This window comes from Rosa chinensis, chromosome 4, assembly GCF_002994745.2.
Source record: "Rosa chinensis cultivar Old Blush chromosome 4, RchiOBHm-V2, whole genome shotgun sequence".
NCBI lineage: Eukaryota > Viridiplantae > Streptophyta > Magnoliopsida > Rosales > Rosaceae > Rosa > Rosa chinensis.
In genome coordinates, this window is record NC_037091.1 from 39,275,000 (window position 1) to 39,339,072 (window position 64,073).

Sequence of the window (64,073 nt, forward strand, 5' to 3'; positions counted from 1 at the left end):
TGGCAGAGAGGGATTGGATTGCCTCCGCTTGGGGTAGAGAGAGAGAGAGAGAGAGAGAGAGAGAGAGAGAGAGAGAGTATAAAAAAGGGGAGAAAAATAAAAAAAATAGAGAAAAAAATAAAAATAATAATAAAAAGAGAAAATGAGGGGCATAATAGTCATTTTAGATCATTTTGGACATGTTATATGAGAATTAGAGAGAATAAAGACTATTCAGTTTAATTTAAAAGGTAAGGGACCAAACTGATATTCTCAAAAAAAAAAAAGGGACCAAACTGTTTTTCAGGGAAAAGTCAGAGGAGTAACGAGTATTTAATCTTTTTTTATTATTATTTTTTTAGAGGCCGTAGATGAGGGAGAGGAGGATGGCGGAGAGGGATTGGATTGCCTCCGCTGGGGGTAGAGAGAGGGGGGGGGGAGAGAGTATAAAAAAGGGGAGAAAAATTAAAAAAATAGAGAAAAAAATAAAAAATAATAATAAAAAGAGAAAATGAGGGGCATAATAGTCATTTCAGATCATTTTGGACCTGTTATATGAGAATTAGAGAGAATAAAGACTGTTCAGTTTAATTTAAAAAGCGAGGGACCAAACTGTTTTTCAGGGAAAAATATGAGGAGTAACGAATATTTAATTTTTTAGATAACAGATAACAATTTTTATTTTTTATTTTTTTAAGGGGAGAGATAACTATTATTAAAGCTGCTAGAAACGACGTATTACATCAACTCCACGGCTTGGATCATGTCTCTAGACGAAGTAAAACGAAAAACATAATCAACACCGCTCATTAATTTCACTAAAGTCGTTTATTCAAACAAGCCTACAAGTAAGAAAAACAACCTAATATCTAAAGTTGAAATTCAATCTTGTAAGCTACAAAAACCAAACCATAAGTTAGGCAAAGTCTCAGGGCCAAAAAGACCCAAACCCTAGCCCATTCCAATGCAGCGGCACCTACCCATCCCTTGTTGGCAACCACTGCCATAGTCACAATCTCCCAGGATTGGTCACTGAGCCAACCATCAACCAAGGAAGAAGTTGCAGGGAAAAATCCCTCCCTATTGATCATAACAATGACAGAGCCATCGTCAATAGCAAACCTAGTACAAGCAAATCAATACTTCAATGTGTATCCTAGAGTATTGCAACACCATTTGCCAATAATCTTTAAAACCCTGCTAAGATCCAACCGCAAATGGAATAGCAAGATTGTGGGAGTGAAATGGGAGGGTAGAGAAGATTGACGAGGTTGACCTGAGGATTGAGAATAGCTGAAAAAGCATCACTGGATTTGCCGATTTCAAGAGAAATAAAGCCTAACAATAGCACAAAAAATGGCACCACACTAGAGAGAGAGCAGCTATGCCTAGGGTTATTTCTTGGATAAATAAATGTTTGTAGAACAAAGTGTTCCCCTTTACATCACGTTTTTATCATCATTAGGTGGCTTAACCAAATAAATATAGATTTCCATATTTGAATTTATATTGCACTATACCAGGCAGAAGCTTCAATTCGTTCCAATTTCTTGCAAATAATGAATCAAATTAAAAAAATTATGTGATACTTGGCATCCATACCTGCAGCTACTATGGGCTAGTTTAGCATTGATGTGACTTAAAAAAAAAAAAACTCGATGTTGCTATGTTGTGAGAATAATCAGCTGTGAATTAAAACAGGTTCGTGTTTGGTAAATGATACTTCTGAAAGTGCTGTCAGTACATGAAACAACTTCAGAACGTGTTTTAATTAAAAATAGCTTCTAAAAGCAACCTTTGGGTTGCTTCCAAAATTTGCTGCCAATGACCTGTAATTTTTAATTAAAACGGTTTTATTTATTTATTTACCAAATACAATAAAATCTAAAATTTAAGACAAAACGTGATTTTTTTTAAAAGCAAAGCAATCCCCTACCGGGCCTATGTTGTTGATGTTTTAAAATACATCAAAGTTCTGAAAAGTTACGTAAGAATTACTTTTTAATATATGATGATCATAGTTGATAGATCCAATCACATACATGAAAATTTTAGTTTTATACAGTGTATATGTAATTGGTATGTTAAAAACAAATAATGATGATGATGATGATATGATTTTTTTTTATTTTTTGTTTTGGTTTGTAATGACGATAATGATAACGATGACGATGATGATGATGATAGACAAAATATTTATGTAAATAGAAGTAATGAAAATCTATGTTAATGAAAATAAGTAAGGATATTTTTAGTAGAAAAATTTCATTATGATGGATTCATTCATAATACTTACTAATTCCTTAGTTATCAAATTGTTGAATTTTAGGAATCGATTCTTGATATTAACGTTAGACCCACACTCATTTCCATACTAATATAGGTTAGTAAACCTAGAATAACTTAGTCATTGGAATCTATTCATCCATTCCCGGGAGAGAACCAAAACAATTCTGTCCAGCGAATAATATTATGCCACCTGTATTTTCACTGATAGAGACTTAACACCGTTAGCTTTCATTATTTTCAATCAAAAAAAAAAATCATAGAAATAGGTAAAGGCCTTGTCTCTCTCCTTCAATTCATTATGTTCTTTTTAGGATTAATTTCAGTTTATCCCCTGAGGTTTGAGAGTGTCATCATTTCACCTCCTCTAATTTCAATTTTGAATTTTTACCTTTCAAACTTTCCAATTTCAATCAGCCGTGTCCAATTTCTACTATTCCGTCCAAATTGGACGTTAAGTCTGACCTTTCAGAGCTAAAATGGTCATTTCAACATAAAAAATTTAAAAAAAAAATTCTTTTTTTGTTTTTTTTTTCTGTTACTTCGTTTATTATTATTATTATTATTTATTTTGTCTTCAACCTATACACCACAAGTTATAATAGGTTTATAAAAACAAAAAAATACTCTAGGTGGTTGAAAGCCGCTCGCTGGTCTACGATATTTGTGATACATCTCCGATAAAGTGAAGAAATATTTGAAAAAAATAATTTTACACTTTATCTGTAAATAAATATCTATATATCTCTAATAAAGTGAAAAAATATATGTGTAAATTCATTTTTGGTCTACGATATTTGTGATATATCTCTAGTAAAGTGAAGAATTTTAGGATATATCCCCAATAGAGTGAAGAAATATCTGTAAAAAAAGATTTTACACTTTATTTGTAAATATCTGTATATCCCAATAAAGTGAAGAAATATCTGTGTAAAATCATTTTTTACAGATATTTATTTACAGATAAAGTGTAAAATTATTTTTTACAGATATTTCTTCACTTTATTGGGGATATATCCTAAAATTCTTCACTTTATCGGAGATATATCACAAATATCGTAGACCAGCGAGCGGCTTTCAACTACCTAGAATTTTTTCTTGTTTTTATAAACCTATTATAACTTGTGGTGTATAGGTTGAAGACAAAATAAATAATAATAATAATAATAATAATAATAATAATAATAATAATAATAAACGAAGAAATAGAAAAAAAAAAACGAAAAAACAGAAAAATATTTAAATTTTTTTTTTTATGTTGAAATGACCATTTTAGCCCTCAAGGGTCAAACTTAACATCTAATTTGGATGGAATAGTAGAAATTGGACACGCCTGATTGAAATTGGAAAGTTTGGGGGGTAAAAGTTTAAAATTGAAAGTAGAGAGGGTGAAATGATGGCACCCCCAAACCTCAGGGGGGGTAAACTGAAATTAATCATTCTTTTTATCGATCAAAGAGGCTTCAGGCATGGAAATCCAAATAATCCAAACCAAATTTCATCGTCTACTCTCTCAAGATCAAATTTTCCAATATTTTCTGTCAAACCCTCGCTTCGCCTTACACCCCTCTTTCCAATCCCAAGCTTCTTTTTACTACACCATCCAAGTCATCCCCAGAGAGTTAAACGGAAACCGAATCTCAGGCAAAGACAGAGCCCAGGGTCGAATCGACGAAACCCCAAATCGCGGAACAGAAAAACATCCAGAAATCAAATCTAATTGCAACCCAATGAGGATAGAAACAAACAAAGATAATTGAATATTAAGAATCGGAGACACTAAAAGATGATAATTACGTTTTTGAATTGGAGGTTGCCGAGATAGGAGACGGTGAGGTGCGTGGACTCAATGGGGATGATAATCTAGACAATCTACATAAGGCTTCGACTTGAACATATCCATTGAGGGACAACATCTTCTCCCTCTCTCTCTCTCTCAATTTGGATTCTGAGTAGAACTACCTTCTTTGTTTTTTAGAGATAGATATAATAGATATATAGGAATAAATCTCACCATAAAAAAAAAATTTTTAAAAAAAAACATAGGAAGAGATGAGGTGGGGCATAGAAATCTGCTTTTCTATGTACTTCCCCCCAAGAGTACTTATTCGGCTCGCCATTTTTCTTCTCGGTCTGGTCCAGTCTACTCCAAGTCCCCTCAAGCCCCAACCGTGCATCTTCCCAAGAGAAAGTAGCAGAATTCCGATGCTCCAGTTGCGCGTTTTATTCCATTCCACGACCCATTTACTCCAGTTATCACCATTCATTACATGGTTTTTATTTTCTCGTGGGTAATATTATCGTATCAACCAACAGTAACCATTTCACGTGGGCTTCTCGTTCTTCGGGCCTTTAGAACCTAAACGTTGTTGTCCATTAACTGCTAGGCGATTGTAGGTCTCTGCGACTCTTTTTAAAGTTCTCGTGATTTTCGGTAAAGAGAGTCAGTCTGAATAATCTGATCGATAAACCCTAGAGAGAAGAAAACCCAAACCCTGAACTGAAAATGGCTGGAAATGCGCCTCAAGGAAGTTCTTCTGAACCAGAATCAGGGGTTACTTCTCAGGCAGGTCAAGAAAAGAAGCCCAACATTAATAATAATACTGAGTTTGTCAATCTCCAGATTTATTATGAGGTTGATTATCCATTTATCTTCACTCTAGCTCTCTCTCATCTCTGTATGCCTGTTCAGTGTTTATGGTGTTAAATATTGTTTCTCAAGTTATTGGTTTTGTATGTGATCAGGGAAATATCATACATCACTTGTACATGTGTCTTGTAGATATGTCCATATCTAAGTAGATTGGTTGTTGCAGGATTTGTAGTTCTAGCGGTTTATGGTTATATCTGAGTTCCAAGTTCAAATCCCTCTCCCATGAAACCTTTTTGATATAAAAAGGTAAAGGCAGAATTGATTGAGAATTTAGGGTATGATTTGGGGTACTTGGACTTTGGGGGAAATCATGTTTGAGTAAGGGTTGGCGTGGGTAAGTGGGTTGAACAAATTAAGGCCTTGCATTGCATTCCGGGGTTCAGTAAGCTTGGCAGTATCTTTTTTTGAAGGGTAGGTTTTGAAAATGATTGTAGTTCGATTACCACTGCCATTACAGAGAACACTGTCCACCTCCGGGTTAGTGCTGTTTGTGAGTCGGGAAGCCAGTGGTTTTGCACTCCTATTGGTCTCACATGCTCTCTCTTGTAAGATAGGCTTTGGCTAGATCAGCTCCTTGAAATCATCCAGTATGCTCTGTAGATGATGATTTTTGTTTTTATTCACGGGTTAAGGGTTTTATGTCCCCTGTTTTTATCTTTTTTGATTCTCATGATCAAAACCCCTTACACAGGAGGTTCCCTTAAAAACTATAAAAGGTAAATAGTATCCGCAGGGAGGAGTATGAAGATATATTATCATGCTGATCTGGTGGGAGAAAGGAGAGATGGGGATTCAAAAGAAGAGATGACAAAGGGAGATAGTGACCACCTAACTAAATTGACTGGTTCACTCTAACCAAATGTGAAAAATTGTGTGTTTTCTAAAACTACTTAAACCTGTCCCAATACATATAAAGTAGTCTTTCTCCCCCTCCTAAGAAGACTCTCCCAAAATTTTGACTGGACATAGACTGCATTGTAACTACCCTACTGAATTCAAAGCGCTCTTCGAGCCCTTATCTGGAGGGGATCTTGAATTTGGAGGGTGACTGCTATTTTATAGATAAGTGTGTTCTCAGAGTTTGCCTAAACATGTTCCTTAAGACCTAAATGCTATGTTTTACTAGATGGCCAAGTATTGACTACTGTTTTTTTTTGTCCCCATCATTGTATTGTTAGATTATGCATTCAGTCATTGTTATTATGTCAGATCCACTTGCAGTGATGATCCACAATACTGCATATTTTTCTCAGCGTATATAAAAAAAGTCAAATGCTACATTGTCTACCAACTTTTTTTCCAAACTCAGGTTGCAAACAAAATCCAGACTACATCATTGTTTCAAGATACAACATTGACCATTTAAGTTGGACAAAAAAAAAGAAAGTATTGTGTAACATTGCTGGTTTTTATCATTTCAAACAAAATGACTCAGTTGATTGGTTTGCTTAGTTAACTTGTCTTGCTTCAGGTTTATTATGTTATATATGCAATTATGTAGTGCTGATCATTGTTTTTCTTCTGCTGGTAATGTAGCAAGATGGAAGTGAAACCAAATTCAGGGTTAGAAGAAATACCAAGCTACAGAAACTTCTGGTTCAATTCTGTACACATCGTTCCCTGGATATGAAAGCCCTGGCATTCTTGTTTGAAGGAACAGAACTTAAACTGGAGCAAACTCCGCAGGAGGTAAAGGTTTATAAGTTAACTTTCCCCGAGTTTTAAGCTAAAAATCAATGAAAAGTAAATTTCTGTTTTTAAATGATCATTGTCTATGCTTAGTTGCTATATGATTGCTTGCAGCTTCAAATGGAAGATGGTGATGTGATTGATGTCATGATCCATGCCTCTGGGGGTTCAAGGATGGTGTAAACTCAAGTTCAAAGCCTTTGTACAAGTATAGAGTGGAAGGTTTTAGTTGAAGTATGGAAAACTTTAGGTGGATGTTGTGATATAGTTTATATTTGACATCTTCATTGAAAATCCCTTTGGGTTTTTGATGTGTATCAACTTATTCAGTTCTCATCTCCTGAATTTGTTTATGTAGTAATGTTGGTACATGGTGCTGATCGTCTCTCCCGGATTTGAGATCTAGGCCCGAGTATATGGCCATTAATTTAGAAATAGAACTGCTAATTTCCTTGTGTCTTAATAGTTAAGGCCTAGGTTTTATGAATTATGTATCAGGAATGGTTTCTTATTTTAGTTGGCTAAGGAGAGATCTAGATGGATCATATATGTTGGTGCTATCCGATTAATTCAAGCATGGTCATGAGCCTATTTAGTTTATCCAGCCTAATTAGTATACTTCTGCTGGTTAACTTTCATGTATATGTATTGTATAATTCCTGTTATGCTCTTCGCTCTTCACTCTTTATACGTTCCACGTAAAAGCTTATATTGGTCACAAACCATTCCTGGAAAAAGGAAAATAGTAGAGCAGAACAGAAAGCAAGACTTGGCATGTTATGCTTCATTTATGGCATACGTATGATTCATGCAAGTTTGTGTGGGGAACTCTTGGGAGGTGGTAAGGGCTGTATTTTGGTTAGCTTATTTCTTGAATCCGGTTGTTTGCTATTGTTAATCGCCAGGTTTGTGAGCTGCTGCTCCTCCGCTTATTGTCCTTTGGTGAGGCACTTCCTCAACCTCTGCTCGGTTGTAGTTGATCCTTTGGTAGCAGGGATTGGAATGCATGTTGGATAGTAGAAATTTGTAGTCCAGCTTTGTGGTTCAACCGTTCAAGAGCTTGGCCTTTGGACAGGACTTCATCGGGTTTTAGCCTGGAGGTTCCAATTTGTGCGTTTTGGTGAAGGATTGATCAAGCTAAGAACTTCTTTTTGTAGGCGCCGGGTCTGCGGAGTCTACTGTGACAAGGAATCCGTTGAAGACTAGACTTGCATATTGATTACCAAGCTGGATCGTGATTCCGTATTACAGCCAAGGCTTAGCCTGAAATTGTTAATTACCTCGGGCGTTTGTATAGATAAATGACAAAGGCTTGATCGAAGCTTTCAGTCAACCCAATGGAGAGCAAGGTAATCCATACAGTAGAGTTGTTACACTCAGCCCCAGTGAGTCAGATCACTGTCCTTTGCTAATTGAAGAACATGCAGACAAAATTGTACGAAGAAAAGGGCGACATAGGTTTCGTTTTGAGGAAGTTTGGCATGGAAACCAGGAATGCAATAACATTATTGAGTGGGCTACACCAACCACTGGTAACGCATTGCAGCAACCTGGGCAAAAAATCAAACATGCTGGTAAGAAATTGATGGCTTGGCATTCAACTGAATTCGACAAGCAGAAGGTCGAGTTAAGAGTAGTTCAAGAGAATATTGGAGTACTGATCCAATATTTATAAATTGGTTATTATTATCCTTTTGGAGGCCTTGTGATGTTAGGAATGAGCTGTCTAAAGTAGTGCTTGCTAGCTGTGGCTTTGGATACCTTATAGATAATGACTGAAGAATTGGACAGGTGTCCAATTCTTCCTCCTAGCCTGGTTTATTCACCTATATATGTACTAGTCGGTTACCATGTTAAATTATGATATATCACAGCTTTATCTTTCTTTTGCTATTTCCTCGCTCTCTTCTTGTATTTTTGGGTTTGGACCCTTATTAGAGAAACTCTATGACATTATGCGTCAACCTTATTCTCCAGAACAATATGAAGAGCAGAGACTTTTACATGTTCAACATAGCAAGTTGTTAGCCCAACAAGAACGTTATTGGAGACAAAGGTCAAGGGCAATATGGTTGAAGGATGGGGATCGTAACTCTGCGTTTTTCCATAGAAGAGCCAGCAACAGGAAGAGTAGAAACACAATTAAAGGCCTAACTAATGAGAATGGGGTGTGGCAAAGTGAACCCTATGAAATTCAGCATCTTCTTATGCAGTACTTCTCCAATGTGTTCTCCTCTGACCATACAGACTTTACTGCCCTAGAAGAGGTGATCAATGCAACTCCGGTGAAGGTTACGGACAGTATGAACTCGGATCTCACTAAACCATATATGGATGAGGAAATAAAGAGTGCTCTCTTCCATATGCATCCTTCCAAGAGCCTCGGCCCTGATGGTATGACTCCATTTTTTTTTATCAAAAGGATTGGCATATAGTGAGTTTTGATGTTTGCAATGCTGTTAGAAACTTACTTGCAAATGGAGAGATGTGGAATGAGTCAAGCTTGACACATTTATGCCTTATTCCAAAAATAAAAGACCCTCAAGAGGCAATGCATTTTCGGCCTATTGCTTTATGTAATGTAATTTGCAGAATTAACTCCAAGGTGGTGGCAAACAGGCTTAAGTTTTGCCTAGCTACTGGAAATTATCTCTCCACTGCAAAGTGCCTATGTCCCTGGCAGATTAATTTTAGACAACACCCTTGTAGCCACAAAGACTGCACATTTCACGCATCAGTTGAGAAATCAGGAAATTGGTTTTTTTTTTTTTTCTCTAAAGTTGGATATCAGCAAAGCATACGACAGACTTGAATGGAGCTTTCTGGAAGCATGTTAAGAGAGCTAGGCTTGTTGCCTCAATGGGTTCAAATGATAATGACATGTGTTACCTCAGTGAAGTATTCTCTTTTGATTCAGGGTGAGCCCTCACCATTGATTGCCCCCACCAGAGGCATTAGACAAGGTGACACATTATCTCCTTACTTGTTCATCCTATGTGCAGAAGGACTTTTTGCATTAATCACCAAGGTTGTGGTTGAGAATAGGATTGCTGGTCTCCAAATGCCCCCCTAAGCACCAAAGTTGCATCACTTGTTCTTTGCAGATGACAGCTTTTTGTTTGGTACTGCCAATGTGGAAGAGTGTACCCAATTTTGAAATCTCCTTGATATATATGAAAAGGCATCGGGGCAGAAAGTAAACTTCCAAAAGAGTAGTGTAGCATTCAGTAAAAGTGTTGACCAGTCCAAGCAGCATACTTTGGCCAGTATATTGGAAGTTAAATGTGTCAAGGAGCATGATAGATATCTGGGTCTCCCTCTCAGAGTAGGGAAATCCAAAACTGCTATTTTGCCTATATCAAAGAGAAACTCTCCAAGAAGTTAATCAACTAGAAGTCAAAGATTCTAAGCTCAGCTAGCAAAGAAATACTAATCAAAGCAGTGGCACAAACTATGCCACTATATGCAATGAATTGCTACTTATTGCCTAAGGGATTGTGTGATGATATACACCAATTATGTGCATCTTTCTTTTGGGGTGACACAGAGGAAAAGAAGAAGATCCATTGGAGAAGCTGTGAGAGGATGTGTCTCACCAAGAATGAAGGAGGTATGAGATTTAAAAATATTTATGCCTACAATTGAGCGATGCTTGCTAAACAGGGTTGGAGACTTGTCACCAATCCGGACTCTCTAATAGCAAAAATCTTTAAGGCTCGCTATCACCCTTATACTTCATTTTGGGAAGCATAATTAGGTGACAACCCATCTTTCTCGTGGAGGAGTTTATTGCAGGGTAGACCCATATTGCAAGCAAGAGTTGCTTGGCATGTAGGAGATGGTTGTAGTATCAATATGTGGAAAGACATATGGATTCCACATTGTCCACATTATCTCATCCACAAACCATCATATTGCACTTTGGATAGTGTCTCTGCCCTAATTGATGGTACTACTAGAAGATGGAAGGAAGCTATTGTTAGGAAACTCTTCCTTAATACGCTTGCCGAGAAGATTTTATGTATTCCCTTGGCTAGAAGATAGGTTAGTGATCGAATGTTTTGGAAGCCTGAAAAAAGAGGCTTCTATTCTGTCAAATCTGCGTATTCGATAGCAAGGGAAAAAGTACTTGGTTATGTACTCGCATCTACTTCTCAGGGAGACCCCTATAAACCACTTTGGAAACGTATTTGGCACACAAAGGTTCCAGGTAAAGTTTAAATATGCTTGTGGAGGGCGTGCAATGATCTCCTCCCTACTAAGGCAGCGTTGACTAGGAAAGGCTTTCAGGGTGAAACGAACTGCTTGTTATGCCCAACAGGATTTGAAGACAGTACTCATGTATTCTGCAAGTGTCCTCTGGCACAAGCTATCCTTTCAGCCTCCCCTTTTCATTTACAAAGTCCTCTCCTTCCTCACACAAATTTCAAAAAATGGTGCTTGGACCATGCCTTGAATATGCAGCAAGACACTTTTGAAAAGCTGCTGATGATTCTTTGGGCCATTTGGAAAAACAGAAACAACAAGTTGTGGAATGGAATATAACAATCACAAACGGACATTGTTTTTGGGGCTCTATCCTAGTTGGAAGAGTTTCGAACTGCTTGGCAGTCTACGTAGGAAACAACCAAAGCAAGGAAACGGTGGAAGCCGGCTGAGAATGGTAATTGGAAACTAAATGTAGATGAGAGTTTTCTTCCATATCAAACAAAGGGTGGAATTAGTGGTGTGTTACGTGATGCACAAGGAAATTTCAAAGCAGCTTTTGCTCTTCTAATTTGCAATGTAGCTGCAGCTAAGCAAGTGGAACTAATGGCAATAAATCATGGGATGCAGTTCTTGCAGTCCTTTCCAAACCAAGGCATTGTGATAGAAACTGACTGTCTTCAGGCCATCATGGACATTGCTAATTCAAGGTATGATTTACTCGGTTGTGCTTCTATAATGGATGACATATAGATGGCTTCAAGGGCTCGACCAGATGTGCAAATCATATTTGCACCACGAACATGCAATGCAGTGGCTCACAGGCTAGCCAATTTAGCTTTTGATGACAATTGTAGTGCTATTTGGTCTAATGTACCTCCAGATTTCATTTTGGACACCTTAAGCTTTGATTGTAATAAATAATGCTAACTGCCATCAATAAAGATATTTCTTCTATGCAAAAAAGATAAATGAGAAAAGAAATTGTAGGGTTGTCAATTCTGATATGATCCGATAACACGACTCGAAACCCACACGAAATAAAGCGGGTTGAACCCGCACGATTAAAAAGCGGGTCGATGGTGGGTCAACCCTCCATGACCCATTTAATAAATAGGTCAGCCACGGGTCAACCCGCCAACACAAAGTAAACCCGTATAACCTGATTGTGCTATGTTTCTTCTTGAAATTTTGGACGTTCGGAGTATTTTTTTTTTGGTTAAACCAAGGTATCCCCCACCCGTTGGTAAGGATTAATCCCTCTCGAGCCGGGTCGAACCCCATTTAGGGGGGAAGCTCTCCCAATACTGGCTACTCCATTCACAAGGCTCGAACTTGAGACCTTGCTTAAGGGGAACAAGCTCCTTACCACTTGAACCACCAAGCATTGGTGAAGTTCGGAGTATTTGATCATAGGATTAGACAATTTGAAATATTTTGCTTTTTAATTATTTATGAATTATATATAATTATTTATATTTTTTGTCTTGTGGAGTTTTTAGTAAATTTAATCAATTTATGTATTTTTTTAATTAAATGGGTCCCACTGTTAACGTTTAAATATGCCATTTTTTCTAACAAAACACGATCTATTTATTAAATGAGTTAAGCGGATTGGAAACGGGTAACCAATTTAATAAATAGGTTGGGTTTGAGTTTAAATTTTTGACACGATTATTAAATGGGTTGAGTTTAGGTTTATATATTGCGACACGATAAATACCTTGACCTGACACGAACCCAACCCGATACGTCCCATTGATAGCCCTAAGAATTTGAAAGCAATTGTAGAATTGCCTTTATATATATATATATATATTTTCAATTTATTCTAAATCATATAAACTATTATCAATAATTACCTAAAACATTTCTTAAATGTTAATAGTGCTCTTAAAAAAAAATGTTAATAATGCTTTTGAACAGTAATGTAAGTATCATATATTCGATTTGGAACAATTTTAAATATTGTAATATGCAATTAACGCAGTAAAATATTTTAGTTTTTTCTTTTTGAACCATAGGGGATCTAAAATATTGTAAAGAAGAATTATTTCAAACGGGTCAATGCATGTGGTAAGACTATGACTGATTGCCTTAAGGAGTTCTACAAGAAATATGGAACTCGTGTAGCAATGGCCAAGAATTGCAGTTGTATTCCAAACAGATTTCATGAGTGCGACAAAATTCGTGGACCTTTCAGATACATGTCGTTGTTTCTTGCCGTGCGAAGGACTTCCTCAAGCTCCATCTTTGATAACCTTTACAAATGTAGCTTTAAAAGATAATTAATTTTTAGTTTTTATATTTGGCCTACAAGCCTGTGGCTTGTTCAATGATGTTAGTATTTATTCGAATAAAATAATAATTAGAAATGATTAAATATATTATTACAATTTATGACTTGAATTGCGTGCTTATGCGAGTGGAATGTTGTAATATTATTTGTATGTATGTCTAAAAGTTAATTCATTTTATAATATGTTAAATCAAATTTTTGTAAATACACGATAATTATTGATGCATTTACCTTAAAAAGGTTCTATTAGAGACCAAAATCGATTGATGAGTCTAACTCCATGGAAATCTAAGTTGTTAGTGACGATTGTTGTTGACTAAAGGTGTTCCGGAGATTAAATACAGGTCATGTTACTGACCTATATTTATGGGAGGCTCCTGATTACTCACAGGATGTCCTCTATAAAGATTTCCGTAAAGTTTATATGAACACTCGGGGTACATGTATTACGTCCCCCCCCCCCCCCCCCCCCGATGCATCAATCTATAATAAATAATAACATAGGCGTGGGGATGAGCCTCCAAACTTGATTGGGTTCCCTTTTCAAAAAAAAAAAAAAAGTTCCGTGTTTAAGGATATCTCTATTTGTGTTTAGCCCAAACTCTAGGTTACTTGACCTAGTGGTAATAGGGTTCAATTAGAAGGATCTAGATTCCTAATCAATGTACGATTACTTTCCTTGTATAATTGAGATTCTATGCATTGTAATCCTCTATATAAAGAGGCCCCTATTATCAATGAGAATACACAGCAAATTCCTCTCAATTCTCGTTTCCCTAAAACACGTTATCAGCACAAAGCCCTAACCCTGAAACAAATAGCCAAACCCTGATTCAAGAAGCTAAAAACCTTGAATCCGAATACAAAACCTTGATCCCTTTTCTGCCTCCACCTCACACATTAAAGAACTCGATCCCAGGAGTCCAGAACCGGCGGCCCCACCCCAAGAACAGGCCGGAAACTTACCGAACCGGCCACCGGAAGCTCCATACAACTCGCAGCAAATATTTCACCAGTTCACCATCTTCCGGACCTCCAATTTCCACCAAATTTTGGTAGCAGAAGCCCATTGATCTGAAGTTTCAGGAACCGGAAGAAAAAGTACAAAAACCTGCCTAAAAAGGGGTGAACTGGCCACCTGAGCTGCTGCATTTTGAACCGGCAGAAAAGAAGAAGAGAGAAAAAAAAAGGTAGAGAGCAAAAGAAGCCCAGAAGCCCAAGCCCACTGACGCAGACCCCATCGCCACGTCAGCACCCTGACCCACTGCCACGTCAGCACCCTGACCCACTGCCACGTAAGCAAACAGGGACCCACTGCCACGTCAGCAAACAGGGACCCACTGCCACGTCAGTAGGTCAACGGTCAGCAGTCAACTCCGGTCAACAACTTTTCAGCGACTTTTCCTGCCGATTTCAGGCGACTTTTCCTGCCGATTTCCTGCCACTTTTCTGGCGATTTTTTTCCGACCAATTTTTCAGGTCAAATTTTCCGGCGACCTATTTCGAGGTATTTTTTATTAAACGTTCCCGTTTTTAGAGTTTTTAAATTCAATTTCTCTTCTTTTTCGGGGACTTGCAACCTCCTTTCTTTTATCCCCCTTTCTTCTTCATAGGGGAGACCAAAAGCCGAACTGTGGGGGTTCGTACTCACTCCAAGCTTGGAGCTTGTAGAGTCCTCCAAACTTAGAGTTTGTTGAGAAGAAAACGATTGACCACATACATCGTTGTTTCGATCTAATCCAAAACCCCTCTTGAAACCGGATTTTCTTGGAAGCGACTATGCTCAGAAAATTTCTAATTTCTTGGAAGCGAATACGCTCAGAAATTATTATTGTTTTCGTGGTAGTCTTTTATGCTCCGAAACTAACCCTAATCTTGTGTTGTTTTTCAGGTTGAGTTACCTGAACAAGTTGAACTTTGTTCCACTAGAGACAACTGGAGCAGGATACCATAGATGGGTCCGAGATGTGCGCCAACATCTTAAGGCTGATGGACTTCTGGAAACCATCCAAGAGCCTAGTCAGAACGTGCTTTCTATAGAGCAAGCTCGTGCTTTTGAAGAAAATAAAGCTAAGGCCATAATTCTCATGACAACGCATATGAATGACGTGCTCCAAAATGAATACCTCAATGAGGAAGAGCCAAGAAAGCTATGGGTAGAACTTGAGCAGCGATTTGGCAACGTTCGTGACTCCCTGCTTCCTGATTTAGAAGTGCGATGACGTCATAGCCTCCGCTTTTGTGATTTCAAGTCTGTGCTTGATTATAACTCGGAAGCTCTTCGTATCAAGTCTCTGATGGAGTTTTGTGGCCAAGCCATAACTGATACGATGTTGATCGAGAAGACTCTCTCTACCTTCCCCATCTCTGCACTGATGATTTCAAAGAATTATCAGATTGATGTTAATGTAAGACGTATCACAAGGTTTCATGAGCTCATTGGCCCCATGAACGTAGCTGAAAAGCACGACAATATTCTTGTGAAGAACTATAATGCTAGACCCGTGGGAACTAAGCCTATTCCCCAGTCTAACTATAGTCGCGCCCCCAATGGAGGACGCAAGGAGCGAAACCCTAAGAGTAGGGACAATTCTGGACATTCTGGTCCATATGTTCGCCCTAAAGAGGAAGGAAATCGCCAAGAGAGGCGTGCACGGAACCGTGGAGGTCAACGTGTGAAGAGAGAGAGAGGCGGAGCCTCCGACCATGGTGGTAACGCCACCAAGAGCATAGGTCGTCCAAATCGCGCCCCAATGGCCCCTCGATCAAGGGAGCCTGACCATAATGATGTTTGTTTTTGATGTGGATCAACTGAACATTGGGTCAAAGCATGTACAGCACCCCAGAATGTTGCAAACGCATACAAGACGTACCGTGAAGTAAGGGAAGCAAATTACATGGAACAAGAAGATCAAGATGGCGATCTTGATCTAAGGGTGGAAGACTACAAGGATCAAGAGCCAGAAACTGGCGATTTTGATTAAGTCTTTTTATTTTCCAAGAGATGTAGGCAATTGCCATATTACTTTTGTAGTAGATGCCAATGATGTTAGTCTTTCTTCAAAGTAGGCGTACTCAATGTAAGTGTGATGTCTAGGATGGTTTTGAGATAAGTGGTACTTAAGCGAGCTTTGCTTCACCGACATCTCTCTACTCACCTGGTCATATTTACACTAAAAATACCGAAAGGAGTTAGACGACTACCATTGTTTTGCATTAACTAGTTTATTGGATTAGATTTTCTTTGATCAAAGAAACAATGATGTATTCTGTTGGCTTATGAATAAAATTTCGAGTTCTTTTCATTTTGACTCCATTTTGATTCTGAGCATATGACTTTGTGACTACGATGGCTGGGCCATCAGTATTAATTCAAGGACATGGAATAGCCCAAGTTCCACTTGCCAAATGACACCTTGATTACAGCTGTCACAGAAACTCTCTACTCTCTTAGGGCAAATCGTACCCTATGAATAGCCAACGAATTCCATGCGAAAATGCATGTAGAGAACGGAAATGAGTTCCTTTGCAATACCTTTAATGATTGCGAACAAAGACGCTTCTTAGAGAAGTTTATGTGTCTTTCTAGTGGACTCTATGTCACTATTCGAGCTATTAATCCAATAAAAGTTATGAGAGAAGATCTCTTGGATTTAGACACATATTGGCTTTGTCACGACAGGATAGATCATCCTAGTCATGATATGATGATCCGTCTACCAAAGACTTCACATGGACATCTTTTCTCTCGAGCGAAATCAAGCATGAATCAAAAGTTGATTCCTGGACTAAGTGTGACCAACGTTGCTGCCTAGGGCACTGCCTCCGTCCACCACCAGCCTAGGGCTGGCACAGTCCCTATCCATGACGCCATGGATGACGTCCATCATTATGATGGCGCCCTAGGTGATGCTGTAATCACCAACTTGCTTCGAATAGCGTTGAAGACGCTCAGGCCCAACCAAAATTCCCATTGGTTGCTTCTAAAGCCTCTCGCTCGTTTCACAAAGCCCGTTCCTTAGGGAAATTAGGACTGAGACCGTCCTATGCAAAGGATATGACAATGCTCATTATGTTCTTACATAGAATCCATGGGGATTCTGTGGATTGATTCAACCAACTTGCGGACGCTTAAATATCTCCTGATGATGGTTGACACGCAAACACGCTGGTCACGTGTTGTGCCATTGTCCACTTGTAAATGCTGTTTATGCTACACTCCTAGCACATATCATATGACAATGAGCTCACTCTCCAGATCATCTTATTCAGTCAATTGGATTTGACTATGCTAGAGAATTTACATTAAAAGATTTTCGATGGATATTGCAATGGGACTGATGTTGGACATCACATTCCCATGTACACCCAAATGGTCTTGCGGAAATGACTACGATGGTAGTCCGAACATTGGTAATGCGCACCAATCTCCTTATATCCGCTTGGGGTGATGCAATATCGCATGTAGCTATGCTACTTCGTCTACGACCCACCGCCACTCAATGTACCTCTGCGTTATAGCTAGTGACTGGGTATAGGTATCGTACTTATGCATATTTGAGTGAGCAATTTATGTGCCCATTGCGCCGTCACAGCGCTCTATGATGGGTCCTTACAGACAAATGGGCAACTACGTTGGATTTGAGACTCCAACAATCGTTCGCCACTTAATGCCCTTGCACGACGATCTCATTACCGCTAGCTTTGCGGGTTGTCACTTTGGTGCGACAGTCTTCCCGTCGTTATGGGGAGATAAGAACACGGATGTTCAGCAGGAATGACAGGAATTGTCATGGCCTGCCCCCACTATGTCTCATCTCGATCCCTATTAAAGTGACGAGATCACACAAATATGCTGCAAACATGCCTGCAAAGAAGGACGTCCCTACGAGAGGACGTAGCGCCACCCTACACGGAGGTAGGCATGACGCCAACGACAAAAAGAGTGGCACTTTAGTGTTACAGGCCATGGCCCCAGCTAGGATGCGTGGGAGGCTCGTGGGTTCGAAGGATCCTTTGGCACATTCCAATCCTTTGATCATCAAGACTCAAAATCCGTCTCATGAGTATCTTCTGGGTTATGGTTATCGTTGGGGGACGCCTCAACTTCAGAACCTATTCCTGAGAATATAGAACTCTATGAAACTTACACTAGTGTACATGAGATGTTGGATAGAAACTCCATGATGATTGTAGTTGCGCATTTCGTTGCGCACGAGTTTGTTGAGTCTGATGACATCGAACCACGCTCCGTTGATGAATGAATGCCAACGTAGAGAGATTTGGCCTAAATGGAAAGATGCGATCCAGGTTAAGATGGATTCTCTAACGAAGAGAAGGTTTTCTGAGCCAGTAATTCCAACACCTCCTGACACAAAACCTATTAACTAATGGGTCTTCGTTAGAAAGCGTGACGAGAAAAAGAGATGGCAATCTCACCTTATGGCGCAAGGCTTCTCACAAAAAACGCCCTGGAATCGACTACGATGAGACATATTCTCTCGTAATGGATGTCATTGCACTCCACTACCCTGTCAGTTTGGTAGTTTTCGAATAACTGAACATGCAGCTTACAAATGTGGTCACTACGTATCTTAGGGGATCTAGATACGGAATATACATGAAGGTTCATGGTGAACTTCATTTACCCAAGTCATGTGGCTCTAGACCTCAGAGCGTGTTTACAATAAGGTTGAAACGCTCACTAAGATGACTACTTGATTAGGAAGGGATATGTCCGCGCATTTCCATAACAAGTTTCGGATACTATTGCGGTTCATGTTGGACATGATCTTCATTAGAAGCCCTTAAAGAGTTAAGGGAAACCGCTGAACACTTGAAATCCGATTTTAAGATGAAGGATTTTGGGAGAACACCATTATGTCTCGGTTTAGAACTTGAGCATCGTGTCGATAGATGCTTAGGCATTTTGACAAGGTCAAGCCTTCAAGCACCACAATGATCGTCCATAGTCTTGATCCTGAAAAGGATCCTCTTCATCGAATGGATGATGACGAAGATGTACTAGAGGCAGAAGTGCTTTACTTAGTACAATAGGCGCATTATTGTACTTATCCCAATGCACAAGACCGGACATCTCATATGTTGTGAACTTGTTAGCTAGATATAGCTCTGCGCCAACGCGACGCCGTTAGATTGGTGTAAAAGATATCCTTCAGTACTTGAGATGTACGATTGATATGGGCTTACTCTATCCCTACAAAGAGATGGTGGATTCAGACCCATCACACACCAGGAACGCCGCCAACGCTGGCCTGTGTTCTCTATCCCCATCCCAAAACGATATAAGTGTTTTGGAAGGTTTTGCTGATATTGGGTATCTCTCTGACCCATACAAAGGTCATTCCCAAAATAGTAAACTGTTCACCATGGGAAAAGATCATGGTATCTTGGAGGTCTACAGAACAGACCCTAGTCGCTATATCTTCGAACAATGCAGAGATTATTGCTCTTCACAAAGTGGTTCGTGAATGTATATGGATTGGATCCATAATTACGCATGTTCGAAGCAATTGTGGTTTGAAGTCTACCACAGATGAGCCTACGAGCATGTAGGATAATGCTGCTTGTTTTGAACAAATGAGGCAAGGCTACATCAAAAGCGATAACACCAAGCATAATTAGCAACAATAGACTCTCCTCGAGATCAAAGTGAACTAGATTCAATCTGAGGACAATAAGGCAGACTTGTTTACTAAGTTATTGCCCAAATCCACATTCGAGAAACATGTGGCAAGAATTGGCTTGCGGAAATTATCTGAACTCCCATGATCGTAGTCATCAGGGGGAGGCGCAGACATTAGGGGGAGATGTCTACATGTTCACCTCGAATCGTGAAGGGTGTGTTGTGCTCTTTTTCCCCTTCGACCGAGGTTATTTTTGTCCCACTGGGTTTTTGTTACTCGGCAAGATTTTTAATGAGGCAACAAGAGAAGCACCACGTTTGGACAACACAAGGGGAGTGTTTAAGGATATCTCTATTTGTGTTTAGCCCAAACTCTAGGTTACTTGACCTAGTGGTAATAGGGTTCAATTAGAAGGATCTAGATTCCTAATCAATGTACGATTACTTTCCTTGTATAGTTGAGATTCTATGCATTGTAATCCTCTATATAAAGAGGCACCTATTATCAATGAGAATACACAGCAAATTCCTCTCAATTCTCGTTTCCCTAAAACACGGAGATTTTTAACTCTATTTTTTGTCTGTAATTGTTTAAGAAGGTTTGTTAGGTGTCATAACCTGATTTTCAGTTAGAAGTAGCTGACTTTTGACTCTACTATGTATTGCAAACTTTTTCTTACATGAAAAAGATTGAATTTGATTAAATATAGTTGTTGTGATGTTAGAGCATCTTTAGCAATGTTAGCTATTTTTTTAGTCAAATTTTAGCCAAAATAGCTAAAAAGTCATTTTGGCTAGCTAGCCACTTTAGAAATATGTCTGCATCAGTGCTTTCTATTTTAGCTAGTTTTGTAGTTATATTATTTTTTAAATAAAGATTAAATTGTTTAAATGTATTTATAAATTACATAAAGTAACTCAAAATGAATGTTATAAATTCTAGAGAGCCTTATTTCGCTCTCTATATGTATGAGCGAGATAACTAAGACTGATAATAGAGAGTCACTTAGGAGTTTGGTGCAACTGCTAAAATATATATAAAGCTAAACATGCTCTCTAAAATAGATAAGGAGCTAAAATAGAGAGTCTACTAAAGATGCTCTTAACTAGCTAAGTTTCTATGCATGCATCTTACACCTTATATAGATGCTCATTCATGTTTGCATTCATATCACTGTCTTCACTCATGAAGCCAATCTATTGAATTGTTAAAAATAGGAAAAAGTAATTAAACCTATCGTATGGTATGAGGCTATGAGTGGAAGGCAATAGAAATAAGTAGGGAAAGAAATAAACAAGAAGAAGAAATATGAGTGAGTGGAAGGCAATAGGAATAAGTAAAAGTAATGAAGAAGACGAAGAAGAAGAAGAAGGTAGGAGGAGGGGAATGAGGAGAAGACGAAGAAGAAGAAATATGAGTGAGTGGAAGGCAATAAGAATAAGTAAAAGAAATAGACGAAGAAGAATATATATATATATATAAATATATATATGGTTAAATACTGTTTACTCCCTTAATTTTCAGGGAAAAAACAGTTCATTCCCTGCCTTTTTAATTTCACATGTTTACTCCCTCGTCTCTCAATTTTGGACCAATAGGTCCAATTTGTTATTCTCCGACCAAAAATGTCTATTCTACCCTCAAAATTTTTAATTAATTAATTAATTTTTTTTTGAAAAGATTTTTTTCTCTTTTTTTTGTTTTTTTTTTCCTTTTTTTGATTGAGCAGATGAAGAGAGGTTTTGTGTTTCAGATTGATTTGGTCGCTTTAGAAATTTGGATGTTGAAGGAGAAGAGAGGTGGAAGGAGAAGAGAGGTGGAAGAAGAAGAGATAAACAGAAAAGGAAAAAAAAAAGATAAAAAAAATAAATTAAGAAAAAGAAAAAAGATGAACTGAGGGTATAATAGACATTTTAATAGAGCTTTTTGACGGAATGGACCTATTGGATCAAAATTGAGAGATGAGGGAGTAAACGTGTGAAATTGAAAAGGCAGAGACTGAACTGTTTTTTCCCTGAAAGTTCAGGGAGTAAATAGTATTTAACCCATCTATATATATACACAAAATTTCTCAGGTAAGGATATCCTTAACTAAGTTTATGGAACGGATTTTCAGTTTTTGGCCACTTTTCGATCACATATTCACATCTTAACAGTTCAGTTTTTAGGTCCTAATGTATAGATCAACTCTGCAAAATTTTAGCCAAATTGATGATCGTTAAGGTATCCAAAACTGCAATTTACGTGAACGAATTAAATCTGTCTAACCGGAACCGGTCATGTACATTGTTGTAATTTGAAGTTTTGAATGCCTTAACGATCATCAATTTGGCTGAAATTTTGCAGAGATCATCTATATATTAGGACCTAAAAATTGAACGGTTAAGATGTGAATATATGATTGAAAAGTGGCCAAAAACTGGAAATCCATACCAAAACTTAGGTAAGGATGTCCTTAGCCAAGAAGGACTGTTTACATATATATATATATATATATATATATATATATATATATATATAAACATACACACACATGGCCCTTCGGGATCCCTAGTAGAAGAAGAAGAAGAAATAATATGAGTGAGTGGAAGGCAATAGGAATAAGTAAAAGAAATAAAGAAGAAGAAGACAGGAGGAGGAGGATGAGGAGAAGGAATAAGTAAAAAAAAAATATGAGTGAGTGGAAGGCAATAAGAATAAGTGAAAGAAATAGAAGAAGAAGACGAAGAATAGGGAATAGGGAAGGCAATAGGGAATAAGAATAGGAAAACGTAGTGGAAGGGAATAGGAATAAGAATAGGAATAAGTAAGACAAATAAAAGAAATAAAGAAGAAGAGTAGTAGTATAATAACCATTCTTCGTATATAAACTCATATTGGTAAGATTACTTAGCCGGCTAGCTAGAGGGGGAGTTCACAGAATGCAGCAGAAACTAGAAATGGGACAGATGGTTGATGAAAAGAAGAAATGGACGATTACATTTGCGAGAGAGTTGAAGAAGGAGGGTATAATAGCTGCACCAATGGTGGCAGTGACGGCACTGCAGTATCTTCTGCAACTAGTATCGATGATTATGGTCGGACATCTTGATCAGCTCTCCCTCTCCAGTGTTGCAATTGCCATTTCTCTCACCAATGTCACTGGTTTCAGCCTTCTTGTAAGTCCTGCGTTGCATTACCAGAAGCTAGTTTCTTTTCTTCCGTTAACTACGTACACATTTCTTTTCTTGCATTAACTGCACATTTCTTTTTTGTTTATATTCTGGCGAATATGTTCGACTCGGATCGAGCTCCTCTGCCTCCTCAATATCTGTGAAGTTATGAATTTCATAAAATCTTAGTCATTGAAATATTCCAATGGTCAGATCCTTGCCACATCAGCTTGTTTCATGTTTTGAGTTTTTTCTTCTCAAGTCAACGTCAAAACTGCCCGATTGGAGGGAAAAAATAATAATACAGTTTTCGATTCAACAACGATGTATAAGATCTGAAATCCTTCAAGAACATTAAGATATAAACTAGATCTTTGAACTACAGAAGAGCATGTCCTTTAATTGATAAAAGAAAAAAATATGAAAACAAAAACTTGTCTTTCGTCTCCTCTAACCAATTCTCTGCTTTTTTAGCTGCATCCTTGACTTCGAGTTAAACAACATTTTGCAGATGGTAAACCCAGTGGCGGAACCAAGATCAAATTCCTGTCTAAGCTAATTAGAAGGGCAAATTCCCACATTAGTCAGTAATTCGAACTAAAAAAGTAAAAATACAAATATACAAATACAATCATCATTCATGAATCATCAATTCATCAGATAGCCTCTAATCCCCTCTATGACTCTATCGGTCTATCCTGCTATCCACCGACTGGGCGACTGAGTGGACTGACCGTGACCGACCATCAGACATTCAGACCATGATCAAGTAATCAACATTCAATAGATCAAGAATCAACTCAATCAAGATCCTCACTTCCTCAGGCCTCACCGCCTCAGCTAACCAGAAACCACCGGGTTCTCTCTCTCTCTCTCTCAGTCTCTCAGTCTCTCTTTCTCTATCTCCCTCAGTCCCTCTCTTCCTCAGTGGTAAGAAACAGAATCGGCAAAGCCCAACTCAGAAAGATCTGGGATTTCTGGGATTTAGAGCTTCACAAATTCAAAACAGGGGAGATCGATAGGTTTAGAGCTTCATACCTTGTTTGAGTTGTTTCAATCGATTTAAGGATAACCTCCAATCCTCCATGGCTCCATCGAAAGTTCGAAACACTAGAGACAGTGAGGCAGTAAGGGATTGAGGGCGTGATCGCGTGAGGCTGTCAGCTGCTGTGGGCTACTGGGCTGGGAGCTGGGATGAGTCGATGACCCGAATCAGCTGAGATTCTGGCCTTCTGGGAATACACGCGATGAGTCGATGACGCCCGGATGGGAATGAATCAAACCTATAATTTTTTTTTCTTTGGGCTGGTATGGGCTGAGATATATACACACACACACACACACACTCACACACACACACACACACACACACACTTAAGGGTTTTTAGCCCAAAAAGTTGTCTAGGCTTGAGCCCATAAAGCCTTCAACGTGGTTCCGCCCCTGGGTAAACCATGGAGTGGCAAGAGAAGTGATGCAGGGCATGAAAGATACTGTGGCGGAGTTCTTTGAACTTCCTCTAGAAGAGAAGAATAGAATATCAATGCCATCAAATGACATACAAGGCTCTGGGCATGCCTATGTGGTTTCTGAATCCTAGAATCCCAGATACTAGACTATTTTGGAGATATGAAACTTTCTTTTGTGAAAATTCCTATAATCTTGGTTTGCAGTTTGTTAGGTACCTAGTCATTGAGGAGAAGAAGGCACTTCAGATTTCAATCTCAAAACCAATTGGTCTTGTTTACGTTTCAGTATTGCATCGCTTTTATTCTTTTGGCCAATATCTGGCTTTTCTATTTGTCCACGTTTGTGTGCAAAGAGGTGTCGGAATATTGGATCAATAACGAGATCTCCTGGTATTTGAGTGAAAGGGTTTTAGGTATTGTTAAACATGTAGATAGCAGGAACTCCAACGTTGATTTGAGAGAGAAACTTAACATTAGATGATGTGGCAACTATCTGACCATAAATTAGTTGTAGGGTCATGATTTTATGAAATTTACACAGTTAATCTAGGGGAGCTCAATCCGTTCGACTCATTGCCTTGAATCAAGGGTCAATTTTTGGCTGCACTTGTCAACTTGGTCATATATGTTATATCTCTAATACACACACACACATAAAATGTCATCAATAGCAATAAATTAATTTAATAAATGGGTTGGGATGCTAGGAAGTAGGAACTTAACCACTATATCTGCACTAGTCAACTTGGTCATATATGTTATATCTCTAATACACACACACACACATAAAATGTCATCAATAGCAATAAATTAATTTAATAAATGGGTTGGGATGCTAGGAACTTAACCACTATATCTGCACCTTTTTTATTTTTTATTTTTATTTTTTTAATTTTTTTATCGTTATAAGTTCTCCATTTCATGTGTATACTGTTTTGAACTTTTGGTAAACAAGTTAAATTACTACAATGGGATCTGATGAATCCGTTGAGTAAGAAAACCGGGTGCGAATAGTTGCATTTCCTTTTAATTTGTTTTAACTAAGATTGACACCTTCATTGGTAGTTATATAAGTTTTAATGAGCGAGTTTCTGAATTTGTATTCATTTGTGGAGAGCAGTCAGGATTGGCAGGTGGATTGGAAACCTTATGTGGGCAAGCATTTGGAGCAGAGCAATACCAAAGACTTGGAACTTATACTTGTACTGCTATGATATCACTTCTCTTGGTTTGTCCTCCAGTATGTCTTCTATGGATATTCATGGATAAATTGTTACCTTTAGTAGGCCAGGATCCATTGATATCCCTTCAGGCACGCAAATATTCAATGTGGCTTATCCCTGCACTATTTGGTGCATCAATTCTTAAACCGTTAACTCGCTACTTCCAGTCTCAGAGTCTTATTTTCCCAATGCTCCTATCCTCTTTTGCCATTCTTCTCTTCCATATATCTGCCTCATGGGCTCTTGTGTATAAGCTGGAATTTGGAAGTAGAGGTTCAGCAATAGCCTTCAGTTTATCCACTTGGTTATATGTGGTAATGCTGGGTTCCTATGCAATGTATTCCTCAGTCTTTGAGAAAACCCGTATTAGAATTTCAAAAGATTCTATCCTTCATGTTGGAGAGTTCTTTTGCTTGGCTATCCCGTCTGCTGTAATGGTTTGGTGAATTTTCCTCATTTTTTCTGTTTTACATTTACAAATCTTTTCCCACTCATCCAACTATATATATATATACACATCTTAATTTTTGTTGTTGATAAAATTGTAGTCTAAAATGGTGGTCGTGCGAGCTGCTTATTTTTCTGTCCGGCCTTCTACCAAATCCTAAACTAGAGACTTCAGTTCTTTCCATATGGTATAATTCAATTTCAGTACCAGAAGAAATAAATTTGTTAGATATTGATATACTGAAACTCTCCTTTGTTCTTTGTGATTGTACAGCCTTACAATCTCTACTTTGCACTTCACTTTATCACATGGATTCGGATCTGCTGCAAGGTTTGTTCTAAACAAGTTATTTATTTATTTTTTGTGCAGTTTGGTATTATGTTAGTAATGCCTTATTATTAGGCCACCAAGTTTGGTGTCTGCAAAATATACTCAAATCAATTAAAACTAAAACATCAATTATCTTACAGTACTCGGGTATCAAATGAATTAGGAGCTGGTAATCCACAAGCAGCTCGAGTAGCTGTTCAGGCTGCAGTGTTTCTCTCAGTCACTGAGGCGATTATTGTAAGCACAACCCTCTTTTGCTGTCGCTATGTTTTGGGGAGTGCTTTCAGCAGTGAGACGCAGGTAGCGGACTATGTTGCAGTTATGACACCTCTGATTTGCCTCTCAGTTTTTATGGACAGTTTACAAGCAGTACTCTCAGGTACATGCCTATAAACGTAAGAGAATGCTTTCTAATTTTGCACATATTATCTCACCATAAGAATACATATCTGTGAAGGGGTAGCTAGAGGAAGTGGATGGCAGCATTTGGGGGCGTATGTCAATCTTGGGGCATTTTATTTGGTTGGACTTCCTGTGGCTATGGTACTCGGGTTTCCTGTGTACTTAAGGGGGAAAGGCCTTTGGATTGGAATAGTGGTCGGCTCTGTTGTGCAATCAACTCTTCTGGGTTGCATCACCTGTTTCACAAATTGGACTAAACAGGTTCATAACTCCTTTTTTTTTTCAACAAAAATTTAATTTAATTTTTGATAACAAGTTCATTTTAAATAAACTTACATATTCCATGAAAAAAACAATCAGCAAAAACTAACAAAGATGCTTATGTGTAAGGAAAACTGAAATTATGAGAGAATTGAGTCGTCATTTCATTGATAATAGGGGTCTCTTTATATAGAGGATTACAAGACATAAGAGTTTTACAAGGAAATGTAATATTACAATTGATTAGATATCTCCAAGATTCTCCGATATTATCCCTAATTCTAACCATATTACCACTAGGTCAAGTAATCTAGAGTTTGAGCCAAACACATATTCTAGATTTACTTGAACACTCCCCTTGTGTCGCCTAAACGTGGTGCTCCTCTCGTTGTTTCATTAAAAACCTTGCTGAGTAACAAAAACTCAATGAGACAAAAATAATCTCGGTTGAAGGGGAAAAAGAGCACAACACACCCTTCACATTTCGAGACCATACATGTAGACCCCCTGATGACAACGGTCATGGGAGTTCGGATAAGTTCCGCAAACGATGCTACCAACATGTTTCTTGAAAGTTGAATTTAGACAATGACTTTGTGAGCAAGTCTGCCGCACTATCCTCAAATTGAATCTAGTTCACTTTAATCTTGAGGAGAGTTTGTTGTTGCTGATTATGCTTGGTGTTGTCGCTTTTGATGTAGCCTTGCTTCATTTGTTCAAAACAAGCAACATTATCCTAAATGCTTGTAGGCTCATATGTGGTAGACTTCAAACCACAATTGTTCGAACATGCGTAATTGTGGATCCAATCCATATACATTCACGAACCACTTCGTGAAGAGCAATAATCTTTGCATTGTTCGAAGATATAGCGACTAGGGTCTATTCTGTATACCTCCAAGATATCATGGTCTTTACCCATGGTGAACACTTAACCAGTTTGGGAATGACCTTTATGTGGGTTAGAGAGATACCCAACATCAGCAAAACTTTCCAAAACACTTATGTCGTTTTGAGATGGGGATAGAGGACGCAGGCCAGTGTCGGCGTTCCTAGTATGTGATGGGTTCGAATCCATCGTCTCTCTGTAGGGATAGAACAAGCCCATATCATTCGTACATCTCAAGTACCGAAAGATATCTTTTACACCAATCTAATGGCGTCGCGTTGGCACAAAGCTATACCTTAGCTAACAAGTCCACTACAAATGAGATGTCCGGTCTTGTGCATTGAGCTAAGTACAATAATGCGCCTATTGTACTTAAATAAGGCACTTCTGCCTCTAGCACATCTTCGTCATCATCCTTTGGACGAGATGATCATTTTCAGGATCAAGACTACGAACGATCATGGGGGTGCTTGAAGGTTTGACCTGTCAAAATGCTAAAGCATCTATCAACACAATGCTCAAGTTCCAAACTGAGACATAATCGTGTTCTTCCAAAATCCTTCATCTTAAACTCGGATTTCAAGTGTTTAGCAGTTTCCCTTAACTCTTTAAGGGCTTCCAATGAAGATCATGTCCAACATGAACCGCGATAGAATTTGAAACTTGTTATGGAAACGTGCGGGTATATCCCTTCCCAATCAAGCAGTCACTTTAGTAAGCATTTCAATCTTATTGCAAATGCGCTCCGTGGTCTAGAGCCACTTGACTTAGGTAAATGAAGTTCACCATGAACCTTCGTGTATATTCCGTATCTAGATCCCTATAGAGATATGTAGTGACCACATTTGTAAGCTGCATGTTCAGTTATTCGGAAACTATCAAACTGACAAGGTAGTGAAGTGTAATGACATCCATTACAAGAGTATATGTCTCATCGTAGTCGATTTCAGGGCATTTTGTGAGAAGCCTTGCTCCATAAGGCGAGATTACTATCTCTTTTTCTCAACACGCTTTCTAACGAAGACCCATTAGTCAATATGTTTTATGTTAGGAGGTGTTGGCATCACTGGCTCAAAAACCTTCCTATTCATTAGAGAATCCAACTTAACCTGGATCGCATCTTTCCATTTAGGCCAAATTTCTCTACGTTGGCATTCATTCATCACGGAGTGTGGTTCGATGTCATCGGATTCAAACAAACTCATGCGCAACGAAATGCACAACTACATCACCAATTATGATGGAGTTTCTACCCCACGTCTCATGTACACTAGTGTAATTTTCATAGAGCTCTATATTCTTAGGAATAGGTTCTGACATTGAGGCGTCCCCCAACGATAACCATAATCCAGAAGATTCTCATGATACAGATTTTGAGTGTCGATGATTAAAGGATTGGGTTGTGCCAAGGTATCCTTCGAACCCACTGGCCTCCCACACATCCTAGCTAGGGCCAAGGCCTATAACGCCAGAGTGCCACTTTCTTTGGCATTGGCGCCATGCCTACCTCCATGTAGGGTGGCGCTACGTCCTCTCGTAAGGACGTCCTTCCTGGCAGGCATGTTTGAAGCAGATATATATGTATGATCTCGTCACTTTATTGGGGATCGAGATGAGACATAGTAGGGGCAGGCCACAACAATTCATGTCGTTCCTACTGAACATCAATGTTCTTATCTCCCCCTAACGATGGGAAGACTGTCTCATCAAAGTGACAACCCGCAAATCTAGGAATGAGGAGGTCGTCTTGCAAGGGCATTAAGTGGCGGACGATTGTTGGAGTCTCAAATCCAACGTAGTTTCTCATTCGTCTGTAAGGACCTATCATAGAACACTGTGGCGGCGCAATTGGCACATAAATGACACACTCAAAGATGCGTATTTACTATACTTGTACCCAGTCACTAGCTGTAACGCAGAGGTAGATTGAGTGGCAGTGGGTCATAGACGAATTAGCATAGCTGCATGCGATATTGCATCACCCTAAGCTGATATAAGGAGATTGGTGCACATTACCAATGTCCGTGTTACCATCATAGTCATTTCCGCGAGACCATTGAGTGTGTTCATGGGAATATGATGTCCAACATCAGTCCCAATGCAATAACCATCGAAAGTCTTCGATGTAAACTCTCTAGCATTGTTAATTCCAATTGACTGAATAGGATGATCAGGGGAGTGAGCCCATTGTTATATGATATTTGCTAGGAGTGTATCATAACCAGCATTACAAGTGGACAATGGCACCACACATGACCAGCGTGTTTGTGTGTCAACCAATATCATGAGATATTTAAACGTCCGCAAGTTGGTTGAACGACCAAGAAAGACAAAAGAGGAACCAGCTTCGTTGCCTACATCCATTAACCTAATAGGATCCCTAAACCCTAGAAAAATGTTCAGAGAAATATGTAGAACACACCAATCGACCCTCATCCAAAGTAAAATATCCAAAGTTTAGCTTTTGGACCCCATAGAGAAATAAAACATAGTACTACATCAAAATTTATTTGTTGTGAAATTGATCAGATGCAAACTGAAATGTTGAACAAAATATAATTGTATGTATCTTACATATGAGAATAGTTCTAATGTTTTACTATAGTAAACTACTCAACAAGCCACACAAGCCAAAAGTAACTAAACAAAAATCATTTCTACTCTAAAGAAAAAGAGTAAATTCATTGTTTCGGAGATTGAATGACTATCATTTTAGTAAACATCTATATTTAAATCTTTATTAGTAGAGAACATATATATTGATAACTTACATATGTACATTTCAGGCAAAGTTGGCAAGAGATAGGATATTAGCAGAGAGATCATCATCAACTGGGGGCGGAGCCATGTAGGGACATAGAGGGTCCCGTATCCCATTGTGATTTTTGCATATTTTTTAATTTTTGTACAAAAGTAAGAATATAAAATGTTTAGAGTTTCCTTATATGAGCATCACACAATTTTCTCTAGTGGTAGAGTTTGTTATGTGTTATGGTTGGTCTTAGGTTCGAAACATGGTTTAAACTTTGCACATTGGATTGCACTTTATTTCTTATTAATTTTTTACTGCACTATTAATCAACCATATTACAACATAAACAAGTGTTAACGTTAGAACCGAAGGCTCTAGTTAGCGTACGAGAGAGAGAGAGAGAGAGAGAGAGAGAGAGAGAGAGAGAGAGAGAGAGAGAGAGAGAGAGAGAGAGAGAAGTATAGCGGTTCATCTCCCACTTTGGGGGATATTATATCCACTTAAAGCTTTACTATGCAAGACCCAAGTTGATTACAAGATGTTGTAATGGGATGCTGAGTAAGTGGGAAGGAGTCTCCGTTTATAGGGAAGGGAGGTTCATTCCTTTACATTTTCTTCAATATGGGACAAGAAGTCCCCATTCTAGTCTAGAAAACCATATTGTGAAGACACTTGCTAAGGCTGTGAAGGTTGCTTCCCAGCGAGGTTATGGCTGCTTCTGACTATCACGGGGTATGTTGAATGTTGGGTTACGGAATGCATGTCGTTGTTGGGCCCCACCATGACTTGTAGAGCCCCCTAAGAAGGTGTTACTTATGCTAGGTGACATATAAAACAAGCTTGCTAGTAGAGGTATCTACAAGTCCCCGAAGTCCCCAAGTAAGATGATTTTCTTGGTTGGGGAGTTATAAACATGATGTCATCAAGCATAAGTGACGTCCGGGCGGCTCTTAGCCCCTACAAGTTCCTGAACTCTGTAAGAAAGAAGGGACTCTTTAACTTGCAATACAAAGATAGGAGCATGCGCACGTAGAATGCTTGTTGTATTGGGCAACGTATGTGAGTTGCACTAATATGCATTAGCATATTGTAGAATTTCCATTTCTTAACATGGTAAAAGTTCTGGTGTGGTTTTTCATGATGCAACAAAAATTCATTCAATGTCATCACTACTTTGAGAGCTTCCTTTCGCGAAACGGGCTCTATAGTAGAACTATCATCATCTTGATCATTTCACATGACGCTGTCAATTATTTGCTCGTCAGTCAACATAGCACATTGAACAAAATACTCCAATATTTAAGAAAATAAAGAATAAATTAGTGAGTTATTAATTTATCGGTTATTTTATATTCACTAAATTAATCAGATTTCCTTGGTCCCAAAGCTATTAATTTATATAGCTTCAAAAAACTGGGACTGCTTTGGGTCTAGGGTTTGAGAAATTCTTCTCGTCCGATGACGCTCGAGGTCAGCATTGGTTCGCCTTGCCAATAATGGGCTATTGCTGAGGGAGTTCTTGGGAGAGGCGTTTGGCTTGAGGTATTAGCAAGAAGGTTCCGCGGCAGGTACCGAACGAAGTCTTTGGGGGTGGCGGTCTTTTTTGTACAGGGATGGTTCGCTTTGTCGAGTGGCTTCCATGACCTACGACGACCTGGGTTGTGGAGGTATTGGGCGACGGTGTTGGGTATTAATCGAAGGGCATTGCATCTTGGCGACGCTAGTTTGTGGCGGCGTGGTATGTTACGGCATGGGGCTTGGTGGCGTGGGTCGCAGCGGAATGAATGTGGCGGTGTGGTTCGACGGACCTGCACCGAAACTGTACTTGCAGCTAGTGGGTGATGGAGATGAAGTCTGGGCTTGGGTCAAGCTGATCTTGCTGGGCCTTGAATTGGGTCTCTTTTCTTGGGGTTGGCCTCTTGAACTTGGTGATTTGGGTTGGGGTTGTTTTTGCCTAGGCCTATAGTATATTTTTAGTTTATAATTACGATTATTATTATGTGATTTTTTCTTTCCGTTACTGCATTTAATGGGAGGAAGGTGATAAAAGAAACAACTTTATAATGAAATTGATGAGAAATCTCTAAAGCGAAGTTTTAAGCCTGAATTCTTGGTTTTGCCTTGGCACACATATCAATAATCGATAACACCTTGGGTAAAGCTTACAATCAACAACAGTAGCTATATTAATCTTATACGATGCTACTATTTTGACTTACTATTTGAAATATATAGATGCATCGATGTTAAGAAAATTAAGACGCCTAGAAAGTAAAACTTTCAATTCAAGAGTATTTCTTGCATACGTAAAATATATTATTTGACCGGCTTTTTGTCATACACAAAAACAAACAAAATAAATGTCACTAGATTTATGATTTACAGAGGCCTACAATGACACTATCAAAGTATCACTAGGGACAAAAGTAAGATCACATGCAGTGGCTTCATATATTAATGGAGAGCCATAACTTGAGAGTAATATATACTAGTAAAATGTACCCGCGCTTTGCTGCGGGAATTCCTCTTTTTCATTTTTGTCACCCAAATCCAAAGCTGCTGATTAGTTTAGCACAGTTTAGGAGTATATGGTTTGCATTTATATAGTGATACACATTAATACAATATCCGATTTGAAATTCTACACAATTACAGTCCAGCTATTACATTATATTATATCTCAGCTGGAATCACAGTCCACTTATTACATTACATTACATTATATAGGGAGAGAAGATTATTACATTACATTTACATTTCAGCTGCACCGCATTCTATTTGACACAGTTCAAAAATGCTAGCTGCACAGTATTGCTAGCTGTGTTAATTGCAGCTCTACAAAAAAGGGCCAGCTGCATAGTCAGGTTGATTGTCTTAGTTACAACCTTACAAAAAGAAAATTAAACATGAGTTAACATCCTGTTGGAACAACTGGAGTTGGTTGTCAAAACACTTTGTTCAAAAAGCAAAATCCTAGCAGTCCCAACTGTACAGCGTTCTTCAGTTGTTTCGCTGACTGTGCTTGTACACAAAACGTAGTCAACGCAGGTATGATGGTAGAAAATGAACCATAGCTATACAAAAGAGTGATTTGGATTCAGTTGGCTTTCCCTTGCTGAGATAGTTCCTTGCTTGTTGATGATGATGCTGACGATGGAGACACTGTTTCTCCTTTGATTTGTTTGTCACTTCAAATGAAAAAAAATATAATTACAACAGTAGCGAGATAAGTTAAACTATAAATTACGACAGATTTATAAAATTTGTCACAAAGTTGTTTATAAGGAACAATAAGAAAGTACCTCAATTTCTAAGGAACAATAAGAAAGTACCTCAATTTCTGATTGATATTTACCTCTTGGCTTTTTTCTCTGTCTCTGTGATGAACAATGTTTTTCCACTTGTTTCAATGCCTCTCTTTTTTTTCAGATGAAAGGCGCTCTGGTGTTGCAGTGCTTGGGTTTTGTTCTACCATTGACGCAGATGATTGTTGACTTGGGAAAACATTTTCAACCACCAGTTCACCATATTGATTGATTTGGATTTGAAATAGATAGGTTTGGCCAACCATTTTCTTAATCTCTTCTGGTAACGTCTGCTCTGTTGGATATAGTCTTTTATTGACCAAATCCTGACAACTGATGCCGAACAACTATTGTCCTTGCTTCCCCATCAGAATCACTGTTGCTTGATAATGATCATCATGAATTGTCACATAAACTTTGTAACTGTATTTAAAAAAAAAAACAAAAAAGGGTTAATTTGCAGTGAAGTTAATTTCGCCTAAAGTTGTAATATTTTCATTAGCTATAGAATTAATATTAACGAATACAGTGGTAGGTTTACCATGGTAGAGGCATTTGTGCATGGTGTTTAGGACAAAAAAATTCCCCACTGTCTTCTTTTACTTTGAGCACTTTAGAACAGCTCGGACAGCCTTTATACCACCAGCCATCATATGTTGGGAACCGGAGAATGGAAGCAGTGCAATACACTGAATGATTCTGTGATGTAAAATGCAGATTTAGAAATAAATTTTTTTCAGTGAAATAGATGTATGCAATCACATGAAAATGTAAAGCAAGGTTGTTTTTTTCATACCACGTATGAATCTGGGTCCAGTCTATTCAGATCAAAGACTTGTCGTTTGGTTCTTCAATTCTTCTGCTGTTGGTCGTTTGAATGGTACAGGAAGTATCTTGACTTCATCGCCAGGTCTCGAAAATCTGCAATTTTTTTAGGTTGTTGTGTTAATATTTTTCAAAATCATTAGTAACTATTACAAAAGATAATAAAAGTATAGATCAATAATTTGAAGTGAAGAATACAGCAATATTATAATAAAACAACTTACTCAGCTCTGTATTCACTTGCCGCTGAATTGTGTGGATCGATGATCATGCAAGTATGATTTGTTGCTGTTGCTGTGACTCGCTCTGTAAATTGTAAAAGTAGCTAGGTACACATAATTGTGTTAATTTTAATGATGAATCATGTTTTTTTTTTTTGTAATTGAGGCTTACCCAGATATTTGCCTATTATTAAACTTGTGAATACAGCGAGCACTGGTGGAGATTTTCTCTTCACACTTTCTATATCAACCTGTCTAGCAGCATGACCCCAAAAGGTGATTCTTAAATCCTCTCCTGTATTTTTTGAAAAACTCATTTTTTAATTTTTTGACAGACTCCAATATATGTAATGCATAAAATAATTTGGAAATAAGGTACCTCAAGTTTTCTATGAAGACTTCGCATTTTGACTCCAGTTTTGTACGTCCTTCATATTAACTTGATGCTCTGGTAGAATCGATTTTATGCAGCCATAAACATCTTGCATTGGAAAAAAAAAAAGGAGGGAAAAAAACAAAGCATTGTTAATATGATTTAATTTTTAATTTAATGTATGAATGCAGAACTGGTTTATTCAGAGTTAATAAAGATACCTATAAGTACTTCTTGCGTGTTCACTTGTGCTCCCAACTAATTGAATTCAAGAACATGAAACGAATGCTCTGGTATCGGAGGGAAGGTATCCTTAACAACTTTAAATTTTGTTGATTCATCAAAACAGAGTTCTGCCTTATGATCAACTATTTTATATTTCGACACCAGCCGTTGTTTTCGCGTATAGAAGTCGGTAATCTCATATATCTGTCCTTGCATTTTTTTGCAGACGTAGAGATAATCAGATTCTTCAATTACAGCGTGAATTGCATCTCCCTGCGCATGTTTAGGAAAGAAGAAAGTTATATATGAGTTTTGAAATGATTTAGAATAATCATAAATAATTTGTAAAGAGCATGCCTCCTCGTCAATTAAGATGTAGTGAAGGCCATCATATATCTCACTTTTAAATCTCTTTGGCCTCCATATTCTGGATACACGAACCCTCACTTTGAAGACAGCTTGATAACCCTTTATCTCACAAACCAATGTAGGTTGAACGTTTTCTTCAAGCTGGAAATGAGAAGGAATACGCATTAAATTGTATTTAAAATTTAGACATCTTACTTGGAGTAAGTTAAGACACTGTCAATCATAGCAAAGTTGTGATAAAGAAGGAAAATATTATAAATCTGTTGGCAACATTGTTGAGAATATTCAAAAGAATTTAGTTGTGTAATCAAAAGGGGATATATGGGGTCGAAAAGAATTTACCATTTTGTTCTGATTTCCCATAGTTCACCTGCAACAGTGGATAAATGGGAATACCATGATAAGGTTAGTTGGTTAATTTACACAGCAGCACAACTAAACAATGGTGTTGACAGGAATGCAGATTTGATGAAAAGCAAAGGTTAGCGACATAATTGAAAAGTGATAACGAATTGAATAAAATTAGTGCACAGTATGTTGTTACGAATTTTATTCTAATGAAATCTAAGGTACTTTTTTAAGTAGTTCATGTTCGAAAATGAATCCTTTAGTTGATCTGTAAGTAGGCCTTTTTTACAAAGATGGGAAAAACATAACATGGGAGTCTGAAAGTTCATATTGAAGGTATACAATATTATTAAAGTGTGAAAACTACTAAAACTAAAACCAAACTGTTAGACTTGAAACTGTTAATATGGTTTTTATTAGTTTTTATTAGTAATTTTTAATCTTTAAAACCAAACTGTTAGGCTTCAAACTTTAGAATAAAATACAACAAAGGTAGAGGGCAAAGACGGAACAACTAATTAGTACTGTATAGGAGTCAACTAATCAGTACTGGAAGAAAAACTAAATAAGAGTAGGTGAATCTAGCAGTTTGAATATAACAGTAATGTTGATATCCCAACAAAAGGAATTCAAATGAATTGAGGAGGGAGAATTTAAATTCTAGGAAAAGACAGATTTAATTACCTTATTGACAACCAAAGAAAGGAAGTTCTTTTTTTCTGTGTTTTGTCAATCACTGAAAAGGTACCCTCTGTTTGCACCAAAGTAGTTCAATTAGATGACAAAGGGATAGAGAGTATTCAGAATGAAAGAGACCATATGATTTAATTAAGTGTTAAAAAAAAAAAATCGCAAAATGTTTAAAGCATTAAAAACCTTTAATCTGAAACGATAGAACCTTAATAGTCATGTTGATCACTACAAACCTTTAATCTCCAAATTCAATATGATAGCTTACATCCCAATTACTGCGTTGATAATACTAAACCTTTCCCCAAGTTTGAAACAAAATTCCCTTAACATTACTATATCCTAAATTGTTTGTACTTGTATTCCCAGAGAAGGTGCATTTGATGATTTTAAATTGAAGAATCTACCCATTCCGGAAGAGCATACCACTATTTTTGGAAAACATCTATCATAGAAAAGAAAAACAAACAGTTATTTACACAAACAATAGAATCTCAGTAAACAGAACCCAAACAACTTGATTATGAAACGTAAACTATTACATCACAATGGATGAACAATCTAGATACCTCTTACCATAAAACACAGAAAAAACACACGTAAAACATAGAAACCCAAATCCAAGTGTCGGAACTGTATACTACAGTGTATCCTCTTTACGATTCCAGTCTCTTGTAAGAAAAACGACTCATCAAAGAGTGCAAAAGGTCAAAATTAACGTCATCTAAGCAGATAATAGAGTAAGACTCGAATAGAAGAGAAGAAGATCAACAAAACAACAAAGCTAAAACAGTTTTTATAATAGGTATTCGTCTATTTGACCTGGTCTTGCTATAGCTCTATTGTCCGAGATCAGCACCCAAATCCAAGTGTCGGAGCTGTATACACGATTCAACATAGCAGTGAATCCAGTCACCGAGATTAAAGGAAAAGAATAGATGATAAAGACCAAAAACGAAAGCTCACCAAGCATGATGTCAATTTTGATGAAAACGGTTGATGTTGGCTGAAAGTGGAGGCTTCTTGAATTGGAATAGTACTGAAGAGGAGGTCTTTTATATATATATAGCTATTGAGGGCAAAAACGTAATATGCCAAATTCAATCCCTCTATAGTAATAGTATTGTTTATTGTTTGTCCGGATACAGAATATGGAATGCTGGAGCTGTTTGTCCGGATACAGAATCTGAGTTCCTTCATTTTGTCATGATTTGGCGACGTCAACAGGATTATCACATGGTATTCTACCTTTAGGTGGAAGAGTCGGTGTCAGTTGTTGATGTTGGCTGAAAGTGGGTGTCTAGATTCGGCGACATTATCGAACGGATGTGTCTCTGTGTTTCACTTGTTGAGTCTTTCTCTCTGTTTGTTTTCAATTTCCTCTCTTGCGCATCTGATATGAATTTGTCGCTGTGGAGTCTCTCTCAGTTGACATCTACCTTATCTTATGTCGGCAATAGATTTGAAGAATAGAAAGAAAGCAAGGAGAGAATTGTAAATCCGATCACCACCTCAGCTCGGCTCCACTCAATACACCAACGGCTTATGAACAAAACAGATGGCTTATGAACAGTAGGAACAGTAAACCCAACTTCAGTTTATTTAGCAGAATATGCATAACCGGGCCGACTGGCCATACCTTCATAACCATTCTTCTTATTTAAACTCATATTGGTAAGATTACTTAGCCGGCTAGCAAGAGGGGGAGTTCACAGAATGCAGCAGAAACTAGAAAAGGGACAGATGGTTGATGAAGATAAGAAATGGACGATTACATTTGCGAGAGAGTTGAAGAAGAAGGGTATTATAGCTGTGTAAAACCATAATTACATGCTCACAACATATGCACACAATCATAAAAGGGATTAAGGCTTACCTTCAGCAATCACTGGCATGGATTCCATCTTATGCAGCTGCAAACACGAACACTGAATATAGCCTTCTGTTACTTACCAACTTGCTTCTCAATGGACAGAACAATATGCAAAACGTCGGTAGTAATCAGGGACCAATTCATCTGTATATATAGGAGACTTAACCCTCAAGAAGCTTCCCATTAAAGCTATCCATATCGGTTTAGGTTTCCTAGTTAGATTCTTAATGTAACACTTCATTGTAATCTTTCTTGCAGACTAAGAATAGGATTACTTACCTTAATGAATAGATACACTGCTTCATTAAGTTACAAGTATTGATTTACTGTTTGTATCCATGTTAAACTAGGATTGATATTAAGCTAATCATCAATTACTTTATGATGATATGTGTTATGTCCATATTTGATCTTACAATCTCCCCCTTGGACTCACACATATCATTCTTTTTGATTTGCACCAGAGAACATCAAAACCTACTTAACTTACTGAAGTGCGCGCCAGATAACAAACTTAAAACGAAAATCCATTCCAACATGGTCAGATCACAGTTACTTATGCAGAGCAAGAAACTGTATACATTTTAACAAAAATGCTGAGTTTCAAAACCAGAAATACAAGCTCCTGCAATCCACATATGTCAAACCAGAAGTGATACAATATATGTTAATGTGTATCAACAAGTAAACATATATTAGGTCCTACTTTATGTTTCTAAAACCAAAAACTCAAGCAAATTTACTAAACACTGATGGCTTAAAGATATTGCTTGAACCTTAACATCATGCTTCACATGATTTAAGCCATCTGATAGCAAGTATAACTTTAAACACAAAATCGATAATTTTCAGAACATTCAACAAAAACTGCAGTAATAACCAAAATATGAAAATACCTCAAAATTTATTAATAATAACAAACTGCCATTACAAATAAGTTGTGATAAACAAAAAATAAAAGATCACAACTAAAATACAAGAACTCAGAAAACCTTAGAATTTTAAATGCTCCAACTGGATTAACTCTCTACTGAACCTAAGCATCTAGATTAGTTAATACTCCAATGCTGGCTGTATGCTTCTGGAATGCTGTTACTGACAATGCCTTGGTGAAAGGATCTGCTAGCTGTGAATTTGTGTCAATACTCAAAACAGCTATTTCACCATGCTTTACTCTTTCTGTAACACTGTAATACTTTAGATCAATATGTTTAGAATTATTTGATCTTTTACTGTTCTTGCTAAAGAAAACTGCAGCCTCATTGTCACAATAAATCACAAGTGTGCCAGCCACAATGTGACTCAATACTTTGGTCTGCATGAGAAAATTCCTAATCCAAAGTCCTTCACACACAGTTTCATATACTGCAATAAATTCAGCTTGCATAGTAGAAGTTGAAACAAGAGTTTGCTTCATGGTTTTCCAAGCAATAGCACCTCCTGCAAGCATGAACACATATCCACAAGTCGACTTCTTTGAGTCTGGATAATTCCCTGCAAAATCCGAGTCTGAGAATCCAATGAGTTTCAGATCCTCCACTTGCCTATAAACTAGCATGTGGCTTTTAGTTCTCTGCAGGTATCTCAACACTTTCTTCCCAGCTACCCAATGTTCATGGCCTGGATTAGATTGAAATCTTGACAAAATCCCTACTGCAAAAGACAAATCCGGCCTAGTGCAGACTTGTGCATACATGAGACTTCCTACAAGTCTGGCATAAGGCTTTGACTCCATATTTTCTTTCTCAACATCACTATTGGGACTTTGCTTCTTGGTTAACTTATCTCCTTTGGACATGGGAACTTCTCCAGCTGCACACTTCTCCATACCAAATCTCTTTAAAATTTTGGTAACATAATTCTGTTGAGACAAACCAAGTAGTCTCTGTGCCCTATCTCTTTTAATCTCAATACCTAGTACATAGGATGCTTCTCCTAAGTCTTTCATGTCAAAATTCCTTGACAGAAAACTCTTGGTATCATTAAGCAATTTAATGTTACTGCTAGCCAAAAGTATATCATCCACATAGAGTACCAGAAAAATAAAATTGTTCCCAACAGTCTTCAAATAAACACACTCATCAACAAGATTTTCTGTAAATCCAAAAGTAGAAATCACAGAATCAAACTTCTTGTACCACTGTCTAGAAGCTTGTTTTAGGCCATAAATTGATTTTCTTAACTTACACACTAAGTTTTCACTTCCAGCTTGTACAAACCCTTCTGGCTGCCTCATATAAATCACTTCATCTAGTTCACCATTCAAGAAAGCTGTTTTAACATCCATTTGGTGCAGCTCCATATCAAAATGAGCCACTAAAGCCATGATTATCCTAAACGAGTCTTTTGTAGAAACTGGAGAAAAAGTCTCAGTAAAGTCAATGCCCTCCTTCTGTGTAAAACCCTTGGCAACTAACCTTGCTTTATGTCTCTCTACATTGCCATTTGCATCTCTTTTGGTTTTGAAAACCCATTTACAACCTATAGGCTTTTGGTTGGGGTCAGGTTCAACTAATTCCCAAACTGCATTTTGACTCATGGAATTAATTTCTGCTTCCATTGCTAGCTGCCATTGATGAGATTCACTACTTTCAATGGCCTGATTAAATGTAGTTGGATCATTGTCCTCTGCACAATCCATTTCAATTTCTGCTTCTTGCAGATAAACAATGTAGTCACTCTCTTCCCCCCCATAAGTTGGTTTTCTTGCTCTCTGTGATCTTCTAGGCTGAGCCACTGGAGGATTTTGAGGTTCAGTTACGTGACCAGTTACTTGACCAGGTACAGTTACATGGTCAGTTACATGGTCAGTGACATGGGCAGTGACTTGACCAGGCACAGTTACTTGGTCAGTGACATGGGCAGTGACTTGACCAGGCACAGTTACTTGGTTAGTTACATGGTCAGTGACTTGGTCAGTGACATGATCAGTGACTTGGTCAGTGACATGATCAGTGACTTGGTCAGTGACATGGTCAGTTACTTGGCCAGTTACTCGACCAGGGACAGTTACTTGGTCAGTGACATGAACAGTTACATCTTGTTCTAAAGGCAATGCTACACTTATATTCTCATCTGACACAATTTCCTCAAAATCTGAGGTTAAATCCTCAAGGTTTGTATTGTGAACTTTTTCACTTAGAAACTTTACTTGATGTGTTTCAAAAATTCTAGGTGAATGATGAGCAGAATATAATTTATAGCCTTTAGATTTATCTGGATAACCTATAAAATAGCAACTAACAGTTTTAGGATCAAGTTTATTCAAGCTTGGATTATAAATCCTAGCTTCTGCATGACATCCCCAAACATGACAGTGATGAAGACTAGGTTTCCTGCCACACCAAAGCTCAAAAGCAGTATTTTCTATGGCTTTGCTAGGTGTCCTGTTGCAAATATAATTTGCAGTTTTTAAAGCCTCACCCCACAGAAATTTAGGCAAATCAGTTGTACACATCATGCATCTAACCATGTTCAAAAGAGTCCTATTCTTTCTCTCTGCAACACCATTCTGTTGTGGATTATAGGGTGTTGTGTATTGAGCTTTAATTCCATTGTCTTGCAAAAACAAGGCAAATGGACCCTTTTGTTGGCCGGATTCAGTGTACTTTCCATAGAACTCTCCCCCTCTATCTGACCTCACTGTTTTGATTTTCTTTTCTAGTTGATTTTCTACCTCAGACTTAAAGATTTGAAAGGCTTTCAATGCTTGTGCCTTTTCTGAAAGTAGATAAATATAACTGTATCTAGAAAAGTCATCAATGAATGTGATAAAATACACATTCCCACAGATAGTTTGATGCCTAAATGGTCCACATATATCGGTGTGTATGAGTTCTAATAAATTTTGGCTTCTATATGCAGTTTTCTTTCTAGTATTAGTTATTTTTCCCTTAAAGCATTCAACACAGTCTGTTAGATCAGAAAAATCAAGTTCATTTAGGATGTTGTTTTTCACCAAAATTTTCAGTCTCTCTTTTGAAACATGGCCAAGTCTTCTATGCCATAAAAATGCAGACTTTTCATTTATTTTGGTTCTTTTAACACCTGTTAAAGTGCTAGTACTGTTTGTGTTATTTTCAACAAGTAAAATTTCTTGTTGAGCCATTGAACAATTTAACTGTAAATAATCATTCATAATAACACTAGAACCAATTTGAACAGAATTTTTAGAAATAAGAATTCCATTACTATCCATAACAAGTCTACAACCAGATTTTACTAAAAGAGAAACTGAAACCAAATTCCTTCTCATGGAAGGTACATAAAAAACATTGTCCAAAACTAACAATTTTCCTAATCCTAAATCGAGCTTTAAGGTTCCAATAGCCTTGACTGCCACTCTCATGCCATTGCCTACACACAGGTTCACTTCATCACTTTTTGGGATTCTCCTTCTTATGAATACCTGCAAAGAATTAGTAATATGAATAGGTGAGCCTGAATCTATCCACCAAGACTGTGGTTCAACATTTATAAGATTAATTTCTAAAGAAAAAACTGTATTAGAAAAAATCTTACCCTTTTTGGCTAACCAATTTTTATAGCCAGTGCAGTCCTTTTTCATGTGTCCTACTCTTTTGCAAAAGTAGCACTTGAACCTAAATGGCCTATTTTCCTTGGCCACTGCAGCTGTTGAACTCTTAGTTATGGCTTTGATAGGCTTGAGCTTATTTTGGGGCTTTTTCCTTTCAGGCTTCTCAATGAGGTTAATGGTTGTAGCAGGTTCCTTTTCTTCCTTGATCCTAGATTCTTCATCCACACAGATGGATATAAGTTCATCTAGAGTCCAGTTTCCCTTTTGAGAGTTGTAACTGGTCCTAAGATGACTAAAACTGTTAGGCAAGGAATGTAGTGCATAATGCACTACCTGCTCATCCCTAACCCCCATCAAGAGCTCCCTGAGTCTGCCATTTATATTGATCATCTTCATAATATGCTCTCTAACTCCCCCTGAACCCATGTACTTCAAATCATGAAACTCCTTGGTTAGCCTAGCAGCTTCTGCCTTTTCACTTTCTTTAAACTTAACACCTATGAGTTCCAAAAAATCTGATGCTAGCTCAGGTTCTTCTATACTTCCTCTGACAGTCTTGGACATAGAGGTACGAATGAGGTTCTTAGCCATTCTATTGGATCTATGCCACTTCTTGTAAAGATCAGTTTCCTTCTTAGTGCTCTTTTCAGTTAACTCTTCAGGTTTGTCCTCAGTGAAGCAATAGTCTATGTTCTCATGCATTCCCATATAGTTCTCTACAGAATCTAGCCAAGCTCTATAGTTGGTTCCAGTTAGCATCAAGACACTGTTCAAGTTCATGTAAGAGTTACCTAAGGAGCAAAACAAAAATTCGCGTGAGTTCTCAATTTGTAAAGAAAATAACTTTAAGTTTTCTGTGTTTTATTTAGCTTTAAGCAACCAAAACAAGAACATACAGAAAACCTAAACAATCCATACTTGCATTCATATCAGTCCATAACCAAAAATAATGTTAAGCAACACTTTTGAGCAGAAGCATAACATCCTGGAGTTCTTTATCAATATACCATGTTCAATGAAAACAAGTTATCCAAAGAAATTTATCCACATCTTTAGACGTACAGAAGAAAAATTTCTAAGTATCCGTATTTATTTTCATCAAGCACGCATATTGCTGTTTTGTATTCTAAAACCATACTTGACCACTTCTTTGGAAGATAAAACTGAAGCATAGTTTTAAAACACAAAACACAATTTCAGTTTTGTTATTCGATCAGTTACTTGATTAGTTACCTGACCAGTTACTTGGTCAGTTACCTGGCCAGTTACATGGTCAGTGACCTGGCCAGTTACATGGTCAGTGACCTGGCCAGTTACATGGTCAGTGACCTGGCCAGTTACATGGTCAGTGACCTGGCCAGTTACATGGTCAGTGACCTGACCAGTTACATGGTCAGTGACCTGACCAGTTACTTGGTTAGTGACCCGACCAGTTACATGGTCAGTGACCTGACTAGTTGGTCAGTTACCTGATCATTGTTTTCTGCCAACATCAATGAAGAATGCTTTGTGCATCATAATCACTTATGCCAACAGAAAACCACAAAACCCATGAGCTTTTAACTTTATATTCTACCCAGATTCATCCTTGTAAGAAAATTAAGCTCTCATATCTGTCAATTTTAATAATGTGTAAAAAATTCTGGGAGATTTTTGTTCTTCATGCAATTTTTACACAATCACAGATACAATACCATATCATCAATCAATTCAACATGCATATTCAAGGACAATCAAAATTGTTTCGATTCCAAGAAACCACAGAACAATCAAGAAATTGTAAATTTCATCCGGTCACCATCTACTCTAACCTAACGCACGCCGGGAATGCAACTAGTGTTCTTGAGCACAATCAAAATTCAATTATCATGCTATGAATCGAAATCAATTTCCATAGAAAAACCTGTTTTTGCTTTTTCCCCAATTTGCTGCTAAAAATCACAGCGGAAGCGTGAATTTGATAATTAACCAGATGCAGCAATCGACTTAAGTAACTTACTTTGATAAGTTACATGACCAGTTACATGGTCAGTGACTTGGTCAGTTACTTGACCCGTAAAGCAAAAACCCTTTTTTTTTTTTTTCAATTTGTTTTGCAAAACCCTAAAACGATTTTGATATATGTGAGCCTATGCTCTGATACCAATTGTAAAACCATAATTACATGCTCACAACATATGCACACAATCATAAAAGGGATTAAGGCTTACCTTCAGCAATCACTGGCATGGATTCCATCTTATGCAGCTGCAAACACGAACACTGAATATAGCCTTCTGTTACTTACCAACTTGCTTCTCAATGGACAGAACAATATGCAAAACGTCGGTAGTAATCAGGGACCAATTCATCTGTATATATAGGAGACTTAACCCTCAAGAAGCTTCCCATTAAAGCTATCCATATCGGTTTAGGTTTCCTAGTAAGATTCTTAATATAACACTTCATTGTAATCTTTCTTGCAGACTATGAATAGGATTACTTACCTTAATGAATAGATACACTGCTTCATTAAGTTACAAGTATTGATTTACTGTTTGTATCCATGTTAAACTAGGATTGATATTAAGCTAATCATCAATTACTTTATGATGATATGTGTTATGTCCATATTTGATCTTACAAGCTGCACCAATGGTTGCAGTGACGGTACTGCAGTATCTTCTGCAACCAGTATCGATGATTATGGTCGGACATCTTGATCAGCTCTCGCTATCCAGTGTAGCAATTGCCATTTCTCTCACCAATGTCACTGGTTTCAGCCTTCTTGTAAGTCCTGCTTTTTCTTATGTGTGCGCGCGTGTTGCATTACCAGAAGCTAGTTTCTTTTCTTCCACCAACTACACATTTCTTTTGTGATGAATATGTTCAACTCATTACCTTGAATCAAGGGTCAAATTTTGGCTGCACTTGTCAACTTGGTCATATATGTTATATGTCTAATACACACACACACAACATGTCATCGATAGCAATGAACTCATTTAATAAATGGGTTGGGATGCTAGGAACTTGACCACTATATTTGCACCGTTTCTGTTTTTTTTTCGTTGGTTCTCCTTTTCATGTGTATGCTGTTTTGAAATTTTGGTAAACAAGTTAAATTGGTACAATGGGATCTGATGAATCTGTTGAGTAAGAAAACCCGGTGCAAATAGATACGTCTCTTTTTAATTGGTCTTAACTCTTAACTAAGATTGACACCTTCATTGGTAGTTAGATAAGTTTTAATGAGCGAGTTTCTTAATTTGTATTCATTTGTGGAGAGCAGTCTGGATTGGCAGGTGGATTGGAAACCTTATGTGGGCAAGCATTTGGAGCAGAGCAATACCAAAAACTTGGAACTTATACTTGTACTGCTATGATATCACTTCTCTTGGTTTGTCCTCCAGTATGTCTCCTATGGATATTCATGGATAAATTTTTACCTTTAGTAGGCCAGGATCCATTGATACCCCTTCAGGCACGCAAATATTCAATGTGGCTTATTCCTGCACTATTTGGTGCTTCAATTATTAAACCGTTAACTCGCTATTTCCAGTCTCAGCTAGAGTCTCATTTTCCCAATGCTCCTATCCTCTTTTGCCATTCTTATCTTCCATATATCTGCCTCAAGGGCTCTTGTGTATAAGCTGGGATTTGGAAGTAAAGGTTCAGCAATAGCCTTCAGTTTATCCACTTGGTTATATGTGGTAATGCTGGGTTCCTATGCAATGTATTCCTCAGTCTTCGAGAAAACCCGTATTACAATTTCAAAAGATTCTATTCTTCATGTTGGAGAGTTCTTTCGCTTGGCTATCCCGTCTGCTGTAATGGGTTGGTGAGTTTTCATATTTTTTCTGTTTTACATGTTCATATCATTTCCCACTCATCCCACTATATATACACATCTTAATTTTTTGTTGTTGATTAAATTGTAGTCTGAAATGGTGGTCGTGCGAGCTACTTATTTTGCTGTCAGGCCTTCTACCAAATCCTAAACTAGAGACTTCAGTTCTTTCCATATGGTATAATTCAATTTCAATACCAGAAGAAATAAATTTGTAAGATATTGATATACTGAAACTCACTTTTGTACTTTGTGATTGGATAGCCTTACAATCTCTACTTTGCACTTCACTTTATCATATGGATTTGGAGCTGCTGCAAGGTATGTTCTAAACAAATTCATTTAAAAAAATTTTTTTTAGTGCATTGTTGTTATGTTAGTAATGCCTTATTATTAGGCCACCAAGTTTGGTGTCTGCAAAATATACTCAAATCAATTAAAACTAAAACATCAATTATCTTACAGTACTCGGGTATCAAATGAATTAGGAGCTGGTAATCCACAAGCAGCTCGAGTAGCTGTTCAGGCTGCAGTGTTTCTCTCAGTCACTGAGGCGATTATTGTAAGCACAACCCTCTTTTGCTGTCGCTATGTTTTGGGGAGTGCTTTCAGCAGTGAGACGCAGGTAGCGGACTATGTTGCAGTTATGACACCTCTGATTTGCCTCTCAGTTTTTATGGACAGTTTACAAGCAGTACTCTCAGGTACATGCCTATAAACGTAAGAGAATGCTTTCTAATTTTGCACATATTATCTCACCATAAGAATACATATCTGTGAAGGGGTAGCTAGAGGAAGTGGATGGCAGCATTTGGGGGCGTATGTCAATCTTGGGGCATTTTATTTGGTTGGACTTCCTGTGGCTATGGTACTCGGGTTTCCTGTGCACTTAAGGGGGAAAGGCCTTTGGATTGGAATAGTGGTCGGCTCCGCTGTACAATCAACTCTTCTGGGTTGCATCACCTGTTTCACAAATTGGACTAAACAGGTTCATAACTCTATTTTTTTCAACAAAAATTTAATTTAATTTTTGATAACAAGTTCATTTTAAATAAACTTACATATTCCATGAAAAAAAACAATCCGCAAAAACTGACAAAGATGCTTATGTGTAAGGAAAACTGAAATTGTGAGAGAATTGAGTCGTCATTTCATTGATAATAGGAGCCTCTTTATATAGATGATTACAAGATATAAGAGTTCTACAAGGAAACGTAATATTACAATTGATTGGATATCTCCAAGATTCTCCGATATTATCCCTAATTCTAACCTTATTATCACTAGGTCAAGTAATCTAGAGTTTGAGCCAAACACATATTCTGGATTTACTTGAACACTCCCCTTGTGTCGCCTAAACGTGGTGCTCCTCTCGTTGTTTCATTAAAAACCTTGCTGAGTAACAAAAACCCAATGAGACAAAAATAATCTCGGTCGAAGAGGGAAAAGAGCACAACACACCCTTCACATTTCGAGACCATACATGTAGACCCCCTGATGACAACGGTCATGGGAGTTCGGATAAGTTCCGCAAACGTGCAACCAATATGTTTCTCGAAAGTGGAATTTAGGCAATGACTTAGTGAGCAAGTCTGCCGCACTGTCCTCAAATTGAACCTAGTTCACTTTAATCTTAAGGAGAGTTTGTTGTTGCTGATTATGCTTGGTGTTGTCGCTTTCGATGTAGCCTTGCTTCATTTGTTCAAAACAAGCAACATTATCCTAAATGCTTGTAGGCTCATCTGTGGTACACTTCAAACCACAATTGTTCGAACATGCGTAATTGTGGATCCAATCCATATACATTCACGAACCACTTCGTGAAGAGCAATAATCTTTGCATTGTTCGAAGATATAGCGACTAGGGTCTATTCTGTATACCTCCAAGATATCATGGTCTTTACCCATGGTGAACACTTAACCAGTTTGGGAATGACCTTTATGTGGGTTAGAGAGATACCCAACATCAGCAAAACTTTCCAAAACACTTATGTCGTTTTGAGATGGGGATAGAGGACGCAGGCCAGTGTTGGCGTTCCTAGTATGTGATGGGTTCGAATCCATCGTCTCTCTGTAGGGATAGAACAAGCCCATATCATTCGTACATCTCAAGTACCGAAAGATATCTTTTACACCAATCTAATGGCGTCGCGTTGGCACAGAGCTATTCCTTAGCTAACAAGTCCACTACGAATGAGATGTCCGGTCTTGTGCATTGAGCTAAGTACAATAATGCGCCTGTTGTACTTAAATAATGTACTTCTGCTTCTAGCACATCTTCGTCATCATCCTTTCGACGAAGAGGATCATTTTCAGGATCAAGACTACGAACGATCATGGGGGTGCTTGAAGGTTTGACCTGTCAAAATGCCTAAGCATCTATCAACACGATGCTCAAGTTCCAAACTGAGACATAATCGTGTTCTCCCAAAATCCTTCATCTCAAACTCAAATTTCAAGTGTTCAGCGGTTTCCCTTAATCTTTAAGGGCTTCCAATGAAGATCATGTCCAACATGAACCGCGATAGAATCTAAAACTTGTTATGGAAACGCGCGGGCATATTCCTTCCCAATCAATTAGTCACTTTAGTAAGCGTTTCAATCTTATTGTAAACGCGCTCCATGGTCTAGAGCCACTTGACTTAGGTAAATGAAGTTCACCATGAACTTTCATGTATATTCAGTATCTAGATCCCCATAGAGATACGTAGTGATCACATTTGTAAGCTGCATATTCAGTTATTCGGAAACTACCAAACTGACAAGGTAGTGGAGAGCAATAACATCCATTACGAGAGAATATGTCTCATTGTAGTCGATTTCAGGGCGTTTTGTGAGAAGCCTTGCTCCATAAGGCGAGATTAGTATATCTTTTTCTCAACACGCTTTCTAACGAAGACCCATTAGTCAATATGTTTTATGTTAGGAGGTGTTGGCATCACTGGCTCAAAAACCTTCCTATTCGTTAGAGAATCCAACTTAACCTGGATCGCATCTTTTCATTTAGGCCAAATTTCTCTACGTTGGCATTCATTCATCAACGGAGTGTGGTTCGATGTCATCGGACTCAAACAAACTCATGCGCAATGAAATGCACAACTCCATCATCAATTATGATGGAGTTTCTATCCCACGTCTCATGTACACTAGTGTAATTTTCATAGAGATCTATATTTTCAGGAATAGGTTCTGATGTTGAGGCGTCCCCCAACGATAATCATAATCTAGAATATTCTCATGAGACTGATTTTGAGTGTCGATGATTAAAGGATTGGGTTGTGCCAAGGTATCATTCGAACCCACGGGCCTCCCACGCATCCTAGCTAGGGCCAAGGCCTATAACGCCAGAGTGCCACTTTCTTTGGCATTGGCGCCATGCCTACCTCCATGTAGGGTGGCGCTACGTTCTCTCATAGGGACGTCCTGTCATGCCCCTGATTTTTAACACAAATAAAAATCGGTATATAATCTCATAATTATACATGCGCGATCGTTCAGCCATCAATACCAAATACATGGAGACATCTTCTCTTTACAGCAAGTACATATTGATGCCCTGAACCCACAATTTCAATTATTGACCCGCTCCACAGGGTCATATATTACATAATTTACGAATTAAATTGTCATCACAAAATAAAACGTAAATGCTCCTCAGAGCTTACTACATAGCGGAAGTCATAACAATGGCAAAGCCAACAAAATTTGCTTCCTACCCGTTCAGCTGCCAACAAGCTACCTCAGCTTTAGCCACGATTACCCTGACCTGCAAGATTAACCCCTACACCATAAAATGGTGCACCGGGTTTTCCACACAACAAAACCCGGCAAGCGTATGAAAGTTCGTATGAGTAATTCATGAACATCAATCAACAACTCACACACATCAGCTTAAGGAAACCATGCAACCATGATTCCTTCTAACACTCACTACTACAAAAATTGAATCAGACGACGCCTCTCACACGACGCATCATACTTTTCTGTCATCTGATTGATTTTTATTTTTTCAGACGTCGTTTTTACAAAATTTGTCGTCTGATATGGACTTATGAATTAGTTCAGAAGACGTTTAAAGGAAAAACCGTTGTGTGACGGTTAAAAAATTGAGCGGCAAGTTTCCCACCATGTAAGTGGTGGCAAACCCCATCTGAAACTCTAAAATCCCCCCCAACATGTATTAATCAGATGACCAAAAATAACAAAACTATGGTCTGATCAATATGTTTGGCTGAAGGAGGGAGATTTCCCACCACAATTTTTCTCAAACTCTCCAAGGGGGGAAGTCCAAATAATAAGAGACAACCCCCAAATAAGATTCAGACCACATTCTTACACAATTCTGTTGTGTGAGTCTATTTCCAAATTGATAGGGCCTCACAAATCTAGCTGAAACCCTACACTTGGAGCAAAAAACATAACAAAAACAAGAAAATAGCAAAACAATCTCCCGAAAGCTAGGGCCTCCCTAAACTCGTCTCACTCTCGACAGACTCGGCCAAAAACAAAACCTTCCCTTCTTGGTCGCCTCACTGTCAACAGACCCAGAAAAAACCAGAATCCTCACTCCCTACCCGAAACCTTACTCTCCCAAACCCTCATTCTTCTCTCTATTTCGACAGACCCAAACCAAAACGAAAATCCTCACTCTCTAACCAAAAGCTCACTCTCCCAAACCCTCATTCTTCTCCCTATCTTGACAGACCCAAACCAAAACAAAAATCCTCACTCTCTAGCCAAAATCTCACTCTCCCAAACCCTCATTCTTCTCTCTAACCAATCTCATCCCTCTGCGAATGGGATTGAGCCGGTGAACTGAGATTGAACCAATTTTGCCTCTCGGACCGGTTCCCATCGCATCCAGCCTCAGGTATCGAAATCGTTTCTTTTGGTTGATTCTCTTCGATTCTATAACTGGGTTTTGATTATTACGTCTTATTTTCACTTGGGTCCTCTCAATTTTTGATCTTTTTGGTGTAATTATCATGGGCTAAGCTTTCGGCTTTTTAATAATCTGTGAATATGTTTGATTCTGTTCCTCCATTTTGATTCGGTTTAATTATCTTCTGGGTTGCTTAGAATTTTGTTTATATGTATATACATGCGGTGATTATAATGAGAAGCAGATTTGAATATTTGATTTCATCATCTGAGTTGTTGTTCTTAACTGGTAAGACACCGTATGAGCTATTATAATACTGGCCACTGGGCTAGCAGTTTGGGCAAACAAACATAGAATTTTATTCTTCTCCAACTCCTAAGAGCTAGTTTTTACTGTTATGTAGAGGTAAAGTAAAGGATTTACACGTGTTTGGATTGATTTGAATCAAAGAGTCTGATTAATCGGTTTTAGCTAAGCTAGGAATGAAAAAGCTGCATATGCATAAATTTTGATGGGGTTGGAATCAAAGAGTTGCGTGAGGGTCGTTGGGACAAGTGGATGAGTTGAGTTGGATATGTTTTTGTGTGGGGATTCATTATGAAAGACTGAGCTAAAGTGTCTGCCTCCATCACTCCATCTTCAATGGTCTCTTTCTTTATTGAACCATGATCATACACCTTAATTTATTTTTACCGTGCAATTTTTGAAAGATAAGTTACAAATCAATTTTTGTAGTAGTGGAAGGAGTTACTGACATCCTACGCTGCACTGTGTATTAGCAGTTCCTGAAGGCCATAAATCAATATTATTAATTATCATATGCTTTTCCTTATCATATTATGTATTGAAATTTGATAAAAAGAAACACTTAAAATGTCTGCCTGCATTTTGGTGTTATCTTTCATTGTCCCAATAGAAGTTTTGGTGCCATTTTGTAATTTCATAGTTAATATGAAAAGTGAGAGAAAAAATGGAAAACGAATTTGTTATGTGTTTTCTCTATCATATATTCATATAATTGCTGCGGAAATGTCGACATTGCTTGGTTCACAGTAGATTGCATTGTTTTGGTTTGAAAGTTTTTGTGTTATTTAGGGTATACACTTTTGTACTGCAGGTTTTAAATATAGAATGTAGGAAGTTGTTTTTATTTGGTTTTCATAATGATCAGCTGTTCTTCGTTGTTGTTATTTTATTTATGTTTTATGGATTCTTGATATCTGAACTACAATCAGTATAGATGGGTCCTGTTATACCTTTTTATGATAGGTCCTGTTATGCCTTTTTATGTTTTGGTCATGCTTATGAAAGTTGGTCTAATATGTGGGATTTGGTTAATTTCATTGGGTGGTTCCTTTTTTTTTTTGGGTTTTGTTTGATCACATATGATTATGTGAAAGTTGTTCTTAGTTTCTTTTAGTGTTGTTCATGTTTTTAGTTGGTGGCCTAGCATCGACCTATTAATAGTTTTATACTATGCTAACCATTGAAAATTGGAACTAATAGCAGACAAAAAGCAGATTCTTCTAAGTTAGAGTCAAAGTTCAGTTGATTGAGCTTTGAGTCAAGAAGAAAGAGTTCTAGGTTTTGGAGTGTATTGTGGTGACTAAGTTTGTAAAATCATTCACTGCTTGCTGCAGGTAAATTTAGCTTCATTTAGATACTTTTGTTCAGTTTTCTGAGCATTTTATTTATGTTCTCTCATGATATTTGTTTTACATGAAGAATCTGAGGGGGTATGGTTTTAGATTTTGTTCAAAAGGCAACATGTTTTGATAATTTTGAGTAATATTTTGTAAATTGACTTTGGTCAGTTTAAATAACTTCAATTCATTTGCCTTTTGTGATTTCATTAGGAACATGGTATTGAATTTGGTTGTTGATACGTGTTATGTCTATATCTTTGTTGTAGTTTATTATGATTTAAGCTGAGTATAAACTTTATTTTGGTGTCTATTTTGGGTTCAGTGTCTATTCAATTTAGCAAGAACCTGTCAACATTCATAACATGCAGCAGTAGTAGTAGTGATTGCTATTTGCTTTTTCTTGCATTAGTAAAGACTTGGAAGAAGATATTGAGAGAAAGAGATACAACATTAGTGTTAAAATAATCATGGATTTGTCTAAGAAATTTGAAAAGTGGTAGGTATTGACAAAAAGCCAAAAATTTCTAATTAGATGATCTGCATAACCTAAGTATACTGAAAACAGATTTTGCGTTTATTTCTTTGTTCAAGTCTATCGCCTTGACTAATGGAATTTGAATTTGTTCTATGTTTCTTTTCAATTTCTTGCTTTTGATTTCTAACTTTGTAGTTGGTTCATTCTTTCGTCTATGTCATTTCTTTAATTTGAATTTTCTGATTCATAATGGCTTATACACTTTAGAACAATGATACTTGATTAGCAATTGAGTCATGAAAATGATATCAGTTCTTTGCAATTAAGTAATGGTTTATATATATGCTACCTGTAACCTTATTTGATTTTCAATATTTTTTTTTCTCCAGATTTCAGTATTCTACAAGAAGCAACTACTTTATAAGAAGGCATTAGTTTGTTGCATACAGAGTTCTTTCAAAAGCTTTTTCCTGCTTTAAGCTCTTAAGAACTGAGTGAATTATATAATCTTTTCTTCTATAGTTTGAGGAATCATGTAAGATTTCGGTTTTAATTTTGAGGTTTATGATCATATTCTGGACTTTGCCTTTTGAGTGATACAAATTTTGATCTTTTCAGTATTTTGTTTATCATGCACTTTGCAATTATGATGATTGATTGAAAAAATTAGAAGATAAAGAGTTTTCGCTGTCTGGTTTTTATTTAGGTGCTGATAGTATTGTGTAACACTTTTACAATGCAGTTCAGTTTCTTTCTGTTTGGTCAGTTTCAATATGTAGTGTGCATAGGTGAGCGCTAGAAACACAGTATTAGAAATTTCAAACAAACTTATGGGTTTGGAAAGAAACATGTCATTAACTTTCATTAAACAAAATAATCTCATGCGATAGTTTGTAAATGTTTAGAGATATAGTGTACTTTCGTTCAAAGTCTACAAATGGTTACCTAACAATGTGATTGATAAATGATAATATCTTGGTTGTGTTGTTTGGCAGCTTAATGATTAATATTCAAATTGGATCTTTACTTCAATTTCCAAAACATTTTTCTAAGCTGTATTCACACTTTCTTTTCTACTCTTTCATTTTCAGTTTCATGTCAATTGTATTTTCAGTTTCAGTTTCTTTAATTCCACACATAACTTCTTATGTATACAATCACTTACTTTTCTAAACAATTCACTAACAATCCTAACTCCCGCAGCAAAGCGCGGGCAACTATTGCTAGTTCTAACTAAGATACTTGATTGTTGTTCTATTTGTAGGTTTTCTTAAGTGCAGCAAGAGTTGGAGGCTTAGATGGAGTATTGATACCTTGGGCTTGGGATTAAAGTAAGGAAAAGATCTAACCAAACTGGCTAATACCTTGTCGAGAAGGCAGATGCTAAAAGTAGACGTATATTTTCATATGTTAGCATGTGCCAAGGCTATACATGCTTATTAGAAAATATTGAGTCAATCTGGGAGAAGATCTTTGATTAGCAGTAAGTTGCCCTCAGGTATCATTAAGTTTAGCTTAAAAGATGACTTGGTTCAACTGTTTGTTTACATAATCCAAGAGAAGAAGATTATTAGTAAAACCTGTGACTGTCATATTCTTGGAAATGTCTCATGAAAGTATCTTGTGAAGCTGAAATTGGTGATGCCTATAGAACCAAATCTATATATCAACGTTCATTTGGTGATGCCTATAGAACCAAATCTATATATCAATGTTCATGACTCAAGTCAACAATCAAGGATTATCGATCATATATCAATATTGATGATACCTTGATATTATATATCTAAAGTATACCATTTCTGAGATTGATATTCTCTCTATCACTTGTAGTCTACTCTATCACTTGTAGGATCAACATGCAAACAAGGAGAACTTTAAGGAGTTGTTATTGCAACTGGTATCCATACTTTCTCTAGAAAGTCAGCTGATCTTGTGGAGAAAACGATACATGTTAGCTATTTCCAGCAGGTTTATTTCACATTATCTCCACCTTGCATGTATTAATCATAGATGAGCTAATCTTATGGGTTAATAGATGGGAACAATTTCTATACATTGTATTAATGACCATTTTCACTGATGCTAAATGTTAACAAAAAGTAATGTTTGTTTGATGGTTGCAGCTTTTAACATCAATTGAAAACTTATGCATCTATTCAATTGTTGTTGGAATGGTTATTGGGATATCAGTTGGAACTCAAAGAAGGGCTGCCCATTCTTACTAGTCCCAAGGATTACAGACAGTAGCTCGACTTGTAGACATGGAGCTGCAAGGGTACTCGGCCATTGTATGATGTAGAAAATAGCAAAAGTTGACAGAAATAGAGAAAGAAGACAAATGTACAAATGACCCTCTTAAATTTGTGTATGAATATTTGGGAAATACTCCCCATTTGATATCAATTTACTGAATTCATTTTACATATGGTGGGATTTGAATTAATTTGATTGTTATATATCTTGTCCAACATGTTATAGCACAATTGTAAAAGCTCAATGTGTCATCTTAAAGCACAGATACATTTAATTGTTAGTCTTCACACCACACTTTTTGTCAAAAGAACTGTCGAATGTATACAATAGTCATGACGGCTACAAAATAAAAACTGTCGTCTGAATAGAAGTCACACAATGGTCATAAAATAAAGCGACGTCTGAATCGCAATCACACAACAGTTTCTAAAATAGCCCGTTGTCTGAAGAATAGTACACAACCGCTAATTCTGTCAACAGGCTGCCGGCATGCTGTCGATAGACTGCCGACATGCTGCCGAGCCCTTCACACGACGGTTCCCTACAATCGACTTTCATCAGACGGCGCCTTGATATACGACGGTTAGCCTCCATATCAGACGACGGTTTTTAGCCGTCGTCTGATTCAATTTTTGTAGTAGTGACTCCATAACCTTTCTATCAAAAGGGCAACATAAATCACCGCTGTGACAATATTCTATTTGCTAACTTAACCATCACCGCTATGACAAAAAAGGAAGAATGCACTCTGAACTCTCCCTTAAACTATATACTTATGAGTCTCTAGCAACCTCGACCGTTACCCCATAAGCTATAATGGCAGACAAACTGTAGCTCTACTGAAATCGTAATCACTCGTCCGACCACGAACGTGATTACCATATACCTACCTTGGTCACCATCTGCGACCTGTCACCATCTGTGACATGTGGTTTTCAGACCCCGTCTGGTCTTAAAATCAACATTAAGGTCACCATCTTCGACCTGTCACCATCTACGACCTGTCACCATCCGTGACATGTGATCTTCAGACCCCGTTTGGTAATAAAATCAAACATCAAGGTCACCATCTGTGACGTATAATCTTTTTAGACCCTATCTGGTCTTAAAGTCAAACGTTAAGTAAGTCGCACCCGACCTAAAACGTTACAAACATCTAGTTTCGGCTTTCCCAATCCCTGCTCACCATCTGTGACCCTTGGTACAAAGACCAATACATCTAAAATGAGTCACGCTTGACTCAAAATGTAACATCAAGCTCAATACTTTTCAAACAATGGAAAACATCTTTTGCCACAATATTGTTTCTTGAAAAGTCACATTCAACAATAATATGAACACCATCATACATATTATTCATCACACATCATCCACAAGAATATATATATTTCACATAAATATATATATATATATATATACGTAGTCATTCGCTCAGGAATGCCTACTAATACGAACTATAGTTTGCAGTTAAATAAATAACGCCAAAACAATAATGGTAACTCTGTTCGTAAATGAACCTTGTGAGATTACTCACCTCAAAACTCCTGCTGCGTCTTCAATATAGAACAAAGCAGCTAATCCACCAAATAACCGTCCAAAATACTTCGTCAAGTACCTAATCACATACGGTTCAACTTAGTAACGATTCACATTTGATTTAAGTCTGAAACCCCTATTTTGAACTAAAATCCCCAAAGTGGAGCCAATCAAGGCAAAACCACATTCGAGACCTCCCAAAGTCTCCGGAATACTTTCACGATCGATATATCCAAATCACAAGTCGATCGGAAGCTCGAATCCTCACGGATCGAATAAAGACCGGTATGAAACTGTAAAAATCATAACAATTCCACACGAACTCCAAAATTTACATATTATATATCGAAACGCTCGTATCAACGAGTAGAACATATATAATACCAAAAACAGTTCCCTACATGGCCGGAAAGCCACCAGAATGCCGCCGGCCAAAACTCAATATTTCACAAAACTCCCAACATCAAAGCTGTTCATCTAAGCATGCTTGTGAATTTTCATAACTAGGTCGAAGTCAGAAAACAAGCATAAAGGGTCGAAAACTACCTCACAAGCTTTGGATTTTTGCTCAAACTGAGTTGAACCGATTTCCACGTAAATCGATCAAAACAAACACCATAGATCGATCAGGGAGCCTTCTCTGAACTCAACCAAGGAAGCATGAAGCCACGAAGTTGCCAGAACTGCGTTTTCCGGTCGGGTTCGAAAACACCAACTGCGCCGCCTTGCTGAGCCGTACACGGTGGATATCGCCGCTAGAGGATGCCACAGAGACGACCAGACAGAGGAGACGAACCAGCTGACCAAGTTTCACTGCCAGAGATCGCCGAAAAAGTCAGGTTAGGTCGGGTCAGGTGGAAAACTTTGATTCTGAAGGTGTAGCCGAGAGAGAAAAGAGAGAGAAGAATTTGTTTCTGAAAGGGAAAGTGAAATAATGAATCATTTTCTGATTTTTCTCTATTTATACTAAAATGAAAACTTTTTCCGATAGTCATAACTTTCTCATACGAACTCCAATTCCCACGTTCCACATGTCCACAAACTCGACGCACTCTGCAACTTTCATGAAGGAGGTTTTCCAAGAATCCCAATGTATAAAAAGTCAAACATCACACGACCTCCTAAACTGTGAAATTCGAATAATTATACGTACGAAAACCATTACACTTCACATACAACCTACGAATAAAGTACAATAACAATTATTCGTACAACTGGTCCATTATTAACTACCAAAATTAAATAACAGAAATCCAGGTCCTCACACGTCCTTCCTTGCAGGCATGTTTGCAGTAGATATGTATGATCTCGTCACTTTATTGGGAATCAAGATGAGACATAGTGGGGACAGGCCACGACAATTCCTGTTGTTCCTACTGAACATCAATGTTCTTATCTCCCCATAATGATGGGAAGACTGTCTCATCAAAGTGACAACCAACAAATCTAGCGATGAGGAGATCGCCTTGCAAGTGCATTAAGTGGCGGACGATTGTTGGAGTCTCAAATCAAATGTAGTTTCGCATTCGTCTGTAAGGACCCACCATAGAACGCTGTGGCGGTGCAATTGGCACATAAATGACACACTCAAAGATGCGTAATTACGATACTTGTACCCAGTCACTAGCTGTAACGCAAAGATAGATTGAGTGGTAGTGAGTCATAGATGAATTAGCATATATAGCTACATGCGATATTGCATCACCCTAAGCAGATATAAGGAGATTGGTGCGCATTACCAATGTCCGGGTTACCATCGCAGTCGTTTCCACGAGACTATTGGGTGTGTTCATGGGAATATGATGTCCAACATCAGTCCTAATGCGATAAACATCGAAAGTCTTCGATGTAAACTCTCTAGCATTATCAATTCCAATTGACTAAATAGGATGATCAGGGGAGTGAGCCCATTGTTATATGATATTTGCTAGGAGTGTATCATAACCAGCATTACAAGTGGACAACGGCACAACACGTGACTAGCGTGTTTGCGTGTCAACCAATATCATGAGATACTTAAACGTCTGGAAGTTGGTTGAACGACCAGAAAAGACAAAAGAGGAACCAGCTTCGACGCCTACATCCATTAACCTAATAGGATCCCTAAACCCTTGAAAAATGTTCAGAGCAATCTGTAGAACACACCAATCAACCCTCATTCAAAGTAAAATATCCAAAGTTTAGCTTTTGGATCCCCTAGAGAAATAAAACATAGTACTACATCAAAATTTATTTGTTGTGAAATTGATCAGATGCAAACTGAAATGTTGAACAAAATATAATTGTATGTATCTTACATATGAGAATAGTTCTAATGTTTTACTATAGTAAACTACTCAACAAGCCACACAAGCCAAAAGTAACTAAACAAAAATCATTTCTACTCTAAAGAAAAAGAGTAAATTCATTGTTTCGGAGATTGAATTACTATCATTTTAGTAAACATGTATATTTAAATCTTTATTAGTAGAGAACATATATATTGATAACTTACATATGTACATTTCAGGCAAAGTTGGCAAGAGATAGGATATTCACAGAGAGATCATCATCAACTAGGGGCGGAGCCATGTAGAGACATAGAGGGTCCCGTATCCCATTGTGATTTTTGTATATTTTTTAATTTCTGTACAAAAGTAAGAATATAAAATGTTTAGAGTTTCCTTATATGAGCATAACACAATTTTCTCTAGTGGTAGAGTTTGTTTATGTGTTATGGTTGGTCTTAGGTTCGAAACATGTTTAAACTTTGCACATTGGACTGCACTATTAATCAACCCTATTACAACATAAACAAGTGTTAACGTTAGAACCGAAGGCTCTAGTTAACGTACGAGAGAGAGAGAGAGAGAGAGAGAGAGAGAGAGAGAGAGAGAGAGGTATAGCAGTTCATTTCCCACTTTGGGGGATATTATATCCACTTAAAGCTTTACTATGCAAGACTCAAGTTGATTACAAAATGTTGTAATGGGATGTTGAGTAAGTAGGAAGGAGTCTCCGTTTATAGGGAAGGGAGGTTCCTTCCTTTACATTTTTTTCAATATGGGATGAGAAGTCCCCATTCTAGTCTAGAAAACCATATTGTGAAGACAGTTGGTAAGGTCATGAAGGTTGCTTCCCGATGAGGTCATGGCCACTTCTGACTATCACGGGGTACGTTGAATGTTGGGTTATGGAATGCATGTCGTTGTTGGGCCCCACCATGACTTGTGGAGCCCCCTAAGAAGGTGTTACTTATGCTAGGTGACATATAAAACAAGCTTGCTAGTAGAGGTATCTACAAGTCCTCGAAATCCCCAAGTAAGATTATCTTCTTGGTTGGGGAGTTATAAACATGATGTCATCAAGCATAAGTGACGTCCGGGAGGCTCCTAGCCCCTACAAGTTCCCGAACTCCATAAGAAAGAAGGGACTCTTTAACTTGCAATACAAAGATAGGAGCATGCGCACGTAGAATGCTTGTTGTATTATGCAACGTATGTGAGTTGCACTAATATGCATTAGCATATTGTAGAATTTCCATTTCTTAACATTGTAAAAGTTCTGGTGTGGTTTTTCATGATGCAACAAAAATTCATTCAATGTCATCACTACTTTGCGAGCTTCCTTTCTCGAAATGGGCTCTATAGTAGAACTATCATCATCTTGATCATTTCGCATGACGCTGTTAATTATTTGCTCGTCGGTCAACATAGCACATTGAACAAAATACTCCAATATTTAAGAAAACAAGGAATAAATTAGTGAGTTATTAATTTTTCGGTTATTTTATAGTCACTAAATTAATCAAATTTCCTTGGTCCCAAAGCTATTAATTTATATAGCTTGAAAAAACTTGGACTGCTTTGGGTCTAGGGTTTGAGAAATTTTTCTCATCCGATGACGCTCGAGGTCAGCATTGGTTCGCCTTACCAATAATGGGCTATTGCTGAGGGAGTTCTTGGGAGAGGCGTTTGGCTTGAGGTATTAGCAAGAAGGTTCTGCGGCAGGTACCAAATGAAGTCTTTGGGGGTGGCGGTCATTTTTGTACAGGGATGGTTCGCTTTGTCGAGTGGCTTCCAAGACCTGCGACGACCTGGGTTGTGGAGGTATTGGGCGACGGTGTCGGGTGTTAATAGAAGGGCATTGCATCTTGGCGACGCTAGTTTGTGGCGGCGTGGTACGTTACCGCATGGGGATTGGTGGCGTGGGTCGCAGCGGAATGAATGTGGCGGTGTGGTTCGACGGACCTACACTGAAACTGTACTTGCAGCTAGTGGGTGATGGAGATGAAGTCTGGGCTTGGGTCAAGCTGATCTTGCTAGGCCTTGAATTGGGTATCTTTTCTTGGGGTTGGCCTCCTGAACTTGGTGATTTGGGTTGGGGTTGTTTTTGCCTAGGCCTATAGTATATGTTTAGTTTTCAATTACGATTATTATTATGTGATTTTTTCTTTCCGTTACTGCATTTAAAGGGAGGAATTTGATAAAAGAAACAACTTTATAATGAAACTGATGAGAAATCTCTAACGAAGTTTTAAGCTTGAATTCTTGGTTTTGCCTTGGCACAAATCAATAATCGATAATAGCTTGGGTAAAGCTTACAATCAACAACACACTACACCAAAAACGTTAACACACAACACTTTTTGCACAATGAAAAAAAAAAAAGTGTTGTGTGATGAAGAAAAGTGAATCACACAACACGTTTGGTAAACTTATGTTGTATAAGGTGGTTAAAATTCTGAAGTTTTTGTTTAGAAGGTCATTGCACAACTGTTACAAGAATAATATGTTGTGTGAATGAAAAAAAAATAGCGGCAGATTTCCCTCTTGGCCTAACTCAAATTTGGCTCCAAATTGGCACTCCAAAGGACAACAGAATAGGTATATCTGTTGTATGAGTGTAGCTTGCGAAATATCATACAACAGTTTTTTACTTTGTGTTGTCCAAGTAATGAAGATATATACTGGCAAAATTTCAAAGCATCCAAAATGTCATTCATTCCCCCAAAATGAACAGACTTTGATCGAAATGTAGGTTATATATATGTACTCCTACAACATAATTTCTTATTTGTGTTGTCTAAATGAGAGATACCTATCTCTAGCGCCAAAACTGATACTATGATTGCACAAAGGAGGGAACTATCCCTCCTTGCTCCCTCAGCTCAAATTTAAACTATGTATAATCAGACAACATAACTTCATATACGTGTTGTCTGATTCATGAATACTTTTAAAAACCAAACCCCCGCGCCTTGATAGCTATTATCTCCTACTTGCACAAAATAACACTTCAACAAAATAACAAATTACCTTTTCTTCGATCATCTCTCCTCAAAACATCATCTCCTCTCGCGTTTTACTGTCCCTTTTCCTAGATTGCTCCTCTCCCTATTGTCTCTGCAATCCCTTCCTCCATCTACATCATGATCTTCGCCTACATGCATCACCGCCAAGATTAGGGTTCTATTATCTCGACTCAGCCATCACTCAATTCCATTTGTGAAGAAATAAGGTTCTGCGTATTAGGAACTGGGAAGAAGGAGGTTCTTCAATCTGCTGAAGAATAGGGTTCTTCGATCTCTAGGTTTACAACGTCAATTTGGGGATTTGTGGGCTACTCGATTTGGGGGTTTCACAGCTACTCGATTTGGGGTTTTTACGACTCTTCGTCCTCTCTTCGATTTGGGATTTCTGGGCTTGTGTTGGTCTTTGAATGAGAAAGGTAATGGAGCCTGGGCTTTCGTCTGGGCGGCAAGGTGACTAGACGGGTTTTTTTTTTCTTTTTTCTCCTTTTCGCGACATCTAAAATGGCCTAAACCATTCGATCCCCAAATCAATAAGATATTGAGACCTAATCTGCCTAAACCATTCGATCCCTAAAACTCCTATTCGCTCTCCGGTCTCTCCCTACCAAGCTACCGCGCCTCTGCATCACTCGTCCACGCCTTCACCACAGCTCCCCCGAACCACCGCAGCTCCAGTGCTTTATCTCGGCGGCTTCAGACTCGCTTTG

At 37.8% G+C, this 64,073-nt stretch overlaps 2 protein-coding genes, 1 long non-coding RNA gene and 1 pseudogene across 4 annotated transcripts; 3 read left to right on the top strand and 1 right to left on the bottom strand.

Annotated features, from left to right (window-relative positions):
• Nucleotides 1-4,466: 4,466 nt before the first annotated feature.
• LOC112196525 (small ubiquitin-related modifier 1) lies at nucleotides 4,467-7,195 on the top strand. Its single transcript, XM_024336892.2, has 3 exons — nucleotides 4,467-4,900; nucleotides 6,455-6,607; nucleotides 6,722-7,195. Exons 1-3 carry the CDS (start codon nucleotides 4,772-4,774, stop codon nucleotides 6,788-6,790), a joined length of 351 nt encoding a protein of 116 aa, XP_024192660.1. The 5' UTR covers nucleotides 4,467-4,771; the 3' UTR covers nucleotides 6,791-7,195.
• Nucleotides 7,196-22,630: 15,435 nt separating this feature from the next.
• Nucleotides 22,631-30,950, top strand: LOC112196270 (protein DETOXIFICATION 8). 2 transcript variants are annotated; one of them, XM_040517882.1, is made up of 7 exons: nucleotides 22,631-22,917; nucleotides 25,499-26,043; nucleotides 26,150-26,236; nucleotides 26,323-26,379; nucleotides 26,520-26,758; nucleotides 26,843-27,042; nucleotides 30,718-30,950. In XM_040517882.1, the coding sequence occupies exons 1-7, from the start codon at nucleotides 22,681-22,683 to the stop codon at nucleotides 30,781-30,783; spliced, it is 1,431 nt and encodes a 476-aa protein (XP_040373816.1). In that variant the 5' UTR covers nucleotides 22,631-22,680; the 3' UTR covers nucleotides 30,784-30,950. The 2 variants fall into 2 exon arrangements, with proteins under 2 accessions (XP_040373816.1, XP_024192351.1); XM_024336583.2 differs by having other exon boundaries at nucleotides 22,632-22,917; nucleotides 26,837-27,042; nucleotides 30,718-30,949.
• Nucleotides 30,951-35,037: 4,087 nt separating this feature from the next.
• On the bottom strand, nucleotides 35,038-35,459 carry LOC112196272. Its single transcript, XR_002935092.2, has 3 exons — nucleotides 35,414-35,459; nucleotides 35,207-35,329; nucleotides 35,038-35,119 (listed from the first exon to the last, which is right to left on the bottom strand). It is a non-coding gene; the product is annotated as an uncharacterized LOC112196272 (long non-coding RNA).
• Nucleotides 35,460-38,755: 3,296 nt separating this feature from the next.
• On the top strand, nucleotides 38,756-48,364 carry LOC112199274 (annotated as a pseudogene).
• Nucleotides 48,365-64,073: the final 15,709 nt, after the last annotated feature.

Coding starts and splice junctions, on each gene's coding strand:
- LOC112196525 (XM_024336892.2), top strand. CDS start 4,772: ATGGCTGGAAATGCGCCTCAAGGAAGTTCTTCTGAACCAGAATCAGGG. Junction 4,901..6,454: donor ATCTCCAGATTTATTATGAG/GTTGATTATCCA, acceptor CTGGTAATGTAG/CAAGATGGAAGTGAAACCAA. Junction 6,608..6,721: donor TGGAGCAAACTCCGCAGGAG/GTAAAGGTTTAT, acceptor GATTGCTTGCAG/CTTCAAATGGAAGATGGTGA.
- LOC112196270 (XM_024336583.2), top strand. CDS start 22,681: ATGCAGCAGAAACTAGAAATGGGACAGATGGTTGATGAAAAGAAGAAA. Junction 22,918..25,498: donor TCACTGGTTTCAGCCTTCTT/GTAAGTCCTGCG, acceptor TGTGGAGAGCAG/TCAGGATTGGCAGGTGGATT. Junction 26,380..26,519: donor GGATTCGGATCTGCTGCAAG/GTTTGTTCTAAA, acceptor ATTATCTTACAG/TACTCGGGTATCAAATGAAT.